We start from the raw sequence: 72,089 nt of genomic DNA on the forward strand, positions 1-72,089 counted from the left end.
TCACTTGCAACAGAATACAACCAAAGACCGTAACGGACATTACCTGACTCTTCTTCCCCCTCTCCCTGTCTAAGTTACCCCCAACTGTTTCCTACCATACATATACCTCATTATACCTCAATATCACTTTGTATTCATTCATAATATGTATTTGTTCAGATCGTAATCGGCTAACACAGTTAACGGTTATATGTAAGCCACATTGAGCCTGCAAAAGGTGGGAAAATGTGGGATACAAATGTAACAAATAACAATAATAATAACAGAGTGTAAGTGAAAGAGGAATGCACAGATAAGATGGTGTAACATGAGTTAGAAACTAAGAGCCCTGTTTACTAAGGTGTGCTAGCGTTTTTAGCACTCGCTAAGTGCTAGAGTCGCCCATATGTTCCTGTGGGCGACTTAGCATTTAGCACGTGCTAAAAATGCTAGCACACCCTTAGCACAACTTAGTACACAGGGCCCTAAATGTTCCATCTTTGCTTATACCGTACGCTGTCCATTAAAATGTTTTATTACATATTGTGTTGACGTTGTAAGTAATATTCCATGCCATACTTCGTATTGTCTGAATATTTTTTTACTGCTGTAATTGCTTATTGCTTAGGTTTGATTTATTCCTACTGTACACCGCCTTGAGTGAATTCTTTCAAAAAGGCCGTAAATAACTCCTAATAAATAAATAAATAAAATGATGCTTTACAGCTGTCTAGTGAACAGTGAATGTGCAAAACATGGTCCACTGATGTTAATAAAACTTATCGTTAATTAGCACAGATGCAGAGTAATAGGATGGGAACTGGAACGAATTTTGTCCATGTTCTTTTCTTCAAAGAAAATGGACTCAAACAATGAATCATTGAAGGCCTTTGCTGTTTACATCCTTCTCCCTCTTCTCTTTCCCGGTCCCTTTTGATCTTCTTGTTGGTCCTTTTCTAGGCTCACAAAAATACCTCTGGCAACTTTCTTCTCCTGCCAGTTCAGAGGCAGAGGGTTTGTTGACTGAGCTGTGTCCCATTTCAACCCACATGTGGCTCACATCCAGGGATTTGTGGCTTTTTAAAGGATTAACCAATAGCTTTGCATCAAACGGCTCAAGAAAGGCAAGCATGGTCACATGGAAGAGAAGATGGACACCCAAGGTTAGAGGTAATGCAAAAAGGTTCTACTGCATAAAAACAGAAACATAAAAACTGACTAAAAAGACCGTATAGCCTATCAAGTCTGCCCATCTAATGACCAATCTCAATAATCCTTCTTCTTCCTTAGAGATTCTCTGTGCTTCTCTCATACTTTCTTGCATTCAGTACAGTCCTTCTCTTCACTACATCTGCTGGGAGGCTGTTCCATGCATCCACTACGCTTTACATAAAGAAATATTTCCTTATATTACCCCTGAGTCTATCTCCTTTCACCTTCATCCTATGCCCCCTCATTCCAGGATTTCTCTTTAACAGGGGCATAGCCAGATAACAGATTTTGGGTGGGCCTAGGCAAGAAGTGGGTGGCCACCAAGTGTTCTCCAGCCTCCCCCTCCCCACACACCACCACCACCAAAAAAGTATCTCAGCTGGCGGGAAAATGCTTCTTTCCACTTTGCCAGTCTGCAGCAAGAATGCGCTGAAAACTGAGCATGTGCAGATGCCGGTATCGTGGAGAGTTGCGTTTTTGTTACCATCAGGGGAAGTCTTCAGCTGGCAGAGCTTGGGATCCCCACCAGCTACCACTGAACCTGTGCTACTGTTGGGTGGGCCTGAACCCTAAGTGGGTGGGCCCTGATCCACCCAGGCCCACCTGTGGCTACGCCACTGCCCTTTAATTGAAAGAGGTGTAACACCTGTGCAATTATGCCACTGAGATATTTAAATGTCTCTATCATGTCACTTGGAGGAAACAGAAATCACGCACCTTGGTATCTCATCTCTGTCAGCACAGATGCCAAAACAGAGTGGAGCTTTATTTCAGTACTAAAAGTGACATACTCTAGCAGACCAGCTCCACCTTTGTTAACAAGACCCGTGAGCCAAGCAAAACAAATATCTTTGCCATGCGTTTTGCCTCTGAATTCCTAGTAACTATCCCTCCCTCCCCCCCCCGATATTCAGCGCTATTTAACTGGCCATAACGGCTGCTGACCAGTTAAATAGCACTTGACTGGCTATCTGCCAATATTCAGCGGGAAATAACCGGCTATCCCCAGCTGAATATCCCCAGTTAGTGGCTAGCAGATAGCTTGTTATATCAGCCAATATAACCGGCTATCTGATGATTTTTAAATCTGGTTTAGTGACCATATTTGGCCGCGTGAAAACATGGGATATCTTTGGCTGGTTTAAAGATAACTAAATCTGAAGGTTATCTTTAAACTGGCCAAAAATAAACCGGATATTCAATGTCGGTCACTGGAAACAGCCCTGCATTGAATATCCGGACTCAGAATCGACTGCGGTCTAACTCCCGCGGTCTAAATATCAGTCCCTATGTGCTCAGTTTTTTTATTTATATTCATCTATTTCAGATTTTATATCTCATCCTTCCAAAAATGTTCAGAGTTATATACAAAATACATAAATCAACATAAAACACAATATTCCTATGTGTGCCTACACAGCGCACGCTAATTTTGTACATGCGCTAAAATCACTAGTGCTCCTTAGTAAAGAGGGCCCTTAGTTCTTATTGAAACAGGACTAGCCAAGAACATCCTATTTTTTGCCCTGAACATTTTTACAATGTTCCATTATCGCAGAAAAATGTCCAGATCGAAAGCCTGCCCTGGCCCCACTGAAAACACACCTCCAACAGGCCCCCTTGAGATTTAGACGAACTGCATAGAAAAATGTCTTTAAAATAAGTTCTGAAAATAGTAATTTGGACAACTTTGCAAATATCTATCTGCCGCTTTGTGCCATTTTTCGGCCATTTTACTGTTTTGAAAATGAGCCCCCAGATGTTAAACACGGGAATCAATTCACATCAATTTTAAGATCAGATGCCACAAAGCAGACCAATGTAGCACCCATGTGGGAGAGTACTTTTCAAGAGCAGAGCCCTACATCAATGATCTTATGAGTGGGATACTCAAATTAAATTTTAAAAGCAATCACGCAACATAAGACTTCAGAACCTAAAATGATCAAACACTTTGGAACTAAAAAGAAACGATTTGACAAAGACCTGGGCTTTTTAATGATGCGCTTATATTTCCTGGAATGTCATTTTTGGTTCATTCGGTGGAAGGGATGTGAGCTCCTAAAAGCTAGTCAAGAAAAGTGTTAAGTTAGCCCAATAAAAAAGTATTATCTTATATATGTCCCACAAGTGGCAAAAGATAGGTGTAAATTTGGCAACTCCAGTACTTGGGACTTAAGGCCAATGCCTTACAGACTTCTATGGTCTCTGTCTCACAAATGGCAAAAAGACAGATGAAGATCGAGTCTGCATATCATATATCACTTTATTATCATATGCTATGAGTGAGGGTGCTGTGCATCTGAAGGGAGGCGAACAGACATCCTAATGTTGAAATTTGCAAGTTAAATGCTATTAGCAATACTTTGGTTATAAGATATTGTCCAAAGACTGCATCATATTTAATTACCTATATGTGGTTGGCATAATGGTAAATTGCCAACCAATGCTTAAGCTTGCCTAACTATAACCTACACAGAGTGGTAAGTGCGGCTCTGGCCTTGAAGGACTGTGCAGATCTTTATCTGCTGTCATTTACTCTGTTACTGTGAATGTTTTTGTGGGGGGGGGGGGGGGTTCTTTTTGTTTGTTTTTATGTGTTAACTTTTATTTCTGTTCACACTGTCAGTCACAAAAATAATATCCATGGTCTATGAAAATACTCAAGCAGTAAAAGGAACTTCAAACTCTCCCAAGCGGTTGAATATTTCTTATTTCTGCAGGCCACTAAAAAGATTTAGTATATATGCTAAATGACAATTTGTGTCTTAATAGGCAAGAGTAGCTTATAAAAGTAGGTTACAGTAGCATTGGAGGAGTGACCTAGTGGTTAGAGCACAGGTCTTACAATCCAGAGGTGGCCAGGTCAAATCCTGCTGCTGCTCCTTGTGATCTTGGACAACTCACTTAACCCTCCATTGCCTCAGGTACAAACTTAGATTGTGAGCCCTCCTGGAACAGAGAATTATCCAGTGTACCTGAATGTAACTCACCTTGAGCTACTACTGAAAAAGATGTGAGCAAAATCTAAGTAAATCAATAAAATCATAGTATTCTTGTTAGATGCTTTCTGCTACAGAACACATTGGCAATGTCTTGCTCTGTTGTCTTCTTCCGCCACCTAGTGTTCAATCTTGAGCTATCAATTAAGCTGACCTCTTCCAAGCTCTGATATTCCACTTGCACTGCTGCACAATGTTTTTGTACCAAATATTTTTATTAAAACTTCAAATAACAAAAGAACAACCCATTTATCAAAATATTCAATAGAGATTGGATACAACAGATAAGAGGTCATTTAAATAAGTAGTTTAGGATGAATTTCTTTACAAGCGAATAAGCTTTGTTTGATGAATTGCTATTACCCAGTAAGCATGAGGAGGTATAAACAGATCAACAAGAGAGAAAATAATAAACTAATCTTAAACCAGTCTGAGAAGGCATATATCACTGTGTTCACTGTATAAAGCTGGCAATAGACTGCAAAAGAAAGATGCATATAATTTGAAATAAATTGTATATTACCCATTCATATATGAACCCTATATTCCTTTAATTATATAAATGTCACCAAAAATTGCACGTGTGATTTAACTGAATAATGAGCCTATTAGTGCTGATAATTGGCTTTAAATCAATTGTTGGTGCTAATTGAAATCAATTAACAGGTACACGTGTAAGCTTAGGCATGTGATGTGCATCTAAATTTTACATGTGTCCCAGAAAAGGGGGCATGGAAATGGGAGGTTCAAATGGGAGCATGGGAATGGATTCCAGTGACTCATGCAATTATAGAGTAAGGGGTTTCTGTGTGTAAATTTAGACGGGGGCATTTGCACCATGTTTTTGTTGGTGTAAACGGACGTGCCTAAATTTACATGTGACCTCTGCACTTAAGTGTTATTCTATAAACCACTTCTAACTTTAGGCATGGCTTATAGAATAGCGCTTAGGCATTTTTTTTTCAGCACCAATTTTTTAGACACGATTTATAGAATTCACCCGATCCCCCGGATTCTATATAGTACGCTTAGATTTAGGCACCAAAATCAGCGCAGATTCTATAACACCGCATGTAACTTAATTGGCTTAACAAACTAATGAGCGCTAATAACAGCACTTAACAAGCAATAATAAGCACTAATTGAGCACAACTCACTAAGTGTATTCTGTGACAATTGTTTATCTTCCTGCCCTCTCCCAGGTATAAAGGTACTAGTTACCTGTAACCTGGAATGTCCAGGACTCCAGGAATTATGGTGGAGAGACAGAAAGATACAGAAGGCTATAGTAATGTGAGAAGTATCCATAATTGTTTATTACACTTACCAATCAGGAATATAATTAGAATAAGTAATATAATTAATTAATTCTCATATGAGACAGCAACCGGGACACAAGTGTGACCTCTGACATTAACTCTCTGATTGCCTCTGTCCATAATTCTCCTTTTATACCCTTTTCTCCCATAGGCTAGTATTGGAAGTACAAAGTCAGCATATTCTAGTAAATTCTATCTTCCATGGTCAGCAGCAAATTTCCCCTCACATTACAGTATTCTCTTGCCACACATATCTTTGTTATGACTCCATATCTGCTTGTCTCCTCCACAGAAAGGGCAAGCTGACATGAGACTCACATTCTGTGTAATTTCTTATGATTTAGCTTCTCAGTGATTCTTAACCTGTTCATAGACTGTTCACAGAGGCATAGCTGTGCTCATAATTCTCAGTTATTGTTGCAAAGTTATTTTATGGTTCATAACCTGCTTGTCCCATATAAACACAATATGCGTCAAACTTCTAATGCATGGAGGCTACAATGGGCATAGTTATGGTTGAGGAAATGGGCATTTCATGGGCGTTCCAAAATTTAGGCACCTAGTTATAGAATATGGCCCAGTGCACCTAAATCTACAGGCTGAGATTTACACCAGGTTTGTATATCAGCATCTAAATCTAGGTGCGGATTACAGAATGCACTCAGCACTGATTCCAGCACCAATTTTTTAGGTGCCATATGTAGAACCTCCTCCTGTATATATGGAGGAGTGGCCTAGTGGTTAGAGCACTGGTATTGCAATCCAGAGGTGGCCAGTTCAAATCCTGCTGCTGCTCCTTGTGATCTTGGGCAAGTCACTTAACCCTCCATTGCCTCAGGTACAAACTTAGATTATGAGTCCTCCTGGGTCAGAGAAATATCCAGAGTACCTGAATGTAACTCACCTTGAGCTACTACTGAAAAATGTGTGAGCAAAATCCAAATAAATTATTTGAGATACTGTTGCTGCTATCTGAGATGTTACATGGAATGTTGCTACTAGTTGAGATTCTATATGGAATGTTGATATTATCTGAGATTCTAAATGGAATGTTGCTATAGTGGAGGAGTGGCCTAGTGGTTAGAGCACTGGTTTTGCAATCTAGAGGTGGCTGGTTCAAATCCCACTGCTGCTCTTTGTGATCTTGGGCAAGTCACTTAACCCTCCATTGCCTCAGGTACAAACTTAGATTGTGAGTCTTCCTGGGACAGAGAAATATCCAGAGTACCTGAATGTAACTCACCTTGAGCTACTAGTGAAAAAGATGTGAGCAAAATCTAAATAAATACATAAAATTATGAACAGAGTAAGGTCACTTATTTTGTATTCTTCATCTTTTCAGATATGATAAAAAGGGACGCCATGTTTTTTCAAGCAAAGGAGCCCTTTCACTAAGCTGCGGTAAGCACTAGTGTGTGATTACTGCAGATTAAAAAGGCACTACTGCAGGACGTGCTCAGGTAACCTGCAATAGTTCTAGAATTGGTGCGCGCTTCCCACATGCTAAAAAATAGATTGTATTTTTTAGCATGGGGGTCGTGATTGGAGGCAATGAGTAGGTGTTCCCTGTGCTAATTGGTCACCACGTGGGCACTGGTGTGGGATTAGCATGGGGGCCCCTACTGCCTACAAAATAGGTGGCAATAAGGGCCCCCGCACTAACTTGGAAATCATCATATGGCCATTAATGGAATAAAAAAATAACTGCTGCCATTTTACAGCTGTGCTAAAAGTGGCCTCAGTGCAAAGGAAACCCATGTGCTAAAAATAGCTTAGGCCACTTTTTAGCACAGCTTAGTAAAAAGGCCCCAAAATGTTTTGCATGGTAAAATGACTCAATACTGCTGCACTTATAGCATGTACTTGACTCTGCTCACCCAACTAATTGGCTAAACATCTGTATCATCCCCCAGGCTAGTTTTAGGAGGCAAGGCGAGTACAGTCATTGTCTGTTGTCCAAGCACCACAAGGAGCCTCCTTGGCAAAGCACAATAACGTCACTGAGGCAGATCTGGCACCAGCTGAACCCTCTCCTTAGTTTCTGCCCTAGGTCCCTGTATGTCTAACCTCTGGCCTTGAGCAACCCTCCAGCTCTCCTCTAGACATGCATAATGATGCCATCAGGGGAGAGGGATATCCTAAAAGGGACAGTAAAGGTATACCCAAATGAGAGGTAATGTGTTCTGCCCTTGAAAGCAAGAGTGCAAATACCTGCTGTATGAATCTCAGTTAGGTGAAAGTGCTAAGATCTCTGTCCTTGTTGTTACAAATCAGTGAAAGAGCATCAAAGCATGCAGCTGAATTCACAGATCGATGGGAACCCGACAGAGGCTGCAATGTGAACATTTCTGCAACAGACTCCAGAACTAAACTGAGTCCAGCATATAAGACCCCTTTTGAGGGAAATAATGTAAGAAAGTGTCTAATTAGGTGCTATATTATAAAGAAATGTAGGTACCTACTTTTCCTCCAGCCCAACATGGTCAATGATGTAAACCCTTCCTCCACACCGAAAGATGCACGGCCAGTGCCGTAAACTCTTCTTTCACATTAAACGATGCATGGCTAATGATGTAAACTCTTTCTAAGCACAAAATTATACTTAGCCATTGATCCTGTCTTGTCCTAAAGGTCAAACTCACATGTGCTGACTCCATGGAAATTGCCTGCACTACTTTCCAGAAAAGAAGGAGAATTTCATAATTCGTACCTGTCAATTTCTCTTATAGATAGGTACACTGCAACAGTAACTACTTGAAATGTGCAATTTTCTTCAAACTAGGTTATTCATAACATAACAGCCATCTCTTATATTCCACTTATGGAACCTAAGAATATACAATAAAATAATCATCACACATGATGTCATACAAATATAAATGCTCCAGCAAAGCTGGAGTGGAGGAGTGGCCTAGTGGTTAGAGTGGTGGACTTTGGTCCTGGGGAATTGGGTTCAATTCCCACTGCAGGTACAGGCAGCTCCTTGTGACTCTGGGCAAGTCACTTAACCCTCCATTACCCCATGTAAGCCACATTGAGCCTGCCACGAGTGGGAAAGCATGGGGTACAAATAAAAAAAAAAAAAGCTGGAAAGGTTTTGTTGTCTCATTCAATTACTCATGGGGAAAGCAACTTCCAGAAACTTTTGAGTGAGTTAAGTACATTTGCTTACCTGTAACAGGAATTCTCCAGGATAAATCAGACATCATCCGATGCTCAATGTTCATGCCATCAGAGCCAAGCTCTGTACATAGGAATGAAGCAGGGTTCCGTGATTGTGCTTGATCAGTTCTAGAAAGGTCTCCAACTTTATGAATCTCCTTCAGGGCCTGCCCCACATTAATTTTCAGGTCCCTATTCCATCAACTCCCCACCCAAGGTTTTGATCATTAAACCCTCCATGGTATGGCTAATGTGTCGGTGGGATATTCTATTTCTCACCAACTTTTTGGAAGCAGAAGAAGGGGGAGCTTGTGGTTGATGCTGGATGGAAATAGATCCACTTGATGAGTCCCCTCCACCAGCATTGTTCAGGGACTGTTCATGAGCCTGTAGTGCACATCTGAGTTTGTCTGAATGTCTGAAACAGGTTGTCTCCTATCTTTGGCTGACAGATTATAGAAAATGAGTATTCACCCCTTTGTAGACACATACAAAGCAGTAGAAAGAGGTAGACAAGCAGGGCAACTATCCTAGGTGCCAAGCCCTGGGGATGGGGGTTGAGGGACCATGCTTCCTCTTTGAGTCATCTGTGAGTCTGCAAACTCATGAGCCCAAGATTGTGCTGGACATGGGCAAATGTATTCCTTCCCTCAGCAAATTAACAACAGACACACACTTCAGAGTTCTAGTAAGAGAAGAAAATGCAGCCTAAAAGGATCAAGCAACTTCTGGAAGGATTATCCATAGCGCTAAAAGGAATATGATAATTAAGCATTAATTTCCATCCCCCATCTCTAGCTCAATAATCTCCATCCCCTAATACGGACTCAGGGTCCTGCCACTTGTCCCAGTGATGTAAGAGAAATTCCTGAACAGGCTTTTGAGCCAAGTGTCTACATAAATATGTGCAGGTCACACAAAGGTACTGCTTGCATAATTCAGAAGATATGCTATTAGATGATTCACTGCTTTAATCTATATGAGCAAGTTTTATATAGCCGCCAAATACCCAGTCAGTATTTTCAGGATGCATTGGGCCCTTAACTCCTCCTAAACCCTTGGTATTCCCTCCCCCCTTCACTAACCATGGGGAGTGTCTCATGATGAGGCATTTGCCGGACTGATTGAATTTCTTGTAAGAAGCCTCAGCCAATAAGGATGAGAGGGAGCTTATTCCAAAGAGCCCAGAGCAAGTCAAGCAGGTAGTTGCAACACCAGACGAGCAGTAGCAGGAACAGCTATGGCCATCCTGTGGGCTGCCACAGCAGGGGTGTAGCCAAACAACAGATTTTGGGTGGGCCTAGGCAAGACGTGGGTGGGCACCAAGTGTTCTCCCCCAACACCACCACCACCACCACCACCACCACCCAAAAAAATAACTGGCAGGAAAACGCTTCTTTCCACCTTGGCAGTCTACAGTAGGCATGCGCTGAAAACTAAGCATGGAGAGTAGCGTTTTCGTTACCATCAGGGGGAAGTCTTCAACTGGTGGAACTTGGGAACCCCACCGGCTACCACTAAACGTGTGCTACTGTTGGGTGGGCCTGAGCCCTAAGTGGGTGGGCCCTGGCCTACCCAGGCCCCCCTGTGGCTACGCCACTGTTCCACTGACCTAAGAGTTTTTCCAGGCACATCTGAGGAAATCAAAGCAGCCATATAAGATGGAGCCCTTTCACAAAACAGCTTTACGGGCTAGTACAAAACTTTAAATTCTATTCTGTATCTGATCAGGAGCCAACGAGGGTGTAAAAACAAAGGCATCACAGGCTCACATTTACGCACTCTCCCCAAGGCTGGACTGCCGCATCCTGAAGATCTGCAGAGTGTTAGTGTAGAAACCCCACTGGTGTTCATCAAAGCGCAGCTTGTTGTCTAAAGAGAAATCCTCAAAGGTGCCCCGCTTTATATAAAATGATTATTTGATTGAAGGGCCTTAAATCCCCCTTTCAGCAAAAGGACTCACAGAGAAACACAGAATGCAATGGCAATACAGAGCATATGATATGGACCAAATTAATTCCTGCCGCTTTGCCATAGGCTAAGTTTATCTCCTTTTTTTAACTAAGAATCCTCTGTACGAATCCCATGCCTTCATGAATTCTATGAATGTTTTCTTATCTCCACTTTCAATTACAGGCAACAGTTGTGAGGCCTTTTTTCTAAACTGGCAGAAATGATGCAGTTGGGAGTCAGTATTCGAAAGAAAACTGCTGCATTGATGGTTTTAATGTGGCTTGGTTGAACCTGCAGCACTAGCCTCTTGCCTCCAGGTGGCGCTAGAAACAGGCTTCTAGAGACTTCTTAGCTAAACACAATGCATCATTCTACTAAGGGTGCTGCCAGCCTCAGATGAAAAGTCTCCTCTGCGCTTGAATACTAGAGACTGGGGTTTAATAGCAGAAAATAACCTGCTAAAAATGCTTCACCAGACATTTTAGCAGGATACTAAAAAAAGTAAAAATAAAATTCAGCTCACATAACTAGGTAGAAAGAGTGATGTTTAGCAAGATACCCTGTAAGTAGCATAGCAGCAGCTCACACACCACAAAGCCTGCACTGCTCATGTTTCTCTCCTCCGGGAGAGCTCAGCCAAACAGAACTATTAGTGAAAAAAAATGAGTTACTGTACTGCCTCCCCAAACAGAAGGTGAATGTTTGAGCTACTTTGAAATAAAGCAAGATGCCAAAAAATTGACTGAACAGTGCAACTCCATCACTGATGCCTCAGCCTATGAGGCCGTTTTCCAGAAACATGATTCAATTCTTCACTTTTTCTATGCATAAGGGGGCAGTGGTGTTCCTTAGATGGCTGCAACCCAGGACGGATCGACACTGCACACCCCCACTGGATGCAGCCCTCCCCCCCCCCCTCCCCGGTGCAGCATCATTGTCCCCCTGGTGCATCACTTGAACCCCCCCCCCCCCCCCCCCCCGGGTGCATTGCTCTTACCTCCTGAAGTGCTGGGAGCAGCCATGCAGCTGTCGGCTCCGCCGGTTCCCTGCTCCCTCTGCCCCGGAACAGGAAATAGCATCAGAGGGAGCAGGGAATCGGTGGAGTCGACAGCCGCACAGCTGCTCCGTGCACCCCCCCCCCGCAGCGTGCACCCGGGGCGGATCGCCCCCACCGCCCCGCCCTCGGTGGGGGCCCTTTTACTAAGCTGTGTGAAGCCCTAATATGGGCTTAACGCAGAAAAAAATGACCTAATACAGGATGCGCTAAAGCATCCTGCATTAGTTTTGTCAATTGCGTGCACTAAGCATGTGGGATTTTATGTGAAAGGGGCAGAGAATGGGCATGAAAGTGCTATTCAGCTAACTCGCTGCCATTACCACCGTGTTAACTGGTTAGTGCATCCATAATGCCAGAGCCCTTAGCATCTCCTAAATAGGAGGCAGTAAGTGCTCCTGCATTAATTTTTTTAAATAGTCACATGCTAATTCTAACATTAATACATCTGCACGCAACTATGAAACGCACTACCGAATGCCATAAAGATAACACACGATCTGATAACCTTCCGGAAGTTACTGAAGACAAATTTATTCAAAGAGACATATTAAACATATCCAGAAATGTTTAATAATGCCTTCTGTTATATGTGGAGGAGTGGCCTAGTGGTTAGGGTGGTGGACTTTGGTCCTGAAGAACTGAACTCGATTCCCACTTCAGGCACAGGCAGCTCCTTGTGACTCTGGGCAAGACACTTAACCCTCCATTGCCCCAGGTACAAATAAGCACCTGTATATAATATGTAAGCCGCATTGAGCCTGCCATGAGTGTGAAAAATGCAGGGTACAAAAATAACAAATAAAATGTATTCCATTACCATGTAACCTAAAATCCTTCTGTAAAACCAAATGACTATTATCTTCTTATTTCCACTATCCATGATGTATTGTAAGCCACATTGAGCCTGCAAAGAGGTGGGAAAATGTGGGATACAAATGCAACAAATAAATAAATATAGCAAGAATCCTTCTTAAAAGTCTTGACATCAAAAATGCACCAGAACAAACCAACACTGATTCCTTTAATCTAGTTACTTTAATCACATTGATATAATTGAACTACTACTTAACTACTTAACATTTCTAAAGCACTACTAGGGTTACGCAGCGCTGTACAATTTAACATAGAGGGACAGTCCCTGCTCAAAGAGCTTACAATCTAAAAGACAAGTGAACGGTCAGTCCGATAGGGGCAGTCAAATTGGGGCAGTCTGGATTCACTGAACGGTAAGGGTTAGGTGCCGAACGCAGCATTGAAGAGGTGGGTTTTACCTTGCTCTGTTCTTATCTACCTGTTATGAATTATTTATTCATTTACTTCTAATTCTTTTGATATTTTATTTTTCACATCTAATTTACTTGATATTTTCATATACCTAATTGTAACACCTCTCTGTATTTATCATTCCGTTAATGGTGATCGCCATTGCGGCATAATGTAAGCCACATTGAGCCTGCAAATAGGTGGGAAAATGTGGGATACAAATGCAGCAAATAAATAAATAAATAACATTAGTGCACTGCCAGGATTTCAACCAATAGAAAAATGCCTATTTTAGAATGCCAGAAATGGGCTTAGGACTAGAGTCTATATATCACACCTAAAAAATTGGTGACAAAATGAAATGCACCAAAGCGCATTCTATAAAGTATGCCTTAATTTAGGCGTACTTTATAAAATAAGCCTAAATTTCTGCGTGGTTTATAGAATCCACAGAGCGTCGGTCTGTGCAACTACATTTAGTCACAGGCAGTTACGCCAAGTAAAACCTGGTGTAAATGCTGACTCTTAAATTAGGCACAGACCAGGTGTATTCTAGAACACGCATAGATTGTAGAAACGCCGGTGACCCGCCCACTCCACGTCCATGGCCACACCCCCTTTTCAACTATGCAACTTAGAATTTACGTGCAGCATGTTACAGAATACGCTTAGACCTTTCTGCAGGTAAATTCTAATTAATGCCAATTAGTGTCAATAATTGCTTAAGCGGTAATTATCAACATTGATTGGCTTGTTACCCAATTAGGTTGTGTGTATTATTATGGAATACGATTTGATTTCCATGCGGAAATCTTGGCGTGATATATAGAATCTTGGGGTTAGTGCTAGAAAAAGTCCTGTATTAGGGTGCACTTAACCCATTTACTAGCCCATCTCAGTAAAAGGGCTCCTTTAATAGCCAAATGTACTATAGCATGATTTGAAGCCCTTGATGTCAGTGTTACTATTCTCAAGTGTCAAACTTGTTCTAATTTAATTATTTTTTGGTGGGCCACTCAGGTCCCAGAACACGCACACGCACACGTTTCTCAGGTGATCTAGCAAATATTCAAAGTGCTGAAATCTTTTCACTTTTAGCTCCAGGTTACATGAGTGACCATATGACCTGGACTACCAGGGAAAGGTCTAAATTACACAGTGAGAGGTCCCAGTCAGACCTGCAGATAAATCAAAGGGAAGCAGCAGTGAAGAAAGGTCAAATGTTGCATGCAGCCTAATCCAGTGGTATTCAAACCAGTTTTTAGGAAATTCTTAATAAACAGGCATGTTTGCATACACTGGAGGCAGATTCATGATATCCATTCATTAGGGACATATTGTTTATGTTGATTGTGATTTAATGGTTTTCATTTAGAATAACAAGGTGGTTTATAATTGGTATGGAATAAGTGTTGGCTTGGACTAATTCATTTCTAGTAGGTGAGATTTTTAAATTGAGTTTAAAGGATATGTTCTCTGCCAGTAAGAATCTAATAAGAGGATTTCCCAGAGGTTCACCTCTTCTTTTTAATATTTTCATGTGACCTTTAGGAAATCTGATTTGAAATTATGATATCTCTTGTTTTGATTATTCAGATAACATTCTGATTGTTATTTCCTTTGGTCATTTATATACTTGAGGATTCAATAGTAAAGCCTAATCCCTGTTTAACCTTGGTTGTTACCTGTATGAGAGATAGTCAACTGATTTTAAACCCTTAAAAAATGGAAATTTTGGTCTGGGGAGAGTTTAGAACATAAGAACTGGTGTTCACTTCCAACCAATTCAATAACTGATGATGATGTGACTCACAACCCCACCTCCTTCTCCAGGGACTCAATGAGAGACCTTTGGGTTATTTTTGACTCTGCAATGTCCTTTTAATCACAGATTGCTATGACCCTGTGTAATGTGTACTACAAGTTATAGCTGGGTAGACAGTTCATGCTTGTACATGAACAGATCCATGCTGTGCTCTGTTATTCAAGCCTTTCTTGTAAGTATATTTGACTATTGCAATCTCCTTTAAGTTGGTTTTCCAGCCAGGCTGTTGAGGAGAAAGCAAATGGTTCAAAATGCTGAAACTCAGGTCATTATAGGCTATGACAGAAGAGAGAGGGTTCAGACAGTTTTGGCATAGCTGCATTGCTTTTTGTTCAGAAATGGGTTTCATTTAAGTTGCCAGTGCTGACCGTTAACAGTCTTGAGGATTAGTTATCCTCAATACGAGAGAGGCTGAGCCTATATCAACTGTTAACACGTTTAAGAACAAGCCGAGGCAGTCTGCTTGTACTCAGTGCACTTACAGTGCTGGAGATCTAGAGCATTCTCAGCGATTGCACCAGTAATGTAGAAATCGCTCCTGCTGGATTTAATGTGTGAACTCAATTTGATGACTTTCCATAAGAAATTGGAAGTCTTCTTGTTTCCTGTATCATCTCAATCATTTGCGATATTGTGAGTTACAGAAATGGCAGTCCATGTGATCTTAATATTTGTATGATTTTAGCCCATGTGGTCTCTTCAGAGGGGATGATACAGTTAAGGTGGGGGGTTTTAAATCTGTGTTTTGTCATATGGCATAATGTTGTTTATTTATATGGTTTTGTTTTTGTGAACTGCGCATTGACTGTTTACTCAGATATTGTGACATAATGCCACTGTAAAAGCTGCTATTGCAAACAAATTATCTATATACTCTCAGCAAACAGTAGCATCTGTGCATGGTAACAAATACGGGCACTATTTCCAGTCAGAAATGCTTTAGATTATATAAAAGTGATAGGCAGCACTAAAAGAATATGAATTGAAGAAAAAAAATAAGCACAGAGGCTCCTTAAATGCAAGTGAGCAAGGAACCAGCTGGAGTTCATGGCACTGTCCCAGGAATGAGCCTTTTATGACATCATATTCTAGGTTTCTATGTATCCATAGTGATGCCAACACTGAGGTTACACCATAGTAACATTTGAAAGAAAAGCAGAGATCAGAGACAAGGCAAACAGACCATATGTCAGCTATATGGCTGAGGGTAACTGTGGCTTGATAGGATGCCTGGAGTTGATTTTCACCTAACAACATGTGTTATTTAAACCAAGATGAGGAAGCTAATGTTAATGCATTTTGGACTTGCTTCATGGGGGAAAGGTAGCTGAACGTCTATAGTAACAATTACAAAAAATACCATCTTCAATTGTTAGTAAGCTTCAATTATTATAATGCCATTTATTTAGGACTTCCTGCAAAGTCACTTGGGGTGCTGCAGTTGGTCCAACATGTTGCTGCTTGTTTACTCTCATGCTGTAGACCTCGCAGCCACATAACAGTAATTTTGGCACCTTTGCATTGGCTTCCTGTACTTCCGTGTTGGCTTGTTTTAAGTGTGTTGGCTTGTTTTTAAAGCCTGCATAATAGTTCTCCACCTTATTTGAATTGTTGCATTTTTGCTCTTCTGAATGTAATTTCCATTCTGTGCAGGGAGGGGGGGAGGTTCTGTATCTTATATCTTTTTGATAGCTGCTCTCCATCTTTGGAATGGATTACCTGATCAAAGAAGGGCAACCAAAATGATTAAGGGGATGGAATTCCTCTCATATGAGGAAAAGTGTAAGAGGTTAGGTCTCTTCAGCTTGGAGAAGAGATGGCTGAGGAGAGGGATATGATAGAGGTCTACAAAATCCTAAGTGGAGAAGAATGGGTAAACCTGAATTAATTGTCTTCATCTTCAAAAAGTACAAAGACCATGGAGTGTCCCCTAGTTTTCATGAAGTTATATGGAATTACTTATAAAATGAACAGAAAAGAAATATTTTTTTTCACTCAACAAATAATTAAGCTCTGGAACTCGTTACCAGAGGATGTAGGAACAGTGGTTAATGTATTTGTTTACACCGGAATCTGCAATCGCATCTCCAGCACTATGTAAACCACATTGAGCCTGCAAATAGGTGGGAAAATGTGGGATACAAATGTAAAAAATAAATAAATAAATAAGTGCCTGGAAGAAAAGTCCATACTCTGCTATAGAGACAGAAATGGGGAAAGCCACCTCTGTACCTGGAATCTTGCTACTATTTGGGATTCTGCTAGGTATTTGTGACCAGGATTGCCCACTGCTATAAGCAGGATACTGGGCTAAATGGACCGTCGATCTGTCCCACTTTGGCTATTCTTATATTCTTATGTAAGCAATTAATAAATTTATTGCACTTTAGGACGCTATTAAAAGCTTATTTGTTCCCTGAGGCTTTTGATTTCCATCACCCCATACACACACCAAGGGAATGTATCTGCTTTATGCCTATTTTGAATGTAAAATTTTATGAGTGTTTGGTTGAAAGCTGCATTGCATGTGAGATATAAAACGCGATAAATGGGCTATTCAGTGAGTTATCCTTCTGACCAGGTGATCCTCAGATTATCAGTCACACGTAAACACATAGGGACCTGTTTACTAAGATGTGCTGTAGGCACACTTGTGTTTTTAGCATGCGCTAATGCTAGAGACACCCACGGGTGTCTCAAGCATTAGTGTGCACTAAAAATGCTAGTACACCTTAGTAAACAGTGCCCATAGTGCCAGGGAGGTCCATGGGCAAAAGCAGGGCAGAGCCCGAGTGCCGGCTGTCATCACATTGTACTCGGAAAGTTATAAGAAAGTGACCTTCTTCCTTGAAGCAGAACTATGAAAACATGATTCATGTTGGTAGTTGGTCCCTGTCTCTGAGTCTTCACTTAACATAATCTTAAGTTCTTCAAGTTTTTTAAGAAAAAGATGTTTTGCAATATGCAGCCTCTAAAATTTGATAATTGTGATAGTTTGGATATATGATGGATTAAAGATTATATAATTACTGAACCAATGAGGCTCTATGGTGACAGATACAAGTTTGTGAGAAACATATACACTTTTGAAGTTACAGTTTATCTTCTGATGGTCCACAATATTCATGGAATTAAGCTGAGTTTAAACCAGTATCTAAATCCCCAAAGTACACTAATGTAACCACTATCATTGGAAACTGATACCTCATGAAAGCTAATCTCTCATTTAATGTTTTTTTATTATAATGCTTTATTTAAAGCCCTTCAAAGTATTTACCAGAACAGTTTACAAACAATTAATTAAAAAAGAGAAGGACAGAAAGAAAGGTAACCTAGAAATTAATGTAGAAAACCCTAAATGCCTGATAGGACCCCACTGGAGTATGGAAGGTCACTTCCTATAAGTTAATGAAAAATAGTATGTCTTAGGGCCTGTTTTAAATTTATATAATGATCTCTCAACCTGGACTTACTTAAGTAGAAACTTCCAAAGTAATGAAGCTAAAATACAAAAAGCAGACCCATGACTGGATTTGTGGTAGGCACTCAAAGGAGAAGGGATAGTCAACAGATTATCATTTTGTGAAGACAAGGCACAGGAAGGGGTATATGGTATCGAGGAGTTAAACAACACAGCCAGTAGGCGAGTTTGTAAGGAGTAGTATTTCATGTTTCAACTCTTTTTAAATGAATTTTAAAGATGTACTGTGAGCATCTTAATCAACATAAGCAATTGTACATTAAATATTAATAGTATAACATGTCAAAAATAAAGTTTTTTTTACTAAGGCACGCTAATAGATTTAGCATGCACTAAATAACATGCAGCCCACTATATTCCTATGAGCCGCATGGCATTTAATGCACACTAATCATTTAGCGCACCTTAGTAAAAGGACCCCAAAGTCTGTCAAATCTTAGAAATACAGACACAATCTCTTTAAAGCTTAAAGACAATGACAATTCAGCTAATCTATTTGAGACATATATTTTGACCATATGTGCTCATTTAAAATTTGAGTAAGGAAATGTTGCAATCATTAAATTGTAATTAAAAAGATTATAATATGCAGTATATGTATGCATATAAATATATTTTCATAGCCATATTTGCATATAATTGTAAATTTTGACTTAAATTATTTGTATTATTAAAATGTCAATAAAATTTTATTGCAAACAAAAATAATATAGATGCGTGCAGCATAACCACAATCATTGCAGACATAGTACAGAAATGAAGAAAAGTATGTATTTATTTATTTGTTACATTTGTACCCCGCACTTATAGATGTTGGAGTTTAAAATCCCAGCAGTATTACTGCAACAAATACAGCTTCACTCCTTAACCCACCCTTTAACTTTGAATTAAACTCTATATGTAGCGCCACCTATACTCTGTTTACATATAGGTTACTGAAAGCCAATGAGACACTACCATCATTATAGCGGACCGTGCACTTCCCAACCCAGGGAAGGGCACGTCAAAGCTTTCACAGAAGCCCCGCCCACTACAACCCCAGTCCCAAAAGCGAGCCAATCAAGCACCACCTACCGACGTCGCTAAGGAGATGACTCAGCCCACCCCTTCTTGCTTTGTTTCCGGTTCCTCCCTACGCCGTCCTTTTTCCGTTTACGTCAGCGGCCACGCTGAAGCTACTTCCGGTCTCTAGCTGTTGCACCCTGCTGTTGGTCGGGTATTGACAGAGGGATGGAGAGGCGCCGCAGGCCCGGTCCAGGAGAGGCCGGGGACAGCGTGGAGAAGTACTCAGTGCTGCTGCCCACGTACAACGAGCGCGAGAACTTACCGATCATCGTTTGGCTCCTCATCAAGTACCTGGGCGACAGGTAGAGTCCGGTGACCCCTGGCAGGGCACAGATTTAGCAACATTATTTTCTTGCGTGTTTCAGCCTTAAGTTGTGATCGTGTTTTTAAAAAGATTATTTTACATTCTCCTTTATCTTATTTTCAAACGCGATCAAAGCGTGCTTAAAATGTTATAATACGTATCGTGTTGACATTGTAACACCAATATTGTTATTTGAATGTTTTTACTGCTGTGATTGTCTTTTGCTTATGTTTGATGTATTCTTAGTATACACTGCCTTGAGTGAATTCTTTCAAAAAGGCGGTAAATTAAATCCCTAATAAATAAATAAAATAACGAACCATAAGTCTAATAAAAAGTGTAGAGCATTTGCCCAGTTAAAGGTCCCAACAAAAAAAGGAGGTTGTGTAGATCATGAGGCATATTTTCAAAGCAGCCTTCCAAAGTTCCATAGGTTTCTATGGAACTTTGGAAGGCAAAGTGCTTTGAAAATATGCCTCCATGCGTTTTCCAGGCTTCACATATGAGAGTGTTTAAAATAATTGAGGCTTCTTAATAATCATAATTGATTTCTAAAATTTCAAATGACTGCTTAAAAATGGAGTTTTCACATTACACATCACTTAAGGCCCTGTTTACTAAGTTGCATTAGTGTTTTTAGCGTGCATGCGCTAACCATGTAGGCACCTATAGGGATATTGTAGGCACGTACATGGTTAACGCACATTAAAAACGTTAATGCGCCTATAATGCTGCTTAGTAAACAGGGCCTTTAAATACTTAAGGATTCCCTTTACTAAGCTGCAGTAACAAATGGCCTTAATGCAGCTTTACATGAGTCTTTGCCACACGCTGTCCATTTTTACTGCAGCTGTAAAAATTCTGATTTTCAGTTTTCTTCATTAATGGTCATTAGCAAGCGGCCATTTAAAAAAAATTATTGCAAGAGCACCTACCATCCTCTATTTTGTAGGTAGTAAGTGCACTCTCCAGTTAGCTGATGGTAATGTAGATGCACCTGATTAGTGCAGGAGCACCCACTCTGACACGCTTCCACAAAAAAAAAAATAATGATTACTGCATAGTTAGCACACACACATACAAAAGCTTAACATATGCTTATAGGCCATTTTTGTTGTGTTAGATGCACTTTGAATGGGCTGTGTCGGCATTGCTGTGTGGCTTAGTAAACAGGGGGGTTAATTTTTAAGTGGTAATTTGAGATTGTATCAATTATTATGATTGAGAAGCTTCAATTGTTTTAATAAGTGTCATACTAAAAGAATATGTATGGAATAATTTTGATTATATGAAAAACAGGTTCTGAGGCCATCTGCTGATGGCTATATAATGGTTGTGTAGGGAGCTCAGTGGGGCAGTTATCACGCAACATGATGGTGGGCAGGTGTTTTGTTATACTTCACGTATTTAGATTTGTACTGATAGTAAACAGTTTATGTACCACATGCCTCCTTGTGGGTGATCCAGAGATTCATTCCACCCTTGATGCATGGAGAAGCACCTTCTCCAAGGTGCTTCAATGGAAGTTCATACTACTGAGTTTCAACCAGCAACTTCATTGGTCTGGATCTCCTGGTGCTATGTCTCTGAACTATACCACCATCCTCAGAATTATCTTGAATTAATTTTTAATATGAACTTTACATTTGTTAGTAAATGATGCTGAACATCATGGCCGAGGGGTGCTTTGACATTGTTTCCTTTTCCCCCCTCAGTGGATACAATTATGAAATTATTATTATAGATGATGGAAGTCCAGATGGAACTCTGGAAGTTGCTAAACAGTTGCAAAGCATTTATGGAACAAATAAAATCGTAAGTTGCATTTCTTCTCTTTTATTTAAGAGTTATACATGTACACAGTTTGATTTTTAAACATGGGTTTATTGTGCCAGTAACAGACAAAATTTGCTATATTTGATAGCTGTTAGGGGGTCTTTTACAAAGAGGCAATAAACCCACTGCGGGCTTACTGCTCGCTAATCCGAAACTACCACGGCCTGCCCAAGGTAGTTCCGGCAGGAGTGCACGCCATTGCTGGCACTCAGATGATTTTTTTTTTTTTGTCTAGAGCGGCGCTAACCTGGCAGTAATTGGGCATCGCTGTGCACTGCCCAGTTACTGCCGGGTTACCACAGGAACCCTTACCGCCACCTCAGTGGGTGGCAGTAGGTGCTCCCCACCACATGGTAAGGGTTATCTTACTGCGTGGCCTTTTTTGGGGGAGGGGGCTTTTTACTTACTGCAGTAAAAAGGGCCCTAGTGCACAGGAAAAACAGCCCCACACTGCTACCGCAGGGCCCTTTTTCCCACAGCTTAGTAAAATAACCCCATATTTGTTAGAGTCCTTATGGAAGACCACACTTAAAAATCCTGGAATTCTAGGCTATAACGTTTAGGGCATAGCATGTCTGCACTTGGAAGTTAAACTAACAATTCTACCTCTGGTTTTTAAAGATGAGCTACCTTTTGTTCAGCTCTCTTCCTCTCCTGTATTTTCTAAAAGTCTTTTATGTCTATGCATTATAAGGCTTTGATATAGGCAGGCACAATAGTGTTCAGATTTATTTAATACCATTATGCTTGGAGTGGAAGAGCTTTAAACTTCATTTTTGGGAATGAAATTAAAAAAAATCAGAGAAAAGAGGTGCACTTACAGATATTTTTGTTCTTAATGGAAACTATTAACTAGAGTTACTAACTGTGTGCCACTGCTTTAGCATGCATTAATACGTTAATTTTACTGCTGAAAGATAGCTCTAACTTAAGAAGGAAGACTGAAACATATGATAATTTTATGAGAAACAATAATTTGAGATTTATAAACTTTCCAAGGATTAAATTGGTGAAACCAACAGACATATTAAAGAGATATCTATGTGAAATATTGGAAATTCCACAGGCAAACCTACCACCTTTTAGCCAGGTGTATTATGTTCCACAGAAGGAATCATCCCAACAGGAGAAAGAAGAGTCTTTGAATGTGACTTCTCTTCTGGAGACCCTGAACAAGCAGAAGCAGCCACTTTAGTGGCTACTTTAACACTGATTCCTGACAAGCAGTGGCTTTTACGATTATTCTTTGAGCACCGGGATAAACTATTCCTGGGCCAAAGAATAAGTCTATTTCCTGATGTTTCAAAAGAGACCCAGAAACAATTTTTGTTATTTAAACCAGCTATCTTGCAAATTGGTGGGGTATTTTATTTGAGGTTCCCGTGTAAGTGTATTATTCGGTTGAATTCAATCAAATATGTTTTCATGGACCCTTCACAATTACCATCTTTTATTGCTTCGAGAAGAACTGAAGGAGTTTAATTTATTGTTTATCTCTGTCCATATCTGTGCTTGACTAACTTTAATGATTTCTTTTTTTTTTTCCTTAAAATTCCTGCTATTAACATCTTGGATCCAACAAATAGTGGACTTGAATGTTGGAAACTAAATTTATTACCTTTATTATAATTAATCTTCATTATGGTAAAATTATTGTAATGTTTACCACACTATGCTTAATCAAGAGCCTGCAAATAGGTGGGAAAATGTGGGATACAAATGCAATAAATAAATGTTTGTATAAACTTATAATTGAAAATAATTTAAAAAAAAACGTTAATTTTACTGCAAGCCCCATTTCTGTGCAATGGAACTTAGTTATTGCCGACATGCTAATAAAGTAGCATGTTAGTAACTCTAATAGTATGCTGCCTTTCAAGATCCTTCCTACTTGCCTATTGTTAACCTTTACATGTAAAATTTGTATACCGAGGTGCAAAGCACATCATGATCTGACTTTAACAATCTAGCTGTGAAGAAAATTGCCATTTTAAGGTCAACTTTTCAAATAGCAAGAGAAGGTAAAATCATTTCATCAGTTAAATGTCTGAGTACAGGCATCTACCATTCACGCTGTTTAAAAATATTCACTCACCATAGTGGTTTTCTTGGTCTACAAATAATTGCAGACTAATTGTTATGGTTGCTAGGCTTGATAAAAGCAGATGGAAGCTTGTTCGTCTTACTAATTGCACTGTTTCTGATTATCAGCTGTTCAGAACATATTAAAAAAAAACAAACAGGGAATTCAGCCATTTGGATGCACTGATTTAGAAAATATTTTGGTGCTTCTTGTAAAGAAAATGTTTTCTTTTAAAAGAGAACAGTAATAATATTGTTAATCCACTTTAACTTAAATTAGTCCTTAGATTTCAAAATAAACATGTTAGTGGCACAGTGTCTCTGTAAGATATACCGTAAAACAGGATCAACTCCCAGTTATTTTTTCTATTCAGCTTTTGGAACAATGACATTGGCCTTTTGAATTGGATTTGTGCTAACTTTTTAATGGCTTACTGCTGCAGCATCTGAATCTTTATTGGACTGTTAAACCTTACTGGAGAATACTAAAGTTGTAATTTTAAACAGAATTTATGAAATGACTTTTAATATTTTGCAGCTTTTAAGGCCCAGAGAGAAAAAATTGGGATTAGGTATGTATGCTACTTTTTTTTTTTCTTGTATGTAAATTCTGAATGACTGTACCATTTGTAGAACTAGGTAGCTCAGTACAGGGGAGCCACAAGACTTCAAACGGCATAGGCTTGTTTTTGAACACCTCAAAGACATTTGCTTGTTGGTTAACTTAGAGCCTTCATCTGTAAGCTCCAGTTCTTTGGGGGCGCCAGTTAATCTGGTAACAAACTATAAAAATTTTGGAGCTATTGTGGATTCTCATCTTGCTTTCAGTGAACAAATTAGTAATGTATCTAAAGGATTTTTCTCTCTCCGTCATCTTAGGATACTATTTGGATTTTGCTTACACCTTTTTCAGTAGTAGCTCAAGGTGAATTACATTCAGGTACACTGAGTATTTCTCTCTCCTTGGAGGACTGACAATCTAAGTTTGTACCTGAGGAAATGGAGAGTTAAGTGATTGGGTGGCAGAGCCGGTGCTGGGAGGCTGGGCTGGTTGGTGGGAGGCTGGGCTAGTGCTGGGCAGACGTCTACTGTCTGTGCCCTGAAAATGGCAGATACAAATCAAGGTAAGGTATACACAAAAAGTAGCACATATGACTTTATCTTGTTGGGCAGACTGGATGGACCGTGCAGGTCTTTTTCTGCCATCATCTACTATGTTACACCACTGCTTACTGAGTCAGCATTACATACACTGATATATACTTTTGTTATCTCTAAACTGGATTATGACAATGTAGTATACAAAAGGTTATCAGCCTTTAATCTCAAGCTACTGCAAACGTTTCAAAATACAGCTATATGCTTACTTGGTAAAGCAAGTAAATTTTATAGAATGACTTCTTTATACCTTAAATATCACTGGTTGCCAGTTCAATATAGGTCTCAATTTAAGTTACTGATTTATAAAGCATTATACACTGAGATTCCATCATATTTACCATGCATGGTGATACCGTATGTTCCCGGGTGGGCTCTTGGGTCTATTACGGCACACAAATTAGTGATGTCTCCTCTCTCTAAACTACAATGGGAGTCTACTAGGGAAAAGGCATTCTTTTGGTTAGTTCCTTGTCTGTGGAATCAGTTGTCAATTGACCTAAGGCCAGAAAGTTCTTGTAAGAACCTTAAGAGATTACTAAAGACATATTTCTTTTCGCAGGCTTTTGGATTTTTAATTTTTTTTTTTTTTTGTTACATTTGTACCCTGCGCTTTCCCACTCATGGCAGGCTCAATGCGGAGTAATGGTTATCTGGTTTCAGTGGTTGGAAGTTATGATACTGTACTTTGGCTGTGGATATTTCAGTGCTTTGGACTTGTCTGCTAAGAGGTGTTGTGTGGGGGTTTTGGATTTTTTTTGGGGGGGGAGGGATTGTGTGTGTGGTCTTGTGTGTTTCGTATAAATAACTGGAGCTCTTTTCTTTTTTTTGTTTTGGTTGTAATTTTGTAAAAAACACTTTGTTTTATGGTTAACAGTATAGCAAATTTTAATAAATCATAATGCTTAGGAATCAACAAAATCAGTGTTTTCTCATTTTTCTTACTGATAGCATTTAAATTGATTAATACATTCTTTGGATTGCACACTGTTATCATTCTGTATCCATTAATACAGACCCATACTAATCAGCTGTTTCATTCTAAAATCTCGTGCAAGTTTCTTAGCACGGGAAGGGTCGTGGGCAGTTAGGACGTTAGCTCACATTGGCTGGAACAGCTGCCGAGCTAGCTGCTGGGGTTCCGTATGGCACCTATCGACCCTAGTAGTAATTTTGCAGTACCAGTACTAGAGGTCATCATACCATATATAAGGGTGATGACTCCTTAGATCAGGGGTTCTCAACCCAGTCCTTGGGACACACAGGGGAGTCTGGTTTTCAAGATATCCACAATGAATACGTATGAGATAAATGCGCACACACTAAAACTATTGAATGTATCTCATGCATAATCATTGTGTATATCCTGAAAACCTGTCCCAACTTGGTGTGCCCCAATTTCTGTGTTGAGAAACCCCTGCCTTATATATATTTTTTTTTTGTTACATTTGTACCCCGCGCTTTCCCACTCATGGCAGGGGCAATGGAGGGTTAAGTGACTTGCCCAGAGTCACAAGGAGCTGCCTGTGCCTGAAGTGGGAATCAAACTCAGGTCCTCAGTTCCCCAGGACCACACCACCCTAACCACTAGGCCACTCCTAGGGATGAGCCCCTAACTAGTAGTTAGATATGACCTCTAGGGGTCAGGGGCATCATTTTGAACCCCAGTTGCTAGTGGAAAGAAGAGAGGGGGGCGACTCCAGCTCTGTTGCACCAGACTACCAAGGAAACCCCTGAGTCCTGCGGGGAGGGTCAGGTTATGATGGAAGAACTGATCTGGGGGTGGAGTGGGGCTGGGTCAGTTGCTGTGCAGGCACAAGAGGACTGGCCAAGGGCAATCATGCTGTGTGTGTGTGTGTGTGTGTGGTTTTTTTTTTTTGGGGGGGGGAGCAGGATTCCCCTTACTATGTGCAGGTCCCAGCACTGTCCCACCTTCCAAGGCACAGGGCATGGGCACTCTGCAGAAAATTCAGGTCCAATGCTGGGCATGCCCCCTGCATTTAGCACAGGGGTTTTGAACTTATTTGAACTTTTAGTAAACAGACCCTTAAATCTTTTCTCCCATTATTGTGTTGACATAAGGGATAAGCTTAATAAATCAGGCCCAAAGACTTCTTTAAAAAAATATATTATACTCCATTTTCACAAAATACAGGTAATTTAAAATGTGTGCTTAATTTACTATATAGTGTGTTGTCTGTGGGGGGGGGGGGGGGGGGGGCGGAAGATAAGTACATAAGTAATGCCACATTGGGAAAAGACCAAGGGTCCATCGAGCCCAGCATCCTGTCCACGACAGCGGCCAATCCAGGCCAAGGGCACCTGGCAAGCTTCCCAAACGTACAAACATTCTATACATGTTATTCCTGGAATTGTGGATTTTTCCCAAGTCCATTTAGTAGTGGTTTATGGACTTGTCCTTTAGGAAACCGTCTGACCCCTTTTAAAACTCTGCCAAGCTAACCGCCTTCACCACGTTCTCCGGCAACGAATTCCAGAGTTTAATTACGCGTTGGGCGAAGAAATATTTTCTCCGATTTGTTTTAAATTTACTACACTGTAGTTTCATCGCATGCCCCCTAGTCCTAGTATTTTTGGAAAGCGTGAACAGACGCTTCACATCCACCCGTTCCACTCCACTCATTATTTTATATGCCTCTATCATGTCTCCCCTCGGCCGTCTCTTCTCCAAGCTGAAAAGCCCTAGCCTCCTTAGTCTTTCTTCATAGGGAAGTCGTCCCATCCCCGCTATCATTTTAGTCGCCCTTCGCTGCACCTTTTCCAATTCTACTAAATCTTTCTTGAGATGCGGCGACCAGAATTCAACACAATACTTAAAGGTGCGGTCGCACCATGGAGCGATATAACGGCATTATAACATCCTCACACCTGTTTTCCATACCTTTCCTAATAATACCCAACATTCTATTCGCTTTCCGAGCCGCAGCAGGACACTGAGCAGAAGGTTTCAGTGTATTATCGACAACACCCAGATCCCTTTCTTGGTCCGTAACTCCTTACGTGGAACCTTGCATGACGTAGCTATAATCCGGGTTCTTTTTTCCCACATGCATCACCTTGCACTTGCTCACATTAACGTCATCTGCCATCTAGCCGCCCAGTCTCGTAAGGTCCTTCTGTAATTTTTCACAATCCTGTCGCTAGTTTAACGACTTTGAATAACTTTGTGTCATCAGCAAATTTAATTACCTCGCTAGTTACTCCCATCTCTAAATCATTTATAAATATATTAAAAAGCAGCGGTCCTAGCACAGACCCCTGAGGAACCCCACTAACTACCCTTCTCCATTGTGAATACTCTAGAATGTTTTCTTATGTGGCAAGTGGCCAAATAAACAGTTTTAAACTAAAAAAAGAAAATAACAAGGGATGAGGAAGCAGAAAACGGTGGAGGGAAGTGTACTGAAGCTTTCCATTCTTCTCTCTACCCCACCACCTTATACAAGGGCCGATGACATTTCACAGTTTTGTGGTTTTGACTCATTTTAGCATGTGTTGAATGGCTTGTAATTTGTTTTGCTTTTATGATTTTAGATTTTTGTGGTATTTTCACATTATTGCTATGAACTGAACATAGTTGAACTTTAGCCTCTTGGGAGGGAGGGGTATATGAGCAAAAAAAAAATGTCTGTTAAAATAGAAGAACATGAGGGGTGGGGACAAAATGTTGGATGGATGTTCTTGTGTTTACTTGTTGATAAAGGAAATGAGGTCTGGGGGGGGGGATATGGGGTACTTCTGATTGGATAGTATGTGGGACATTGGTAAGAGGAAGGAAAAAGTAGGTGTGATACAAGGAACCAAGGAACTTCTTGCAACTATTAGCCATGTGAACCTCTGTCATTTTTGTTACACGGCTACACTGTTGAAAGTCTGTTCTGTTACCATGAAGCATCTGTTCTAAAATTGTCAGGTTAGTTTTATGATTGGTAGTGTGTGAGAACTTTAAAAATAAAAAAAATCTGAAAATCAGTTGGTGATATGAAGGCATAATGAAAGGAAAAGGGAACCTAGTTGACTTAAGAATGAAGTTTTCAAGGCTGGAAAATTGAAGGCATATGCTCATCCGAGCATCCAAAATTTCAATTCTGGAATTCACCTTCTGAGGTGGAGTGGTCCAAGCGATTTGCCCCACTTTGGGCCATTAAAGAGGTGAGGAGCTTATGATCTGTTGTGTTCTCCTGCCAGCCTCCCCAAACTGCCTCCATCTGCCATTAGATTCTCTCCTCCCCTCGCCAGGCTGCCATATGAGGTCTGCAGAACAGAGGATGCAACTTGAGCCCCTGCAGTCACTTCTCTCCCCTGTCCCCCTTCCCCACCTTCCTAAGGGGAGAAGCAGAGGACCAATTTGCCTCATCTATCCCTGTGCTGCCAGAATCCTAATTTCTTTACTGTGAGGCCATTAGGGCTGGGGGGGGGGGGGGGGTGGTAAGAAAGGTGAAAGAGATAGAGAACAGAGAGAAAAATACCATAGGGAGAGATGGTGCAGGTGACGGGAATAGTTGCACCATGGGAAGACATGGAAGGGAAATAAAGGATAAGAAAAGCGGATGTCAGGTTACACAAGCAGGGCTGGTTCTCAGCATTTTCAAACTGAACATTTGGGACACAGCTGGATAGGTTTGATTCATGATCCAAGCCTATTTGCATATTTTTGCTACCCTGAATTCCAGGCTCCCTCGCAGCACTCTAGGACTGAAGTCCACCATCCCTGTCTGGTTCCTAACACCTGCCAGCACTGGGTTCCAGTTCTAGTAGTCTTTCATCCCTGAAATTGGGTTATTTCTGTTGTCATACACCTACCGTCGACATGAATTTTGCTGTTAGTAAGATGTTGGCTGTTTTCATTTCTCACCACCACTGAGGGACTTACTCTGAAGTGATTGTTAATAAAGGAAACTGTGATGAAACTAACTGCTTTGTGCCTTCCTTATAGGAACAGCTTACATTCATGGCATGCAGCATGCCACAGGAAACTTCATCATCATAATGGACGCTGATCTTTCCCATCACGTGAGCACTGCTGCCAGCTTCTGCTTAATTTCCCTACATGCTGTTAATAGCTTGGCTTTTAATCTTTCCTCCATTTTCATTGTAGCCAAAGTTTATTCCAGAATTCATCAGGTATGTAGAATTTATAGTATCAAAGCTGTTAATTAGATGGTGCCAGCTGGAGTAGCCAGTGGAAATGACACTTAATATCAGGGGTTGGTTATCTCCCATTCTCAAAAAAAAAAAGAACAGCCTAGGTTGGTTTACAGAATAATTAAAATATTCAAATTATCTGTCTCGTTAGACAAATGTGCTTGATATATAGTCGCTGGGGGTAGAGAGTGGAGAGGTGTCTTGAAAACCAAACTTGATTGTGGTTGTTTAGGCCCAGAGCTGGGTTTAATCATTTCTGTAGTGCCACCAGGTAAATTCAGTACTATACATATTCAGATGAGGGCCGTAAAAAAATGGCAGATGGTGAAGTATATATGCTTTGACACCTCTCCAAGCCACCCCCCCCCCCCCCTCAGCCTTTTTGGCTAGTAAGAGTGCTGTATCCACTCTTATCATTTAAGAACACCACATCTAATATAATAAAACGCACCCTCAACGTTCTGAGGACAACGTTCTGTGAAGCCTTGAAGCCTGAAGCCTTGAAGCCATCTGACGTCACTCCCAAGCTGAGGCTGAAGGGTTCGTGGATTCGTGGTGTGAAGCCTTCAAGCCAGCCAGCCGTCTCTGCCCCGCCCTCGCGACAAAACAAACAAATCCGGAAGCGAAACGTCAGGGAAGGAGGCGGCGCTCCCGACGTCTAGCCTTCCCTTCGCTGTGTTCCGCCTTCAAAACAAGGCGGAACACAGCGAAGGGAAAGCTAGACGTCGGGAGCGCCGCCTCCTTCCCTGACGCTTCGCTGCACGAACCGCCACGGAGGTAAAGTTAAAAAGAATTTAAAAAAAAAAGGGATGCATGGATGCGAAGGGGGGGGGGCATGGATGCGAGGCATGGATGCGAAGGGGGGGCATGGATGCGAAGGGGGGGGGGAGAAGAGGGCGGGCCAGGCTGGGACATGGGAGAGAGCGTAGCATGGATGCGAGGGGGGGGGTCATGGAAGGGCGAAAGTGGACTTGCTGGAAAAGGATGAATGGAGGCGGCAGGGGACAGAGGAGCATGGATGGGTATGGATTAGGAGGGCAGGACACAGGGAGAGAGGGGAATTATTGGAAATGGATGAATGGAGGGGGCAGGGGACAGAGGAGCATGGATGGGCATGGATTGGGAGGGCAGGACTCAGGGAGAGAGGGAAATTGCTGGATAGGGAAAAATGGAGGGGCCGGGTGACAGATGAGCATGGATGGGCATGGATTGGAAGGGCAGGACTCAGGGAGAGGGGAATTGCTGCATAGGGATGAATGGAGGGGACAGATGGGCATGGATGGATATGGATTGCAGGGCAGGCCTCAGGCAGAGAGGGGAAATGCTGGATAGGGATGAATGGAGGGGGCAGGTGACAGACAAACATGGATGGCCATGGATTGGGAGGGCAGGGCTCAGGGACAGAGGGGAATTGCTGGAAAAGGATGAATGGAGGGGGCAGGGGACAGATGGCCATGGATTGGGAGGGCACGGCTCACACTCTCTCTCTCATATACAATGTCTTTCTGACTCTCACTCTCACACACTCTGTCTCACACTGTATCACATTCACTCTCTATGTGCCACACAGTCACTCACACACTCGCTTGGTCTCATACACTCACTCAAACAGAGAATCTGTGTCTCACACACACTCTCTCTCTCGCCCCCACACACACACACTCTCACTCACACTGTGTCTCACATACACACTTGCACACACTCTCATTCTCACACACACACTCTCTCACAAACACACTCACACCCAGACTCACGCTCTCTCTCACACAATCACACTTTCACTCTGACTCTCAAACAGTCACTCTCACATACACTCTCCCAAACATACACACTCCGAGGAAAACCTTGCTAGCGCCCGTTTCATTTGTGTCAGAAACGGGCCTTTTTTACTAGTTTATAATAATGTCTGATTCTTACTAGCTTATAAGTTTTCTTTGCATTAGTAAATAACTTTTTGCTACCTGTGAGTATTTCTTGCTACTTTATGGGCTACTATGAATAAGTAAAGAGGATTTATTTCCTATTTTTTTTCTGTTTTGTGGGGGTAACTTTTTTCTTTTTTTCTTTCAAGTGTTTGCTTATTATGTATTATTTGACAAATTACATAAATATATATATATATATATATACTAGTAAAAAAAGGCCCGTTTCTGGTAGAGATGAAACGGGTGCTAGCGAGGTTTTGGGACAGGAGGAGATGGGGTTTGTAGGCTGTGGAGGCATGTGGAGCAACGCAGCTGTCCACAAAGCACCCTGCAGGCACAGGGAGGTAGCGTTTGTAGCCTCGCAACCCGTGTCCCCCGACCCCCCTCGAGGTACCTGCGAGGTCCGATCGCATTTGTTTACTTTCCAGCAGTGTGCTCCGCAGATCGTGTGGAGCTCCGTAGTTTGCTGCAGTGTGGTCCGCCCTCATCATGACGTTGTGTTGCAAGGGCGGGGCATATGGCGCTTCAGAGTTCTGGCTTCCGTTTTCGAGGCATGGGCAAACCGGATATCTCTGGCGCCTCACAGTTCCGGTTTTGAGGGGCTTTTGAGGCTTCATTTAGAACGTTGGGGTTGCAACTTATGTCCGGAAGGGGCGTGGCTGAGGGCGGGTCCTGAGTGACAGTGAGTGGTGCACAGTGAGTGTTGTTGGCAGCCAGCCTAGTGCTTCAGTGTTTCCCTCCCACAGAGTAAGCCAGGTGAGAATTATTATATAGGATGATAGTTTTAAGCCTGTATACCCATGCTGTTTTGGTTTTAAGACCAGGTATTTGATCCCATCTAGGGACTTACTTTTGTCTTACATCTTGTCTTTCTAATCTTTAGTTGAAGTTAAGTTTCTTTACATTTTGAATATTTATTTTAATGGACTCTTCGTCACAGCCTGTCTCCTTAGTTCAGTTTGCCATGTGAAACCATAACAATAGTAAGTCTATGGCCATTGGACATCCATAAAAATTCAGTGTACAAGTTTAAAAAGAAATAAGATTTTATGGTTTCTTTGTAATGAAGGGTACTTTTCTTGTAGGAAGCAAAAGGAAGGCAACTTTGACGTTGTCTCTGGAACGCGATATAAAGGAAATGGGGGTGTATATGGTTGGGACTTGAAAAGAAAAATAATCAGGTATGTCTTTGGATTTTAATTACTTTATGTAGTTATTTTACAGTCCATCAGGGGGCAGTATTTCTGATTTGTAGTGTTCACTATATTCAGCAAAGAAAATGGAAGGTCTGATGGGGATTGATATTTTTTATATTTTTATGTGTGTTTCTATTATTTGAATGTTTATATATTAGATTATTTAATTTAGCGTTGTAAATGCATTGTATGGTCCTTTGGGGACTAAAAAAAATAGTACATAAAAAAAAGTTAAATTAGAAATTTTATAGGCAGAATAATTTGAAAATTCCCTGTTGCCCAGTAATGAAGCCATGTCTAAAAATACACCCTTACCCCTCTAATTCTATAAAAGTTGCCAAAAATTGTACGCACAACTTGTTTGCAGTTTAATTGAATAATAAGCCAGTTAGCACCAATAACTAGCTTTTAAACAAGCAATTATTGGCACTAATTAGATTTAATTGACATTACATGCAATCTGAAAAAGGGGGTGTGGAAATGGGAGGAGCATGGGCATAACGGGGATATGCGCCTAATGTAAGCGCGTACACGGTACAAATAACTGTGCCTAAAGTTAGGCAGGATTCCCAGGCAAACTCACTATTCTATGAACCGTGCCTAACTTTAAGCACGGCTTATAGATTAATGGGTTTTTTTGGCGCTATATATAGAATCTAGCCCTTCGTGTGTTGCATCTTAAAATTCTGGACCTCTATCTGCTCTGTCCTTTGCTTGCTAAAATTAAAGGAACATTTTAGTTGACACCCAAACCTCTGTGGCTGCATGCACCTAGAATGGTCAAACAATTTTTCAATAAAAAGCTATTGTTCCTTAATTTAAGACTTGTAGTACATTAGAATTGTAAATTCCTCCTTAAAAGTTATTCAGTCTCTTGAGCGTTTTGCAGGAGAGGAGGAAAGATGGCAACCTGCACCCAGAAAAAAGTCACAAAATTATGAAGGAAAGCTTGTTTGTATGTGATATGGCCACTTTCTTTTCTATGGATGTCTAGCAGTATGATTTAGCATTGCATCCATGCAGAGAAATAGTTCCGCCGAGCCCTCACTTAAGTCGGATGCATGAGTCTGAAGTGTCAGTTCTATAGAAATCATTCTTTATAAAGTGTCTTCCAAACAGTGGGCCCAATGCTCAAAAGTCGCCGTTAAATACCGTGTGTGTCTCTAGTCACAGTTGAACTTATTGATTTTGAAACCGTGATCAATGCTGAAAGGAAATCGGATGCAAATGAGATGCGCAAAAATTCTGCAAGCGGCCAGGTAGTCAGAGCGCCTAGCACCATGCATAGACATTTCGTGGTAATCGTCAATGCTGTACACATGCCCAGGGAAAAAGGCAAGAACCACGTCATGGGGTTCCACGAATGTAGCAGCACTGTTATATGCGGGACACACACACACCGGACATGTCACACACACACACGTGCAGATTCTATTAAATGTTCCACAACAACTTTTTCACACAACTGTTACATGCAGAACACACACATATAGGGTCAGATTCTATATACGGCACCTGAAAATTTTGAATGGAAAAAAAATACGCCTAGGTGTATTTTGTAAAATATAACTACATTTTATAGAACAGGCTTAAATTTCCTTGTGGTATATAAAATAAGGCTGAGCACCTCTTCACATGCCAAAATGAAGTTGCAGACGTTCACGCCAGCATGGTGTAAATCCTGATGCCTAAATTAGGCGCAGAGCGGGTGCATTCTATAACGCGCATAGATTTTAGAACTGCTCACACACCTTTTTCAACTATGCAACTTAGAATTTAGGCGCACCACGTTACAGAATACACTTAGCGAGTTGTGCACATAAATTTTAATGCCAATTAGTGCTGATAAATGTTTAACATTCAGTTAACAATGCTAATTTTCTAGTTAACCAATTAAGTTGTGTGCATTGTTATAGAATATGCTTCGCACAAATTAAGGCGCCGTATAAAGAATCCCAGGGATAATACACACACACACACGCACATGCAAATACTATTTAAAAAATGTAAGCAGTCTGCGCTATAGAGAAGTTGCCCTCATGCAGCGATAGCTCCAGACCGACAAACATTTTGAAGGTTAAAGGTAGGCGCCCCTTTCTGTGCATCGCACAGAATTGCTTATTTATTAATGAGCTTGTTGTAATAGATCTGCATAGGATTATTGGTAGCTACTACTACGAACTGTAAAAGCAACGCACTCGGTATTTTATAGACCTCTATCATATCTCCCCTCAGCCGTATTTTCTCCAAGCTGACGGAGCCCAAGACGTTTCAGCCTTTCCTCATAGGGAAGTCATCCCATCCCCTTTGTGCATTAAACACTAAATAATGTGTGCGCTAGACTGGCTACAACCAAGTCTAAATCAAGCATTGCAAGCACGGTAAGCTTTGAGCATCGGGGTCAATGTCTGGCATTTTACCTGGGTCTGTTTTTATATTGCATACGATGCATATGAACCTTAAATTCTAATTTGCTCCATCTACCTCCCTCTTTTTGGCCGTTAGATGGCTTGCAGCGCCTTTTTTTATTATTATTATTCCTTTAAAACTTTTTTTTCTATTAATTTTTTTTCTCTGTTCAGCTGTAGCAATGCAACTAGCCTGATCTCTCTTCCCTCTGTTGCTGCTCTATTAATAAAATACAAATTTATAAACTGCCTAGAAGATTTTCCAGTTTGGCCGGATATCAAGCTTCAATAACATAAAAAATTGAAATATTGCATTCAAATGCTTTTCACTCAAAATGCATTCAATTGGGAAATAGAACCTTTATTTGCTAAAGGTTAAAAACAATCTTCTGGAAAAATCTCTGCTGTTGGTGGCTCCACATGAAACGGTTTAAAAAACAATTGCAGGGCTTAAGTATTTTAGGGCCTTTGTAAAGTATAATTCCTTTCATAAAGAGGTGCCTGAATATGTGGTTTCAGAGATGGTTCAGAACATCCTTATTTTGTAGGTCTTTGAAAGATATTGTAGCCTCCCAGGGACTCCAGTTTTTTTTTTCCATAACCTATATATAATATAATTGATTAATATGTTCTGTTTGTAAATCATTTTGGAACCAGTTTTTGTTGGAAGAGGATGGTATATAGAATAATGTAGCTGCCCTGTTGATTTAAGCATTTCAGTTATTTTTATTTATTTTTATTTTTGTTACATTTGTACCCCGCGCTTTCCCACTCATGGCAGGCTCAATGCGGCTTACGTATTATATACAGGTACTTATTTGTACCTGGGGCAATGGAGGGGTTAAGTGACTTGCCCAGAGTCACAAGGAGCTGCCTGTGCCTGAAGTGGGAATCGAACACAGTTCCCCAGGACCAGAGTCCACAACCCTAACCACTAGGTGTGTTAAATTGTTATTACACTTAATGGCTATGGCATATAAGAAGCAAACAAACATAACACGTGTTTTTTTTTTCTTTGATAGCCGTGGAGCCAACTTCCTCACTCAGATATTACTGAGACCAGGCGCATCTGATTTAACAGGAAGCTTCAGGTATGTTTATTGCATCACAACTTGTACTAGGATATGAGTCTTTGAGGTTTCATGCTAAGTATTTAAATATGGTTAATACAGAGTCTAGAATGAAACAAAAAAAAATATGAGAAGTTTAAATTCAGTGTAGGTAGTTGATTCATTGGATAATGTGAGAACAATATTGAGACAAGCGATCATCAATATGCTACTTTATTGGTGTCTTTGGTCAGTGTATCTGAAAGGCATTGCCTGTTGAGAATGTATTTTCGGCATAGAGATAATTTGAGGAGAAAATTTGTTTTTTTCTAGATATAGCTAAGGAAATGTAGAAGCAAAGACATGTTTGTTTTTTGCTACATACAATCAGCTGTTCTTCAGTCCGGAGCCAAATTTTCTTTAAAATTTCCATGTAAATGTATTGTTGATTATCACTCTGTGAAATGTTTTTTTGGGTCCCTTCCCACCTAACCGCCTTCCTGGCTACTGGGGCTGGGGTGAGGGTGGTGCTCTTGTGTGAACCTCCAGGAAGGACCAGTATATGAAGGGGGGTATTTTTGGAAAATAGATCATTTATGTTCTCTTTTTACCTTGTTTATTGATCCTAGGAATTTATTCTCCTGAGGGATTTCTTTAATTATTAAATCCTCTATTTGAAGTGTATTGAAACTCCCCCCCCCCCCCCCCCACCTTTTCTAAAGACTAGAGCTTGAAAAGTGTATTTTTCTTCCTTTCTGTGTCCCGAATGATTATTTTCTTAAATTTTATTTTTTGAGCTTTGCTCAGTTATATTCGTGACTGATTAAGATTTCAAATTATAATTTTTTTAGTGTAGGTAAGGATAGGAATCAAAAAAACCAAACCAAACTGGTTTGATCATGGATGAAATTTAGTCAGGTGTGACATGAAGATCAGTGGGGCATTGAAGGTGTGTATTTTTTACCAAACTGGTTTGATCATGGATGAAATTTGGTCAGGTGTGACATGAAGATCAGTGGGGCATTGAAGGTGTGTATTTTTTCATTTCACTGAATTTAGCTTTGTTTTAGCTTGTGCTTTTTTTTTGGTTTGTTTGTTTACTTTGCACACTGCAATGAAATAAGATATTTTTTATGTTAAGATGTGTGAAAATGAAACTAAAACAAACACATCAAATCCCCTCTCCTCCTCCATGCTGTCTTTAGGCATCTGGTTTAGCTTTTTCAAGTTGTCCGAAATTGCCAGCCTCTCTCTTTTTGCTATATTTCTCCATTTGCCTTTCATTCCCTGTTTGGTCACTGCTGGAGAAGAGGTGAGAGAGGAGTCTTTATGCATCTGTTTTGTGGAATCTTCACAGACAAGCAGGGGAATGCAGCCATACTCACCATGGAGTGTAGCTGTGTCCCCCTGTTACAGGTAAGCAACTTAGCTTTCTTAGAGGTTGATATACTCATGTCTGAATTTTTTTTTTTTTCACAAATGGAAGCCTCCATGCATGAAACACCTCAAAAATGCTGCTGCTTATACTGTATAGGGCCCATTTGCAAAAATATTTACAGGATGACCCCCTCACAAGTAGTAAACTTCTGTGCACAGTCCACTGCACAAGAAAGTTTATAAAATTCTATGCTACTGAACTGCATTGTAATATCATACGGAGCAGCTTTTTAATTCTGTGACAACCAGCATGTGAAGATGTCTTCAAGGACCATTGTTTGTAAAAACGAACATTTTTGGCAAATGTTTTCACAAGTTTGCTACAGATGCTCATTTGCTTCCATAGCAATCTTTTGGTATAACACACCATTTACCTGCAGGACATACTGTAACTTAGTATATTAGCCCCTAGTTATATTCCCTGATTTCAAATTCACATTTTGTTCAAGCCAGGTTGGTGATGTGATGTTTAGAACTATTATAGAAGGGAGCAGGTATTTTATGTGTGATTTTTATGTATATATTGATTTTATATGTTTTGTTGTACACTGCCAAGAATGGTAATTATGTAGTATCGAAATCTACAAAATAAAAATGAATCAGTAACAAATAGGAAAACAAACGCAAAAACCTAATTTACTGTAAAGCAGAGTGTCTGGATTAGAAATATTGGAAGTGCCTTAATTCTTGCTTCCTAGTGTTTATTTGTGGCTATGCAGCGGATTAAATGACAGTTAATACGCTCTGTTTTTCATCTACAGAACCATAGTTTCATAGGTTTATTTCACTTGTTTGCAGATTGTATAAGAAGAAAGTTTTGCAGAAACTAGTGGAAAAATGTGTTTCTAAAGGTTACGTCTTCCAGATGGAGATGATCGTACGAGCCAGGCAGCTGAATTACACCATAGGAGAGGTATGTCAGGCGTATAAACCAAAGAGGTAGGAATCCATACGCCTTGCAGAAAGGCTAAAGCAGCTAGGGCTCTTCAGCTTGGAGAAGGGACGGCTATAGTACCGCAAGACAACTTCTATGGGTCATTGGCACCATTTTGGGATCTGGTACCAACCTGGACGACAATGGAGAAGGAGGATCACTGCTGCTCAGCTCCACTGCACTCCAATTCCGACCCCTGGGGCAGATTTGTTGGGGGTCAGGTGGGATTGGAAGGTGCTGGGTTGTGTGGAGGAATTGGAGGCTAGAAGGGGGATCAGGAACCAGATGCACCACCCCAACCAGCTGTCTGTCCCAGTTAGTGCCAAGGTGGCGTTACATGACAGGGCCAATAGCACGGAGACTCCATGATATCGGCCCTGCAATGCAATGAAGTGCCCAGTGCGGTAAATAGAGGGCATGCTCCCTGCATTTACTGCACAGTCTTTGCACTCACTTCATGGTATTTTTGGCATAAACCGTGCATTAAGTGCAAAAATGATTGCACTTTAGTAAAAGGGCCCCTTAGTGTTAACTGCATGGGGCAATCCTACTAAAAATGCAAAGGATTCCTCTAATAATCATCATGTGTCTAATTTTTGCAGTTAATGCACAATTAACTATACACTTTTTACACACTGTAGAGAATAGGAGCCAGTAACTGGTTATTTAGCATGCTTAATGTTTGGTTTCTTAACTGTTACCAGTGCATTGTTATGATGTTAGAACTATGAGAAATTGGGTTTTTTTTTCCTTACAGGTTCCTATATCCTTTGTTGATCGTGTCTACGGAGAATCCAAATTGGGAGGAAGTGAAATCATCTCCTTTGCTAAAGGACTGCTGACATTGTTTGCCACTACATGATCCATTTTAATCCTCAACTAATCTGAAGGAATAATTTAGGGACCAAGAAACTATTTTCTAATTTTTTTTTGGTACAATTTACATTTTTTCAAAAGATATTCCAAATGAATTTTTTTTTTAAGTCTTGAATAAAAACAAAACAAAACAGGTATTCCCCTTACATGCAACCCAGAATGTGTTTGTGGCCCTTTGAGAGAGATGGGCGGAATTCAGGGCGAACAAAAGCCTTCATAGAGATCCGATGCAGATCGATTCTTCCTGTGCAATTTTTGGAGTGACACTGTTTTGTCATGTATGGTAACTTTTATAAGAAAATTTGGAGATGTGTAAATAAACAGGGAGTGATCGACGTTCTGCGCTTGTGTGGCACATCACACAACGCTTCAGACATTATTACAGGCTGTAACAGTGCCAAAAAGCATACACACTGCTACAAACACTGAACTCACTAAGGGCAAATGAAAAATCATTCCCACAATGACACAGCCCGATCCTCACCCACACCCACTACTTACAAAACATCACAAATATTTAAGACAAACTCCTGCTCCCCCACTGACGTCACCGCCAGCCCCCCTGCAAGCGGGCACTCTCCATTAAACACACTGTTACCCATGTGCGGCACCTCACAAATCTCAGCCGCGCCCCTGCTCCGCCGAAGTCGGTACCTCTCCCCCTGACGTCCTCCGTTGAACACCCCCCCCTCCCCAAGCCACATGTCTTAAGTGCACCAATCAAGAGGGCTCCGGATCCCCATGCCCCGCTTACCTCCACCTAACAGTACTCAGCCAGCAACTGTAACATGGCCGTTTAACCCCACTGCACGTCTTTAACCAGCACCTACTTACAGCGGACCACATCCGCAAATCGCTATCCTGTCCAGCACTCACAGATCTCAAAAACAAACCTCCTCCATGACCAGCCCCTCTCTAACGATCACACACGAACACACCCACCTCCTGCTCCCGCCCTCTCAAAACGCTAAACAAATGCAAACAGGAACAAGGGGAAGGGGGAAGTGGCACTACAAGTTTCCCCAGCCAACAACTGTATCTCCACTGTCACAGATAGTACTACCAGCTCACTCTCTCAAACACAGACACACACACACAAATATATATATATCAAACATATAAACGGCGAGTGACCGTACTCACTCGCAAATGCGCAGTAGAGACCTCTGCCCCGCCCCCACGTCAATACGTGATGACGGGGGGCGGAACAAAGAGGGTCTGTACTGCACATTGCTGAGGGAGGGACACCGCCGTCTAACGCTCCCCCCACCCGAGTCGCCGCCACCACCCACCTTCTACCCGGTCGGGCCCTCGCTCCACTATTGAAACAGCGAGGGTCCAGGAACGCAGCACTGAGCTCTGCTGAGCTGCCGACATCGCCCTTCCTTCTTCTTCTCTGCCTCTGTCCCGCCCTCGACGACGTTACGTCACACGAGGGCGGGACAGGCAGAGAAGAAGAACGAAGGCCGACGTCGGCAGCTCAGCAGAGCTCAGTGCTGCGTTCCCGGACCCTTGCTGTTTCAATAGCGGAGCGAGGGCCCGGCCGGGTGGAAGGTGGGTGGTGACGGCTCGGTGGGGGGGCGCGAACTCGGAGGGGGAGGGGCGGGCCTTTCAACCCCCCCTTCCTATAATAGCCCGTTTTTACGGGCTCAAAGTGTAGTATATATATATATATATATATATATATATATACACACACACACACTCCCTATCTCTGTCTGCCTAAACCCACTCTAACACTGTCTCTTTAACATAAACACACACACTCACTTTTACTCTCTCTGACTCTCTCTCACACACACACACATACATTCAGTATCTATCTCTGACACACAAACACACTCACACACAGACAAAACCACCCAAACACACTCTCTCTCTCACACACACACAGACAAAACATACTACAGAAACAGAACCACACACTTTCTTACTGTCTCTCTTTCAGACACACACACACTCTCTGCCACACACAGACAAAAATTAATTCAACTATAAACTACAACCTATAAGGAGGCACTGACCCTCCACTGTCATAGGCACTTTTAACAGCTCTCTCTCACTCTGTCACACACTAACACACTCTCTCTCTCTACGCACTCACTCTCTCAGACAGACACACACACACTTTCTCTAAACAATCTGCATAACTGAAGACATATGGGACCAAACAAAACACCCAAATGACTGTACAGAAAATGAATTACAAAACAAAAGGAGAAAAGCAGAAAAAGAAAAAATTAGACGTCAAAAAAGAACACCACAACAAAGACAAACGGACCTTGAAAGAGTATGGACATTAAGATCACAGAGAAATGAAGACCAAAGACAGGCAGAAATACAGAGACGTAAAACATCCAGGATTACAAACCGCTTACTACAAATTTCAATGACAAGAAAAAAAGGTTTAACCGACTTAACTTTAAAGAAAACGATATATCAATTAGCTACCCTGGGTAGTTTGAATGACATCTGTGAACATTGCAAAGCAAAACATTTTACAACTGAGCGCCCAAACGACCACAAATTTAATGTCTACTGCAATAAAGACTCTGTTGTTTTACCACCTATAAGTACAAATGACTACATTATGAACCTTATGACTGGACAACATCCTGATTCTAAACTATTCATGCAAAATATACGATCGTATAATAGCGCATTAGCTTTCGTATCGGAGCTAATATTAATGTTCCAAAAGGTTTTGGACCATACTGTTTTAAAATACACGGACAAATGTACCATCTGTCAGGAACCCTTCATCCACCAGAAGATACAGACTCTAAATATGCACAGTTATATATTTTAGATTAATGTCTAGCAAATGAGAAAAGGATGAACAATCCTGCAAATAAAACATGCAAACCACATGTAATGAAACAGCAAACATTATTGGCTCTAATCCTTTAGCCAGAGCATATAAAATGATGCATGAGGTGGAAAAAGAACAAAAACAAATACAAACTAATAATCTCAACACTTTCCATATACAATTGAGAATTCTGAAAATAGAGACCTAAAACAGAAGAAGAGGAGAAAACATATCTAAGTTGTGATGATCTCATCAGTGAAGATGGAGATGACATCAGTGACTACCCAGTAGACTTCCTTAATTCTTTAAGTCCTTCCGGAACTGCGCCACATATTTTAAAAGTGAAGAAGGGATCAATTGTTATGCTACTACGGAACTTAAACACTAAAAGAGGTTTATGTAATGGAAGTCGACTGATTGTTGTAGACTTAAAAACCAAACTTAATAATAGCAACAAAGTTAATAAACAGTGCACAATCAGAAAAGGTCTTCATTCCAAGAATTGATCTTATAACAGAATCAGGATTACCATTTAAACTTGGAAGACGACAATTCCCCCTGAATTTAGCCTTTGCAATAACTATAAATAATTCACAAGGACAAACTTTAGACAAGGTGGGAATCTACTTACCGAACCCTGTGTTCAGCCATGGACAGCTGTATGTCGCATTCTCACGAGTTAGAAATGCATCAGATGTGAAAGTTTTAGTTAAACAGACATTAGAACAAGGTAAACTAATCGAAGGATCTAATGCTGTTTACACCTAAAACACAGTATACAGAAGTGTACTGTCAACATAAACTATACTTGCATTCAATAATTAATAAACAAAATTTCAAACATAAAACAGCGTGACTGTTTGACTATTTCATTACATACTACACACATGGATCACGTTGTAATGGGCTTTACGGCTTGTATATATATATATATATATATATATATATATATATATATATTTGGACGTGGCTCAGATCCTTCTCTAAAGAGCAGTGCTGCAACTGGCCACTGCTGCCCCCATTGAATCCTGATTGCAGGCAAATAGTGTTGCTTTCGACAGCATGAGAAAATGCCAGGGCTGGAATATTTTTATTTATGTATTTGGCTAGGGGGCTCAGAAACTTCACAGAATTGACATTTCATCTTGTGGAATCCCACATGCACATGGCACAGCAATTTGCCCTGTTTACCTATCTTTAAAGTTCTAGCCCTCCTGCTAAGTGATATTATATAAACAGTGCTCCAACATGTGCGCCATTTATAGAATAACGCCTAGCACCAGGATCCGCACCTAACTTTTAGACACAGCTTTATACCAATTGAAACCTGGTCTAAATCCCCGCGTCTAAATTAGGTGTGGATCGGGCGTGTCCTTTAACAGTGCGACCAAATTCTTAGAATGCCCATGACGCGTCTATGGCCATGCCCCCTTTTCAGATCAATGCGCAAGCATTTACACGCACATCTTTATTATTATTATTAATTACATTTGTACCCCGCGCTTTCCCACACATAGCAGGTTCAATGTGGCTTACATAGTAAATAGAATTACAAAGTCTTGAAGGAGAATGTTACAAGTTGTAGTAAACATAGTAGTAGTGGGGTTTTGAGGATATGTAAATTGATCATGGAGAAGCAAACAAAGATAGGATGAGTAAAAGGAGAAGAGATTGGGAGGGGTAAGGAGTAGGAAGGTTGGAGAGGAAGAGATTGAGGAATGAGCATAAGGAGACTGTGAGACATGGTCAAAGGTATAATAATCGTTAGGGCAGGAATCATGTGGGTGGGTTTAAAAAATTAAGTTGGGTCATTAGGGTAAGCTTTCTTGAAGAGATGGGTCTTCAACATTTTTCTGAATGGTAGATGGTCGTTGATTATTTGGATGGATCTAGGCAGAGCGTTCCAAAGCTGGCTGCCCAAAAAGGAGAAACTGGATGCATAGGAGGTCTTGTATTTAATACCTTTGCAGTTGGGAAGGTGTAAATTGAGGTAAGTACGAGAAGACGATGATCTATTTCTGGTTGGGAGGTTGATGAGGTTATTCATGTAGTTAGGGGATTCTCTATATATGAGAATAGTGCCTAGTAAGATGTGTGTAAATTCTAATTATTGCCATTTGGCACCTACTCAGCACTAAGTGGCTCATTACTCAAACTGTGCATGCAAATTGGACACATATACAAATTTGCACACTATATATAGAAGCCGGGAGAATGTGTGTAACAAGCTAGTCCAGGTGCAGAATGGGTGTATAGTAGTCACCCTATGGATTAAGGGCTCGAGAGAAAAGCCAGGCTTTTACCTGCATCCTGAAGTAGAGGTAGACTCGAATTATACATAGCCCCGCGGAGTAATTTCCAGAGCGTGGGGGCTATTCCTGCGAAGGCTCGCTGGCAGGTATCACGTCATGCAGTTTCTTTTGATGAGGGTACAGATAGTGATGCTTCTTGAGAGGGCCTTAGAGGTTTCAAAGCTGTGTAAAGGGCTACCTTATTCTTTAAGTACTGTAGCCCATTTTGTCTGAGGACATTGAAAATCAAACAGAATTAAATTTAGTCCTGTAGGGTAGTGGTAGCTAGTGTAGATTTTGCAGGAAGGGTGTGTTGTGTTCATGCCACTTGGCAGCCTTCAATCAGTTGCACTGCATCATTCTGAATATATAACATTAGGGCTGCATTTCTGAAGTAGGCTGTGAAAACTGTAAGGCTGTTTATAGCTATTCTGCATGCTATTTTAGATCCTTTAATTTGTATTTCTTGTCTTTTCATTACTTTTTATTCTTTATTTACGGCTGCATTTTGATTAAAATGTGTAATCAAGCTTAATTGCGCGATTAAAAGTATGTTATTTATTTTCCCCCCACTGCAGCTCCTTGGGACGCTATGCACTGGAGGTTTAAGTGACTTGCCCAGAGTCACAAGGAGCTGGGGGGGGGAGGGAAAATAACGTACTTTTAATTGTGCGATTAAAATTTTAATCAAAATGCAGCCCTACTTAAAATGCATAGCATCTCGTTTTGTGCTTGGATGACTTGTATTATAGACCAGAACTGGCAAAGCTGTAGGAGAACCTTTTTCTCGTGAAGAATCCTCAGCGTGCCCCGATGTTGCCCAGCCAGTGTCCAAATTATCTGTATGCCGAAAATACATTCTCAACAGGCGATACACTGACCAAAGACACCAATACAGTAACTTTGAGCTCAAGCCTGTCTGTGACTTACCCAAGTGCTTCCACACTCGGTGCTATATGAAGACAGCCCCAAACTTTGTTTTGACACAGCCATTTCCTCCTGCTCTAATCACTAGGGCCACGATGCTCAAAACTCCAGCTGTGTTATGAATAGCGCTGAAGAAGAGTTTGGTGGCAATTTGGCTCCTGTGCACATGCGCCTGGTAAAACCCGATCATGAAACACACATTGGTGTCTGTTTTCTGCGGCCTACATATAAGTGTTTTTAATTTTTTTTTCCTTAGATGCAGGAAACAAGTTGCAAATGTGTGCTTTCGCTTGGGTCTGCTGTTTCTCACAACCAGCGCTTAAGGCCTTGCACGGGCTTCCTTCTGCTTCCAAAAACAATCAATACTGGCAGAGAGAAGCATGAGAATCATAAATCCTCTCTTCCAACCCCCTAATGCCTGCTCCGACCTGGCGTTATTTTTGCAGCAGTAAGCTAGTTTTGTTTTGGGCACTCTTTTCCGATCATCAGGAAGGAATACAAAATGACCTCATTTGCATGCTATCTGCACTAGTGCTGGGCACGCTTGTTTCTCACGCTAGACCCTTCTGAACATTCTGCGCAGGCAAATGCGGGTGCTAGTATGATGCTAATAGCCTCTTGTGCCCACGTTTACTTTTGGTCGCGGTATTTGCTTTCTAACAACAGTAAGAGCAGGAGGCCACCTTAACCCTAGTCCCTGAAGAAAGAATCCTGAACCTGCGGAGTCGGGCATGTTCAGGGGAAGGACAATTGGCCAGATCTTCTATTCAGATATATGACGAGGCATTGAGGAAATAGCACGAAAAAAAATTCAGCTAAGTGCTTATTGACTTTTTGATAGTATTGCCATTGATGAACATTGATGTTGGCTCACACTAATATTATACACATTTTGTATTTTAAGATGGTTTTTACACAGGGCTGGTTTAGAAGGTACAGTGGGGGAAATAAGTATTTGATCCCTTGCTGATTTTGTAAGTTTGCCCACTGACAAAGACATGAGCAGCCCATAATTGAAGGGTAGGTTATTGGTAACAGTGAGAGATAGCACATCACAAATTAAATCCGGAAAATCACATTGTGGAAAGTATATGAATTTATTTGCATTCTGCAGAGGGAAATAAGTATTTGATCCCCCACCAACCAGTAAGAGATCTGGCCCCTACAGACCAGGTAGATGCTCCAAATCAACTCGTTACCTGCATGACAGACAGCTGTCGGCAATGGTCACCTGTATGAAAGACACCTGTCCACAGACTCAGTGAATCAGTCAGACTCTAACCTCTACAAAATGGCCAAGAGCAAGGAGCTGTCTAAGGATGTCAGGGACAAGATCATACACCTGCACAAGGCTGGAATGGGCTACAAAACCATCAGTAAGACGCTGGGCGAGAAGGAGACAATTGTTGGTGCCATAGTAAGAAAATGGAAGAAGTACAAAATGACTGTCAATCGACAAAGATCTGGGGCTCCACGCAAAATCTCACTTCGTGGGGTATCCTTGATCATGAGGAAGGTTAGAAATCAGCCTACAACTACAAGGGGGGAACTTGTCAATGATCTCAAGGCAGCTGGGACCACTGTCACCACGAAAACCATTGGTAACACATTACGACATAACGGATTGCAATCCTGCAGTGCCCGCAAGGTCCCCCTGCTCCGGAAGGCACATGTGACGGCCCGTCTGAAGTTTGCCAGTGAACACCTGGATGATGCCGAGAGTGAATGGGAGAAGGTGCTGTGGTCAGATGAGACAAAAATTGAGCTCTTTGGCATGAACTCAACTCGCCGTGTTTGGAGGAAGAGAAATGCTGCCTATGACCCAAAGAACACCGTCCCCACTGTCAAGCATGGAGGTGGAAATGTTATGTTTTGGGGGTGTTTCTCTGCTAAGGGCACAGGACTACTTCACCGCATCAATGGGAGAATGGATGGGGCCATGTACCGTACAATTCTGAGTGACAACCTCCTTCCCTCCGCCAGGGCCTTAAAAATGGGTCGTGGCTGGGTCTTCCAGCACGACAATGACCCAAAACATACAGCCAAGGCAACAAAGGAGTGGCTCAGGAAGAAGCACATTAGGGTCATGGAGTGGCCTAGCCAGTCACCAGACCTTAATCCCATTGAAAACTTATGGAGGGAGCTGAAGCTGCGAGTTGCCAAGCGACAGCCCAGAACTCTTAATGATTTAGAGATGATCTGCAAAGAGGAGTGGACCAAAATTCCTCCTGACATGTGTGCAAACCTCATCATCAACTACAGAAGACGTCTGACCGCTGTGCTTGCCAACAAGGGTTTTGCCACCAAGTATTAGGTCTTGTTTGCCAGAGGGATTAAATACTTATTTCCCTCTGCAGAATGCAAATAAATTCATATACTTTCCACAATGTGATTTTCCGGATTTAATTTGTGATGTGCTATCTCTCACTGTTACCAATAACCTACCCTTCAATTATGGGCTGCTCATGTCTTTGTCAGTGGGCAAACTTACAAAATCAGCAAGGGATCAAATACTTATTTCCCCCACTGTATACCATTTGAAAACTTACACAAATCCGTCAGCACTTATTTGGTGTTTCATTACACATAAAACGAGTAACCCGATGAAAGAAGTGCTACACCACTAAGCAGTAGAACGATTCTGTGTGCTCAAGATAGTAGGAATATCTGAGGGTGCTCTAATACACAAGAACTTCAGAAACACATAGACATTATGGCAATACTATACATTATTAGTATTTGGATATGTACTTGTAGTAGGCAACTGCGATCCTGGTTTCAGTAGAGTATTATATCACGTTTACCTTTGAGCATCATGGAGTTGGGTAACCTTTTTGAGAAGCAGGCTATGAGCTTGGAAGTGAGCAGTCAAATCTCAATTCTCCCATGGTGCGGTGTGTGACCTTGGATACAAACTTTGGGTTGGCTTGATTAACCTGTATTATTGTGCACTATTAGCAAACAGGCCCTGTTGAAAATAGTAGGGCCTGTGGAAAAGTGCAGTGGCATGCATGAGTAGAAGTTCGTAAATCTATCCCTCAGATTGTAAGCCCTCTAGGGACAGGGAACTGCCTACAGTACCTGAATGTAGTTTGCCTTGAGCTAGCAATGAAAACAGATGGGCTAAATCCAAATAAAAGAAATTGAGCTTTCTTCAAGTTCAACTGAAATCAGAATAATGACCTGGCACCATGAACTTTCATTTGCAATAACCCAGAGCTATTTTTCCCCTATTTTCTTACCCTCCAACTTACTCGAGTTCAGTCATTGAAGTGACAGTCCTCTGCTGGGGATCATACACCAGGACTCATGGAACCCTGCTATCATGGGCTGTGAATCCAGCCACTAGTCGCTATTGTGTAATAGCTATGATATACTCTTCACCTCCAAATGATCTAAATACAGTATTCGCAGGGGATAGATTTCTAGAAAACCCTACAAATACTGAAAACGTGAAAATGGTACCACTGATCTTATGGGGGGGGGGCTAGGTTCCTGACAGATCTGTTCACCATACACTTGAAATACATCACTTTATGTACCCTCCTTGTAAAAAGACAGATTACTTATTGTATTGTGTGTTGTATAAATTTATTTTATACACTATTTTCACTAATAGTACAGTATGTAGTGTCTTCTGTTGAAAACAAACACTGAAAACATTTAAACACAACATTTAAAAATGTATGCTTGGGTACCATTTGTAATCACAAATAGCATAGAAGTGGAAAACCGTGGATTAAAGGATGCTTCACAAACGCGTGTCTTAACACAGCGGTATCTGTGAAAACAAAGAGGTAGTGTTGCTATGCTGAACCCTATCCCAATGCTGTGCACTGAGAATCTCAAACCTTTTCACCTCCTATGACGAGGTGCCCGTGAATAGCAAAACAATGGGTTACTCTATTTCACGCAAATAAGCAAATGTGGACCATGTGAATACTGAGGATTGATTACTGTTGTCACATCGCTGGATTACCCGGGCAGGGGCAGCAGAATGTTGTTTTTTTGGGGGGAGGGGGGTCACAGAGGAAGAGAGGTTCAAGCAGGCCAAAACCAAGCTCCACTCCAGCTTTCACACCCAATTTCTTATTTTCCATTATATGATTTGTGCAAAGAGTGGTGTATCATTATGTAATTCACCTTAAGTAACTGGAATAGCAAATGAATATAAGTAAATATAATAAAATAGCTTAGTATCAGAAAACACAAAACTAACATTGCTCTCAGAAGTTTCAGAACTAAGTGTTGATTCTGTACTACATAAGGGGTGGAATATTCTCACCCAGGGATGCAATTGAAAAGCAGGAAAATGTGGAATAAAAATCCAGAAAAGTCACAATTATATTTGGCAACACTGCTCTGATTGAAGAGAACTTCCTAGCTTACTCTGATATGTTGCCTGTATATTTTCAACTGTGCAAGCTTGGAAAGGAAGCTCCTTGGCAGCAATGCAAATATTGAGAAAAATGTTAGCAATAAATTAGAGATTGAGGTCATACCCAGCATCCCCTACCTTAAGAGCAAACCCAGTATAAATTCTGCACCTATGGGTCAGTAAATACTCAATGTGTAATTAAACTCGAATTTGTTGCCAGACAATGTGGTAAAGGCGGTTAACTTAGCGGGGTTTAAAAAAAAGGTTTGGATAGCTTCCTAAAGGACAAGTCCATAGACCATTATTAAAATGGATTTGGGGAAAATCCACTGCTTATTTTTTCTGTTACATTTGTACCCCGCGCTTTCCCACTCATGGCAGGCTCAATGCGGCTTACATATTGTATACAGGTTTTTGGGATAAGCAGCATAAAATGTTTTGTACTTTTTTGGGATCTTGCCAGGTATTTGTGACCTGGATTGGCCACTGTTGGAAACAGGATGCTGGGCTTGACGAACCTTTGGTCTGTCCCAGTATGGCAATAGTTATGTATTTATTTTGTAGTAGTTCACACCTTTTTCAGCAATAGCTCAAGGCAAGTTACATTCATGTACACTGTGTATTTCTCTGTCCCTGGAGGGGCTCACAATCAAATTTTGTACCGGAGGCAATGTACTTATGTACTAAGGTGAAAGACCAGAGATGGGAGGAGAGGGAGGGTAGTTGAAAGGTGGGAGGATCTAGGATGAGGGAAGAGGGCAGGGAAGGAAGGGAGAGAGGTTTCCAGAAGTAGAGCAAAATGCAGATTTGAAGGAGAAGACTTGGTCTTGCTACCTCTCACATCCCTCCCCACTTCTTCTCTTCTCTCTCTCATATACACACACAGCTAACCCTCTCCCGTGTCCACTTGCCTGCAAGTATGCCCCCTTCTAACCAGTCATTCCCCCAACCAACTAGCCTTGATTTCTAGCCAATCTGTCTGTACATCAGCTAGCTCATACTCCCCAGCCCTGCTTGCTAGACCCTCACCAGCCACCCACCTCTATCACCACCTCACTACAAAGCTGTGCCCTCTCCAAAACAAGCTGTATTATTGCATTGATCTCACAAGAGATATCAATGCAGGCACCCACACAGCTCAAACTTGGAGAGCTGCGCTGTGCCCTGCTGGTATCAGCTGTATTGGAATAGCATGAAAACCCACAGCAGAAAAGATGGTTGAGCCAGGGTCCAGGTGGCCTACCTCATTGCAACTTCTGGGGGGGGAGGGCAGATCACTATAACTGGGTATCAAACTGAAACAGTTTAACTTCAAGGCTGCGAGATATTGCAATAGCTTACAGTTAGGATTAAATAAGAATCATCTGTGAGCTTTGCAGACAGCACAAAATGCTGCTTCAAGAGTTGCTTGTGGCTTTTCTCGATTTTGTCATATTCCAGTTTCGAAGGCCCTTCATTGGTTACCAATTGAACATCATGTTTAAGATCTTGCTGCTAATCAGGGGTGTGTCTGCGTGGGGCCACGTCAGACTCCGTCCGAAACTGGAAGGGATGCAGCTTTCAACAGCACGAGGAAGAAGAACTTTAAAAAGGCAGCAGGAAGCGGACCTTGGCGGGGGTAGGTGACCGCGGTAGGCGGGGGAGGGTTGACGGCGGTAGGGGTGGTGGTGGCCGGGGGGGCTATAATGTGCCCCCTCACTCTAGCCCCTGCCCCCCCTACCGCCGAACCTCAGATACGCCCCTGCTGCTCATGTTCAAAGTTTTTAACAATTTAGTCTCACCTACCATTGTTTCAATGCTACTTATCAGCCCATGCATGCACTTAGATCAGCTAGCTTAAACTTGTTTGAAGTTCCATCTTTTAGACAGATTGAGCATTGAGGATCTATATTTTTCTAATATAAAGTTATTGGACTTAACTGGAAGATTATTCCAGAGTTTACTTTGAGGTGTATACAAACTTGCTCACAGTTTAAGCGTGATTTGAAAACATTATTTTAGCAGGCATTTTAAATGTGATATGTTTTGAACAGGGCAAATTTGATCTGGTTGATTTAATCTGAAACTATGTTTAGTTTTTAGTTATATTTTATGTTTTTCATTGTTGAAATGTTTATTTGCTCGTTTTATTTTGTATGTTCATTTGTACACCATCAAATACGATAGGATTACTACTACTACTAATAGCATTTATATAGCGCTACCAGATGCACGCAGCGCTGAACATGTGTGGTTTATAAATATTTGAAATAAACAAACAAGCATTTAACCTTAACTAAGGGGCTCATTTTTTAAAAGAAAAACACCCAAAAAGTGTCATAAAGCAGCATTTGGATGAATTTCTTCTAGAAATGTTCAAATACCTATTTTGCATGTAGGAGCATTTCGAAGGCAAGATTAGGGTGTGCCTAACAACATTTTACAGCCATAATGGAACAAAACTTTTGGTCTAGACCTGTTTTTCTAATAAATAAGATACAAAAAGGTGTCCTAAGTGACTAACCACTGGAGAGATTCAGGGATGCCCCCCTTACTCCCCCAGTGATCACTGATTCCTCCCCCCCCCCCCCCCCAAGAAAATGTGAATAAATATAAAATTAGTACTCACCAGCCTCCATGACAGCCTTAGATTTTATACTCAGGTCCATTAGAACAACATACAGGTCCCTGGAATAGTCCAGTGGTGGGTGCAGTGCACTGTAGATATGGGTCTGGGTCCACCTATCTCCCCCTACCTGTTACACTTGTGGTGGAAACTGTGAGCCCTCCAAAACTCACTAAAAACCCACTGTATTCACATATAGGTGCCCCCTTCACCCATGAGAGCCATTGTAATGGTGTACAGTTGGGGGTAGTGGGTTTGGGGGGGGGGCTCAGTAGACTATATAAGGGAGAAACAGTGAGATGTGTACCTGGGAGTATTTATATGAATTCCATAGCAGTGTCCCCTAGAGTGACCCATTGCTCTCCTGGGCTGTCTGGGGGACTAGTTTGCTAAAAATGCTGGCCCCTCCTATATCCCAGTGGTTTGATTTTGTGCATTTTTAACTTCTGCATTTTTCCCCAAAAATGGCCTACAAGGATAAACGCACAAAGCACAAAACCTTGTTCAAAATGGTACTTTTGAAAAAGAGACATTTTTTCTTTTTTTTCAAAAATGGTTACATTTACTATTCAGATTTGGGACATTTACCGTAAAACTTCCAAAGTTCGACTTAGATGTCATAAAGAAAATGTCCCCTAAATCTGCCAGTATATATATATATATATATATATATATATATAGCGAATGCTACATACCTGTAGAAGGTATTCTCCGAGGACAGCAGGCTGATTGTTCTCACTGATGGGTGACGTCCACGGCAGCCCCTCCAATCGGAATCTTCACTAGCAAAGTCCTTTGCTAGCCCTCGCGCGCATGCGCAGCCGTCTTCCCGCCCGAAACCGGCTCGAGCCGGCCAGTCTCATATGTAGCAAAAGAGATACAAGGGAAGACACAACTCCAAAGGGGAGGCGGGCGGGTTTGTGAGAACAATCAGCCTGCTGTCCTCGGAGAATACCTTCTACAGGTATGTAGCATTCGCTTTCTCCGAGGACAAGCAGGCTGCTTGTTCTCACTGATGGGGTATCCCTAGCCCCAGGCTCACTCAAAACAACAACCATGGTCAATTGGGCCTCGCAACGGCGAGGACATAACTGAGATTGACCTAAAAAATTTACCAACTAACTGAGAGTGCAGCCTGGAACAGAACAAACAGGGCCCTCGGGGGGTGGAGTTGGATCCTAAAGCCCAAACAGGTTCTGAAGAACTGACTGCCCGAACCGACTGTCGCGTCGGGTATCCTGCTGCAGGCAGTAATGAGATGTGAATGTGTGGACCGAAGACCACGTCGCAGCTTTGCAAATGTCTTCAATGGAGGCTGACTTCAAGTGGGCTACCGACGCAGCCATGGCTCTAACATTATGAGCCGTGACATGACCCTCAAGAGCCAGCCCCGCCTGGGCGTAAGTGAAGGAAATGCAATCTGCTAGCCAATTGGATATGGTGCGTTTCCCCACAGCCACTCCCCTCCTATTGGGATCAAAAGAAACAAACAATTGGGCGGACTGTCTGTTGGGCTGTGTCCGCTCCAGATAGAAGGCCAATGCTCTCTTGCAGTCCAATGTGTGCAGCTGACGTTCAGCAGGGCAGGAATGAGGACGGGGAAAGAATGTTGGCAAGACAATTGACTGGTTCAGATGGAACTCCGACACGACCTTTGGCAAGAACTTAGGGTGAGTGCGGAGGACTACTCTGTTATGATGAAATTTGGTGTAAGGGGCCTGGGCTACCAGGGCCTGAAGCTCACTGACTCTACGAGCTGAAATAACTGCCACCAAGAAAATGACCTTCCAGGTCAAGTACTTCAGATGGCAGGAGTTCAGTGGCTCAAAAGGAGGTTTCATCAGCTGGGTGAGAACGACATTGAGATCCCATGACACTGTAGGAGGCTTGACAGGGGGCTTTGACAAGAGCAAACCTCTCATGAAGCGAACAACTAAAGGCTGTCCCGAGATCGGCTTACCTTCCACATGGTAATGGTATGCACTGATTGCACTAAGGTGAACCCTTACAGAGTTGGTCTTGAGACCAGACTCAGACAAGTGCAGAAGGTATTCAAGCAGGGTCTGTGTAGGACAAGAGCGAGGATCTAGGGCCTTGCTGTCACACCAGACGGCAAACCTCCTCCATAGAAAGAAATAACTCCTCTTAGTGGAATCTTTCCTGGAAGCAAGCAAGATACGGGAGACACCCTCTGACAGACCCAAAGAGGCAAAGTCTACGCTCTCAACATCCAGGCCGTGAGAGCCAGGGACCGGAGGCTGGGATGCAGAAGAGCCCCTTCGTCCTGCGTGATGAGGGTCGGGAAACACTCCAATCTCCACGGTTCTTCGGAGGATAACTCCAGAAGAAGAGGGAACCAGATCTGACGCGGCCAAAAAGGAGCAATCAGAATCATGGTGCCTCGGTCTTGCTTGAGTTTCAACAAAGTCTTCCCCACCAGAGGAATGGGAGGATAAGCATACAGCAGGCCCTCCCCCCAATCCAGGAGGAAGGCATCCGATGCCAGTCTGCCGTGGGCCTGAAGCCTGGAACAGAACTGAGGGACTTTGTGGTTTGCTCGAGATGCGAAGAGATCCACCAAGGGGGTGCCCCACGCTTGGAAGATCTGGCGCACCACTCGGGAGTTGAGCGACCACTCGTGAGGTTGCATAATCCTGCTCAGTCTGTCGGCCAGACTGTTGTTTACGCCTGCCAGATATGTGGCTTGGAGCACCATGCCGTGACGGCGAGGCCAGAGCCACATGCTGACGGCTTCCTGACACAGGGGGCAAGATCCGGTGCCCCCCTGCTTGTTGACGTAGTACATGGCAACCTGGTTGTCTGTCTGAATTTGGATAATTTGGTGGGACAGCCGATCTCTGAAAGCCTTCAGAGCGTTCCAGATCGCTCGCAACTCCAGAAGATTGATCTGTAGATCGCGTTCCTGGAGGGACCAGCTTCCTTGGGTGTGAAGCCCATCGACATGAGCTCCCCATCCCAGGAGAGACGCATCCATGGTCAGCACTTTTTGTGGCTGAGGAATTTGGAAAGGACGTCCCAGAGTCAAATTGGACCAAATCGTACACCAATACAGGGATTCGAGAAAACTCGTGGACAGGTGGATCACGTCTTCTAGATCCCCAGCAGCCTGAAACCACTGGGAAGCTAGGGTCCATTGGGCAGATCTCATGTGAAGGCGGGCCATGGGAGTCACATGAACTGTGGAGGCCATGTGGCCCAGCAATCTCAACATCTGCCGAGCTGTGATCTGCTGGGACGCTCGCACCCGCGAGACGAGGGACAACAAGTTGTTGGCTCTCGCCTCTGGGAGATAGGTGCGAGCCGTCCGAGAATCCAGCAGAGCTCCTATGAATTCGAGTCTCTGTGCCGGGAGAAGATGGGACTTTGGGTAATTTATCACAAACCCCAGTAGCTCCAGGAGGCGAATAGTCATCTGCATGGACTGCAGGGCTCCTGCCTCGGACGTGTTCTTCACCAGCCAATCGTCGAGATATGGGAACACGTGCACCCCCAGCCTGCGAAGTGCTGCTGCTACTACAGCCAAGCACTTTGTGAACACCCTGGGCGCAGAGGCGAGCCCAAAGGGTAGCACACAGTACTGGAAGTGACGTGTGCCCAGCTGAAATCGCAGATACTGTCTGTGAGCTGGCAGTATCGGGATGTGTATGTAGGCATCCTTCAAGTCCAGAGAGCATAGCCAATCGTTTTCCTGAATCATGGGAAGTAGGGTGCCCAGGGAAAGCATCCTGAACTTTTCTTTGACCAGATATTTGTTCAGGGCCCTTAGGTCTAGGATGGGACGCATCCCCCCTGTTTTCTTTTCCACAAGGAAGTACCTGGAATAGAATCCCAGCCCTTCTTGCCCGGATGGCACGGGCTCGACCGCATTGGCGCTGAGAAGGGCGGAGAGTTCCTCTGCAAGTACCTGCTTGTGCTGGAAGCTGTAAGACTGAGCTCCCGGTGGACAATTTGGAGGTTTCGAGGGCCAAATTGAGGGTGTATCCTTGCCGGACTATTTGGAGAACCCACTGATCGGAGGTTATGAGAGGCCACCTTTGGTGAAAAGCTTTCAACCTCCCTCCGACTGGCAGGTTGCCCGGCACTGACACTTGGATGTCGGCTATGCTCTGCTGGAGCCAGTCAAAAGCTCGCCCCTTGCTTTTGCTGGGGAGCCGAGGGGCCTTGCTGAGTCACACGGTGCTGACGAGAGCGAGCGTGCTGGGGCTTAGCCTGGGCCGCAGGCTGTCGAGAAGGAGGATTGTACCTACGCTTGCCAGAAGAGTAGGGAACAGTCTTCCTTCCCCCAAAAAATCTTCTACCTGTAGAGGTAGAGGCTGAAGGCTGCCGGCGGGAGAACTTGTCGAATGCGGTGTCCCGCTGGTGGAGCTGCTCTACCACCTGCTCGACTTTCTCTCCAAAAATGTTATCCGCACGGCAAGGCGAGTCCGCAATCCGCTGCTGGATTCTATTCTCCAGGTCGGAGGCACGCAGCCATGAGAGCCTGCGCATCACCACACCTTGAGCAGCGGCCCTGGACGCAACATCAAAGGTGTCATACACCCCTCTGGCCAGGAATTTTCTGCACGCCTTCAGCTGCCTGACCACCTCCTGAAAAGGCTTGGCTTGCTCAGGGGGGAGAGCATCAACCAAGCCCGCCAACTGCCGCACATTGTTCCGCATGTGTATGCTCGTGTAGAGCTGGTAAGACTGAATTTTGGCCACGAGCATAGAAGAATGGTAGGCCTTCCTCCCAAAGGAGTCTAAGGTTCTAGAGTCCTTGCCCGGGGGCGCCGAAGCATGCTCCCTAGAACTCTTAGCCTTCTTTAGGGCCAGATCCACAACTCCAGAATCATGAGGCAACTGAGTGCGCATCAGATCTGGGTCCCCATGGATCCGGTACTGGGACTCGATCTTCTTGGGGATGTGGGGATTAGTTAAGGGTTTTGTCCAGTTCGCAAGCAATGTCTTTTTTAGGACATGGTGCAAGGGAACAGTGGACGCTTCCTTAGGTGGAGAAGGATAGTCCAGGAGCTCAAACATTTCAGCCCTGGGCTCGTCCTCCACAACCACCGGGAAGGGGATGGCCGTAGACATCTCCCGGACAAAGGAAGCAAAAGACAGACTCTCAGGAGGAGAAAGCTGTCTTTCAGGAGAGGGAGTGGGATCGGAAGGAAGACCCTCAGACTCCTCGTCAGAGAAATATCTGGGGTCTTCTTCCTCTTCCCACGAGGCCTCACCCTCGGTGTCAGACACAAGTTCACGGACCTGTGTCTGCAACCATGCCCGACTCGACTCCGTGGAGCCACGTCCATGATGGGGGCGTCGAGAGGTAGACTCCCTCGCCCGCATCGGCGAAGCTCCCTCCGCCGACGTAGTCGGGGAGCCTTCCTGGGAGGCGACGGCAGCCGGCACCGCACGCGGCACCGACGCCGGAGACCTCACCTCGGGCGATGGACCAGCCGGCGCCACGCTCGACGGTACCGGTGGCGCAAGCACCGCCGGTACCGGAGGGGTAGGGCGCAACAGCTCTCCCAGGATCTCTGGGAGAACGGCCCGGAGGCTCTCGTTCAGAGCGGCTGCGGAGAAAGGCATGGAAGTCGATGCAGGCGTCGACATCAGAACCTGTTCCGGGCGTGGAGGCTGTTCCGGGCTGTCCAGAGTGGAGCGCATCGACACCTCCTGAACAGAGGGTGAGCGGTCCTCTCGGTGCCGATGCCTACTGGGTGCCGACTCCCTCGGCGACCCAGAGCTCTCGGTACCGACACGGGAAGGGGACCGGTGACGATGCTTCTTCGATTTCTTGGAACGAAGCATGTCACCGGAGCTTCCCGGTACCAACGAGGAGGACGTAGAATCCAGCCGTCGCTTCCTCGGGGCCGAGGCCGAAGGAGGTCGGTCTCGGGGGGGCTGTACCGCAGGAGCCCTCAGGGTAGGGGGAGACCCACCCGGAGGCTCACCGCCACCAGCAGGGGAATGGACAGCCCTCACCTGCACTCCCGACGATGCACCACCGTCCGACGACATCAGCAGACGAGGTCCCGGTACCACCGACGGCGATGCAGCTATCCGATGTCTCGGCGCCGATGCAGAGGGCCGATGCCTCGATGCACTCGATGCACTGGCGGCCGAGGATGAAGCTCTGGACGCTGAAGACGTCGATGCACTCGATACCCCCGGTGCCGATGCCGACGAAGAGCCCGAGAACAAAACGTTCCACTGGGCCAATCTCGCTACCTGAGTCCGCTTTTGCAAAAGGGAACACAGACTACAGGCCTGAGGGCGGTGCTCGGCCCCCAGACACTGAAGACACGACGCGTGCCTGTCAGTGAGCGAGATAACCCGGGTGCACTGGGTGCACTTCTTGAAGCCGCTGGAAGGCTTCGATGTCATGGGCGGAAAAATCACGCCGGCGAAATCAAAATCCGAAATGACGAAAATGAGCACCAAAACTTTGAGGGAGAAAAATCTCGACCGAGGCCGAAAAGAGGCCTACCCCGACGACAAAAGAAAACTTACCGGGGCAAAGTCTGAAAATACGGGAAGGGGAAAACGAAACCCGAGGGGGCTTCCGGAGCACTTCCCAACAATTTTGAAAGATTTTCCGAAGAAAAAACAACACGTCAAAGACAAAGGACGCGCGAGGTCGACTTTCCGGGGCTCGACACGGCGAAAACACGACCGTACCGAGTGCGGACAAAAGAAGACTGGCCGGCTCGAGCCGGTTTCGGGCGGGAAGACGGCCGCGCATGCGCGCGAGGGCTAGCAAAGGACTTTGCTAGTGAAGATTCCGATTGGAGGGGCTGCCGTGGACGTCACCCATCAGTGAGAACAAGCAGCCTGCTTGTCCTCGGAGAAATATATATATATATATCCATACACCCACAGGGGTGTATCTGGACAAGAACTCCGCCCCTGCCTGGCATCTCTCCCTTCCCCCCCAGGCGATCAGGGGTCATGTAACTCCCCCAATCCCTCCCAGTACTTTTAAATCCATTTAGGTCTTCGCCAGCAGCATCTCATTCCTCTTGCATCAGAGGGAGGGTTCAGAGCTTGCGTGAGCAACTTTCTGCCAGTATATATATATATATATATATCTCCCCAAGGTGATGTCTGCTTTCAAAGCAGTTGGCTGCACGTGCACATCTACTATAATAAAACTCACCCTCAACGTTCCGAGGACACTGACGTCAGTGAAGCCAAGCCACTGACAACAGTTCCTTCAGGTTTGAAGGTTCGTGGTGGTGAAGCCACCAGGTCCCGCCCTCGAGTCAAACATCATGACGAGGGCGGAGCAAACGTTAAGGGTGAGTTTTATTACTGTACCTGTGCTTCGCCCTCGCGTCAAAACGCGATGACGTCGAGGGCGGCACAGGAACATCGACACCCACACAGAGCAACGCTAACAACAGCGGCAGCAAACGAACCACCTACAACCGTGACGAGCCACGGGGCGGCCCAGGAAAATCGCCACTGATCTCCGTATGTGAGTCACCCCCCCCCCCCCCCCAAAAAAAAAGAAGCTAGCGCCCGTTTCATTGCTCAGAGAAACGGGCCTTCTTTCCTAGTACTGTTATAAGCACCGAGCAGATGCAAAGTGGTATATGGCAATACAGGCTGGAAGGAAGTGCAGGACAGTAAGCCAGATGGCCCAGGGAGAGAAAGAGAGGAGCTGGGTTAGAAAGGAGGGGAGAGGGAATGCCTGAGACTGATATGGGGTCTGGTGTTTGGGTAAGGGTCCTATCAGTGACTTATAAAAGTTACAATGATGTTTTTGCACTCATACTTTAATAAACCACCGTGTGTTATTTCTTCATTGCTGGAATAAAGCAACGTTGGGTCTTTAAAAAAAAACAAAACGGTAGACTGTGTGTTCACTACAGATTTGGTATGTGGGGGAGAAAAAGTCTCATACTTGTCACATGGTCTCATACTTTTTCTCCCCCATCTCATACTTGTCACAGGGTCGTGATTTGCAGAATCAACACCCAATCTATGGCTAAAACCCTTTTTTATGACTGGCTTAATCATTGACAAAACCCCCTTCCAAGCAGTCAATCTCAGTCCATTTCTATTTTCTTAGGGTCTTTCCAAAGGCAGCTTGCAAAAGAGAGCATGGTAGTTGTGGTAAACTTGCTCTCGTACAAGAATACAAAAAAAAAAGTTTGGAACATTTATTTCAAGAGACCATTTTCATTTTTGGCTTGTCCTGGTAAATGGTGTAATTAAAATGAGTCTTGCACATGTTATGAGATTATGACACTCATGTAAAATTTAATTCATGAAATGGGAGAATGCAAATTTATTTTTGAGATATGAAATATTGTTTGCCTTGACTTCTTTTAGTAAGTTTAAGCAAGTGACTAAGTGGTAGATTCTAGCACGAGGTGACACCGTGCAAATTGGGACAGCTAAAATGTGTGAAGCACAGTAGCACCATCCCTATCGCATAAAATGTTTTCTTTCTTCTAGGCAGCTAACATTTTTTGTAGCTTTTCAGCATAACTGGAACCTGCCTCAGCCTGCACAAGGAGCCTACTTTCACACTGTTTCAACCTCTTCCACCTCTCCCCCCACCATTTATAATCCTTTCCTTCTTGTCTTCTAGCCCAGCTTTGTAGTAACCAGGGCTTTTTTTGAGAGGGCACCTTGTCCATTGTCTGCTAAGATTGGCCTATTGGACCCCATGTTTTAATGAAAGAGCTCAGGTTCTACACACCAATTCTGCCTTGTCATAGATTCTTTGGTTGCAGGGGACCTGGCTATTGTGGGGTAGGTCCCTCAGTGATCACCCCACCCCTGAAGAGTGGCCTAGCATTTGAGTACCGGCACCTTTTTTTGCTAGAAAAAAATGCACTGGTAGTAACAGTCTGCTGACTGAGAAGCAGCGACTGTGGTGGCCTCTGGACCACTGTACAAACTTCCTCTTAGTCAATGAGTGGGGTTGTAAACAATGACTGGGGCCCCCTCTCTCCTGGAAGCTGTGCATTCTTACATGTCCCCAGCTGGCCCAAGAAGCAGGTCTGGAGATGGAACCTGGATTCCCCCCCCCCCAATATGTGCAGAACCTCCATCCAGCCATCTCTGTGATTTTTTTATTATCATCACTAGAGAATGACACAGGGATGGGGACAGAGCTTGCGTGCATGGGGCGGGGCCAAACTTTGTCCCCATGTCATTTTCTACTTTGAAGAATGTTAATGAACTGGACTGTTATTTATGTTTGAGTGATGCAGATGATATTTTGATTTTTTGGAAAAACAAGCAAACATGCTGGCCACAACTAGCAAAATTTGCATGGGGGTTTCCTGTATATCCTGCTACCAGCACATCTTCCAAGAAGACATCTTCTATTGCAGGAAGGACTGGGGAAGACAGGAGAGCTAGACTGAATCCTGAGATTGTTGATGACTTCTTATTCATCCACAGATTAAAAAATCATAACAGTGCTTCATAGGGCATATTTCTCCCCTCTAAAGGCATACAGAACGGGTTTTATTTTGTACCCCTGGACATTTTAACAGGGTAGATTAGGATTCCTTGGGGTAGTAGAAATCAGTTATTGTTGGGGTTGGAAGGGTAGAGGGTGGTGTTGAGGGTTATTTTAGCTGCTCGCTGGTATTATTGTTTTCTATTTGTAATTTATAGCATATTGTTCCTTTTTATACTTTAATAAGAAGATTTAAATATAAAATCATAATTGTTCAAGGCTTCTGCAGATAAAGACAGAGCCCATGGGAAAGGGCGGGGGACAAAGTTTGTCCCCGTGTCATTCTCTAATCACCACTAACCACTGGATTTCCTTTACTCTGATAGCACTTCCCTAATAACGATTTATGAGAAGTTACATCTTAAATATTTGCAAAGTGTGAGCTACTAGCAAAAGAATAAAGGCATACCTCCTCCTTCTAGGCACCATAATTCTAATTAGCCCCTCCGTTGAATCAGGAGACCTCTCTTTTAACACTACACTCTCTGCACAACAGATGTGTGCCATGGAACATCCTGATGAAGAGAATCCCAAATGCGGATAACTCAAACGTCCCACGGGAAAACACAGAAAAAAGGCAAAAAATGTGGGAGGTTGACCACGGATGCCAAAGACTGGAGAGATGTGTACTTGAGATCAAATGTTTATTGAGTAAAAAGACTCGACACAAACGTTGTGTTTCGGCTGCTAGGTCTGCATCAGGAGTCTGTATAAACAGAAGCTTCTCCGAGGACAAGCAGGCTGCTTGTTCTCACGACTGGGTGACGTCCGCGGCAGCCCCCACCAACCGGAAAAAAGCTTCGCGGGACGGTCGGCACGCAGGGCACGCCCACCGCGCATGCGCGGCCGTCTTCCCGCCCGTGCGCGACCGCTCCCGCCAGTTCCTTTTTTTCCGCGCCTGGAGAGAGTCGTGCCTGTGCCGCTCTCTCTTTTTCAGCCCCGGAAAACCGTCGCGTTTACGCGAACTTCTTCTTTTATTTCTTCTTTTATTTAGTTGCCGCGCGCTCCACTTTTTCTTTTCGGAAAAAAAAAAAAAAAAAAGGAGCACGCGCTCCCATTTTCCCTCGCTTCCAGCGGGGACGTTGCGTTGCGGCCTAGTGGCCGCACGATCGTTTTCATCTTTCGAGGTGTGATTTCCGCCACCATCGACGACTTTAATTTCGCCGACGCGATTTTTCCGTCGATGTCCTCGAAGGTCCCGAGTGGATTTAAGAAGTGTGGTCGGTGCGGCCGGCCCATCTCGCAGACCGACACCCACGCTTGGTGCCTCCAGTGCCTCGGGCCGGAGCACAATTTCAAGTCGTGTCCCCTGTGTGTCGGTCTCCGGAAACGGACTCAGGTTGCGAGGCAAGTTCAACGGGACCGTATTTTTGGAACTTGCGCCGGCCCCTCGACGTCGACCTCGACGGCATCGGTATCGACGCCCGGCCCTTCGGTACCGGTATCGATGCCCGAGACATCGGCACCGATGGCATCGACCCCAGGAGAACAGGTCCCGTCGGCCCGCCAGTCCGCCGGTGAGGGTAGAGGTGAGAGGCCGCGTGGGCAGTCGGCCCCGGTCACTCCCTCAGCCCATGGCCCACGGGACCGAACCCTGTCTGACCCGGTCCCTCGAGACCGAGGGGGATCGTCATCCTCCTCCTCCATGCCTCCCGGCACCGGTGACGGGCATCGGAAGAAGGATAAGAAGCGCCGTCACCGGTCGCCCTCGATGCATATCGGAGAGGAGTCGACGCCGAAGCGTCTCCATCGAGAGGAGAGATCCCCGTCGGTGATAGAGGTGCCGACGCAACAGGGTCCCGGCACCTCGGTGTCGTCTCCTGGCTCCCATCAGATTCTGGCACCGACACCCCTACCGGCCCCACCACCTTTCCCGGCAGCGGGCCTGGACGAGTGCCTCAGAGCCATCCTTCCGGGGATCCTGGAAGGGCTGATGCGCCAGGCTGTGCCGGCGCCGGGGGTGCTTGCGCCCTCGGCGCCGATGACTATGGCGCCGGCGAGCTCTAGCCCGGCGCCGGGGCAGTCGACACCGCCGCCGCTTGCGGTGCCGGTCTCGACCGCCACGCAGGTGGAGTCCCCGTCGACGTCGATGGAGGGAGCTCCGTCCCCGCCGACGCGGGAGCCCACCGCTCGACGACACCGAGACCTTGGTGCCTCGACGTCGAGCCGGGCCCGGTTCAGGACTCAGCTACATGAGCTTATGTCCGATACCGAGGATGAGGACTCGTGGGGGGAAGAGGAGGACCCTAGATATTTCTCCTCAGAGGAGTCTACGGGCCTTCCCTCGGACCCCACGCCTTCACCGGAGAGGAAGCTCTCGCCTCCTGAGAGTCTCTCCTTTGCCTCCTTTGTGCGGGATATGTCTATCAGCATTCCCTTTCCCGTGGTCTCTGTGGAAGAGCCGAGGGCCGAGATGCTCGAGGTCCTCGACTATCCATCACCACCTAGAGAGTCCTCCACGGTACCGCTGCACAATGTCCTCAAGGAGACAGTGCTTCGGAACTGGGTGCGACCATTAACTAACCCCACCATTCCCAAGAAAGCAGAGTCCCAGTACAGGATCCACTCTGACCCAGAGTTAATGCGGCCCCAATTGCCCCATGACTCGGCGGTCGTGGATTCTGCTCTCAAGAGGGCACGGAGTTCGAGGGATACCGCCTCGGCACCCCCGGGGCGGGAGTCTCGCACTCTGGACTCGTTTGGGAGGAAGGCCTACCAATCCTCCATGCTCGTGACCCGCATCCAGTCATACCTGCTCTATATGAGCATCCACATGCGGACCAATGTGCAACAGCTGGCGGACCTGGTCGATAAGCTCCCGCCGGAGCAGTCCAGGCCTTATCAGGAGGTGGTCAGGCAGCTGAAGGCGTGCAGAAAGTTCCTGTCCAGGGGTATTTATGACACCTGTGATGTGGCATCTCGTGCTGCGGCCCAAGGTATAGTGATGCGCAGGCTCTCATGGCTGCGTGCCTCTGACCTGGACAACCGCACCCAGCAGAGACTGGCCGACGTCCCTTGCCGGGGGGATAACATTTTTGGTGAGAAGGTCGAGCAGATGGTGGACCAACTGCATCAGCGGGAAACCGCTCTCGACAAGCTCTCCCACCGGGCGCCTTCAGCATCCACCTCCACAGGTGGATGTTTTTCCCGGGCCCGGCAGGCTGCACCTTACTTTTTTGCGAAGCGTAGGTACAACCAGCCGGCCCGAAGGCCTCGCCAGGCACAGGGACAGCCCCAGCGCGCTCGTTCTCGTCAACAGCGTGCGCCTAAGCAGCCCCCTGCGCCTCCACAGCAAAAGCCGGGGACGGGCTTTTGACTGGATCCACGGGAACATAGCCGCCCTACAAGTGTCCGTACCGGACGATCTGCCGGTCGGAGGGAGGTTAAAATTTTTTCACCAAAGGTGGCCTCTCATAACCTCCGACCAGTGGGTTCTCCAAATAGTGCGGTGCGGATACGCCCTGAATTTGGCCTCCCTGCCTCCAAATTGTCCTCCGGGAGCTCAGTCTTTCAGCTCCCATCACAAGCAGGTACTTGCAGAGGAACTCTCCGCCCTTCTCAGCGCCAATGCGGTCGAGCCCGTACCACCCGGGCAGGAAGGGCTGGGATTCTATTCCAGGTACTTCCTTGTGGAAAAGAAAACAGGGGGGATGCGTCCCATCCTAGACCTGAGAGGCCTGAACAAATTCCTGGTCAAAGAAAAGTTCAGGATGCTTTCCTTGGGCACCCTTCTGCCAATGATTCAGAAAAACGATTGGCTATGTTCCCTGGATTTAAAGGACGCATATACTCACATACCGATACTGCCAGCTCACAGACAGTATCTCAGATTCCGCCTGGGCGCACGGCACTTTCAGTATTGTGTGCTGCCCTTTGGGCTCGCCTCTGCCCCACGAGTGTTTACCAAGTGCCTCGTGGTGGTAGCGGCCTACCTACGCAAGCTGGGAGTGCACGTGTTCCCATATCTCGACGATTGGCTGGTCAAGAACACCTCGGAGGCAGGAGCCCTCCGGTCCATGCAGTGCACTATTCAACTTCTGGAGTTGCTGGGGTTTGTGATAAATTACCCAAAGTCCCATCTCCAGCCATCCCAGTCTCTGGAATTCATAGGAGCGCTGCTGAATACCCAGACGGCTCAGGCCTACCTTCCCGAAGCGAGGGCCACCAATCTCCTGGCCCTGGCTTCGCAGACCAGAGCGTCTCAGCAGGTCACAGCTCGGCAGATGTTGAGACTTCTGGGTCATATGGCCTCCACAGTTCATGTGACTCCCATGGCTCGTCTTCACATGAGATCTGCTCAATGGACCCTAGCTTCCCAGTGGTTTCAAGCCACCGGGAATCTAGAAGATGTCATCCGCCTCTCCACCAGTTGCCGCACTTCACTGCTCGGGTGGACCATCCGGACCAATTTGACCCTGGGACGTCCATTCCAAATTCCGCAAGCCCACGAAAGTGCTGACGACGGATGCATCTCGCCTGGGGTGGGGAGTTCATGTCGATGGGCTTCACACCCAGGGTCTGTGGTCCCTCCAGGAAAAGGATCTTCAGATCAACCTCCTGGAGCTCCGAGCGATCTGGAACGCACTGAAGGCTTTCAGAGATCGGCTGTCCTACCAAATTATCCAAATTCGGACAGACAATCAGGTTGCGATGTATTACGTCAACAAGCAGGGGGGCACCGGATCTCGCCCCCTGTGTCAGGAAGCCGTCGGGCTGTGGCGTTGGGCGTGCCGGTTCGGCATGCTTCTCCAAGCCACGTACCTGGCAGGCGTAAACAACAGTCTGGCCGACAGACTGAGCAGAGTCATGCAACCGCACGAGTGGTCGCTCCATTCCAGAGTGGTACGCAAGATCTTCCGAGAGTGGGGCACCCCCTCGGTGGATCTTTTTGCCTCTCAGACCAACCACAAGCTGCCTCTGTTCTGTTCCAGACTTCAGACACACGGCAGGCTAGCGTCAGATGCCTTTCTCCTTCATTGGGGGACCGGCCTCCTGTATGCTTATCCTCCCATACCTTTGGTGGGGAAGACCTTACTGAAGCTCAAGCAAGACCGCGGCACCATGATTCTGATAGCGCCCTTTTGGCCCCGTCAGATCTGGTTCCCTCTTCTTCTGGAGTTGTCCTCAGAAGAACCGTGGAGATTGGAGTGTTTTCCGACTCTCATTTCGCAGAACGACGGAGCGTTGCTGCACCCCAACCTTCAATCCCTGGCTCTCACGGCCTGGATGTTGAGGGCGTAGACTTCGCTGCGTTGGGTCTGTCTGAGGGTGTCTCCCGGGTCTTGCTTGCCTCTAGGAAGGATTCCACTAAAAGGGTTACTTTTTCTAGTGGAGGAGGTTTGTCGTTTGGTGTGAGAGCAAGGCCCTAGAACCTCGTTCTTGCCCTGCACAGAACCTGCTTGAATACCTTCTGCACTTATCGGAGTCTGGCCTCAAGACCAACTCAGTAAGGAATCACCTTAGTGCGATTAGTGCTTACCATTATCGTGTGGAAGGTAAAGCCATCTCTGGAGAGCCTTTAGTCGTTCGATTCATGAGAGGTTTGCTTTTGTCAAAGCCCCCTATCAAGCCTCCTACTGTGTCATGGGATCTCAACGTCGTCCTCACCCAGCTGATGAAACCTCCTTTTGTGCCACTGAATACCTGCCATCTGAAGTACTTGACCTGGAAGGTCATTTTCTTGGTGGCAGTTACTTCCGCTCGTAGGGTCAGTGAGCTTCAAGCCCTAGTAGCTCATGCTCCATATACCAAATTTCATCACAACAGAGTAGTGCTCCGCACCCACCCAAAGTTCCTGCCGAAGGTGGTGTCGGAGTTCCATCTTAACCAGTCAATTGTCTTGCCAACATTCTTCCCCAGGCCGCATACCCGCCCTGCTGAACGTCAGTTGCACACATTGGACTGCAAGAGAGCATTGGCCTTCTACTTGGAGCGGACACAGCCCAACAGACAGTCCGCCCAATTGTTTATTTCTTTCGACCCTAACAGGCTAGGGGTCGCTGTCGGGAAACGCACCATCTCCAATTGGCTAGCAGATTGCATTTCCTTCACTTACGCCCAGACTGGGCTGGCTCTTGAGGGTCATGTCACGGCTCATAGTGTTAGAGCCATGGCAGCGTCGGTGGCCCACTTGAAGTCAGCCACTATTGAAGAGATTTGCAAGGCTGCGACGTGGTCATCTGTCCACACATTCACATCACATTACTGCCTCCAGCAGGATACCCGACGCGACAGTCGGTTCGGGCAGTCGGTGCTGCAGAATCTGTTTGGGGTGTAAATCCAACTCCACCCTCCAGGACCCGAATTTATTCTGGTCAGGCTGCACTCTCAGTTAGTTGTTCTTCGTAGGTCAATTTTTCTGTTGTACCCTCGCCGTTGCGAGGTTCAATTGACCTGGGTTCTTGTTTTGAGTGAGCCTGAGAGCTAGGGATACCCCAGTCGTGAGAACAAGCAGCCTGCTTGTCCTCGGAGAAAGTGAATGATACATACCTGTAGCAGGTGTTCTCCGAGGACAGCAGGCTGATTGTTCTCACCTACCCTCCCTCCTCCCCTTTGGAGTTGTGTGTTTCATCTTTTGCTAGTCATTCAACTGGTGGGAGCGGTCGCGCACGGGCGGGAAGACGGCCGCGCATGCGCGGTGGGCGTGCCCTGCGTGCCGACCGTCCCGCGAAGCTTTTTTCCGGTTGGTGGGGGCTGCCGCGGACGTCACCCAGTCGTGAGAACAATCAGCCTGCTGTCCTCGGAGAACACCTGCTACAGGTATGTATCATTCACTATCTTGTAGGCTGATGCTATAAGGTGCAGGATTATCCGTAAAGACCAGTATTTCAGTCCACTATAATCATTGTATACAGACGGATAATCCTGCACCTTATAAAACATCAGCGTACAAGAAGCTTCTGTTTATACAGACTCCTGATGCAGGCCTTGCGGCCGAAACACAACGTTTGTGTCCAGTCTTTTTACTCAATAAACATTTGATCTCAAGAACATCTCTCCAGTCTTTGGCATCCATGGTCACCCTCCCACTTTTTTGTCTTTTTTTCTATGGAACATCCAGAAACATTGCTGCATGACGTAGTACAGGTGGCAGTTTCTCCAAACTTTTTATTTTATGCACAGCAATTGTTCTCCTAAAAAAAAAAAATCTTTATTGGTCGTCTTTTGGCATTGGTTGGTTTGGTTTCTATGAACAGTTGAATGATCTGCCACATAGGGGCACGATGCCACTTTGGCTTAGCTGCTGAACAGTTGAGGTAGGGCAGAAGGTCAAACAGCACACCAATAGTTCTCTTCTGCTCATAGATAGGTAACAGAGCGAAAAACCAAACCCAGTGTAAATATTGAAAATTTCAAGTGTGAATTGAATGAATCCTTCCAGGCCATTGTTAAGAGCATTTTCCCTCCTTTATAAGTTTTTCTTTGTCACCTGGCCACAACTCCGCCCTGCCTAGCATCTCTCCCTCCCTCCCCCAGGCAATCAGGGGTCACAACTCAATTCCCCCGATCCCTCCCAGTACCTTTAAATCCATTTAGGTCTTCGCCAGCAGGGAGCAGCAACTGATTCCTCTTGCATCAGATGGAGGGCTCGGAGCTGGCCCGAGCAACTTTGTGGTCCCGTGAACAGGAAGTTGTGTCAGAGGGAATAAGGGGAATGTGTTGGTGCTCGATGCCAGCGAAGACCTAAAGGATTTAAAGGTACCAGGTTGGGGGGGGGGGGGGGGAGAAGAGTGAAGTGCCCCCCGCCCTGGCTCTACTGAAGGAGTTTTCAGCAGTTGGGGCTTGGGAATCCCTGCCGGCCACATCGCTGCTGTGCCGCTGGTGGGTGGGTCCGAGTCCATCTGGGCCCACCCATGGCTATGCCATTGCCTGGCCACCTGCCATCCTGTTATCATCATAGTCCATGTGAAGAGTTATGTCATCAAGATGAGTAATAGTTCATATTTTCACAGATGGAAGATATGAAGGTAACAATTCTACTTGCAAGACCAAAGTTATAGGAAAATCTTATTGAAGGAATATAACTTGTATATGAATATAACAAAAAATTATGCTGAGTTGGACCACGGTCCAGCAAACTCAGTGTCCTATCTCTGACAGAAGCCAGTCCAGGTCTCAAGCGTTTAGCAGCTCCCAAACAGCAGAACCACGAGAAATGTGATTATTTCCAGGAATGAGCAATAGCTTTCCCACATCTACCTGGCTAATTAGTTTCAACTGACTTTTCCCCTCTAGGAACTTATGAAAAGCTCTTTTGAATCCCAAGGTCCATTGAGCTCAGCGTCCTTTCTCTGACAGGGCTCAGTCCAGGTCTCAAGTATCTGGCAGCTCCCAAAAAGTAGAGCTATGAGACTTCCAAGGATGAACAATGAGTTTCTCAAATCCACCTGGCTAATATGTTATAATGGACTTTTCCTCCAGGAACCTTCCAAATCTCTTGATAATCCCACTACATTAGTCATGTTTAACCAACACAGCATTTTCTGATTTAGAGCAGCAAACGCCAATTCTCTGCATTTTTGGACATCTGGAAAAAATGTGATACCCAAAATATGAAAAAAAAAGTAAACACAGCTAAATTTAGAACTTAAGAATTTTAAACTTAGCTTAAAAGATAGTCCCTCTGAAATACTGTATCCCTTACCAATTGCACTGTTATCATACCCTTGTCTTTGTTGTAACCATCCTTTGGTTAGTAAAACACAACATACTTTGAAAGTTAATCTAATTAAATTTTTTTTGTTAATTCTGGTGCTAAAACAATTTTTATATGGCCTGTTTGTGATATACCTTCAAAGTCATACTGTATTTTGAATTTGTTATTTTATCTTCTTTTCATAAAAGGAATGAACCACGAGAAAAAAAATGTGCTGAAAAAAACACTACCTTCCATTTTTCCACTTGAACGTTACAATTTATATTCTGCAGAAGGTGAAGCCATGAATGAATCATTAAGACCTTAATGTCATCTCATAACAACACATTGTATATCTTCTTTTACGACTGTGAAAGTTTCTAAGATGGAATAAAGACTGTCAGAATATTGCACTGAGCTGAGTTACATGTTCAAGTGCTGAATTATAAGCCACAATACCAGTTGGTAAGAGCCTCGGGCAACATGACATGTCCCACAGACCTGGTATAAGGATAGCAGGTACTCTAGGAAAACAACCTTACCCCTCCCCTCCCCCTACAATTAACTTTCAGGATCCTGGTTTAACGTTCCCCAAGATTTTGACAAGTTAAACTCAATAATCATGATCATCACACAAACATCCTATTAAAATGCAGGTTAAGCGCTGAGGGTTCTTCAAGTCTGTGTGGTTGTCACGACATATTGTTTTTGCTTTGCTTGCAACTACATTTTGATGCCCCTCTAGAAGCTGCTGCCCTAGGCAATGACCTAGTCCTGTCTAATGGATAGACTGGCCTACATGCCCTTCTCCCTGTCTTCTCAAGTACCCTGTTCTCTTTTTGGCTCTCCACCCAAACAAACAGAGTCTCTAAAATGGATAAGCAAGTACACTATATATCCACAATAAAATGGAGACCAGCAATAATTCAGGGCCCCATTTACTAAGCCGTGCTACAGGCGTCTTAGTTTTTTTAGCGCACGCTATGGGCATCTACACGGTTATCACACGCTAAAACCACTAACGCACCTTAGTAAACGGCGCCCTGAATATCTTATTTATGGTTCAAGGTTTCATTCACTGATCCTAAAAAACCTCCACATTCTTACATTTTTAAAAACTTATTAATCAAAAATATTTTTATATATTCAATTTAAATATATTCAATTATTTTTGCCACGCTCATCAATTAAAATTGAACTTATCTTACTGATAGAAGATGACAAAAACTTTAGGCCAATGATAAAAAATTCAAACGTGTTGTTCA

The 72,089-nt window shown here is 44.0% G+C and overlaps 1 protein-coding gene across 1 annotated transcript; it reads left to right on the forward strand.

The window, feature by feature from the left end:
- The first annotated feature begins 19,426 nt into the window (after window positions 1-19,426).
- DPM1 (dolichyl-phosphate mannosyltransferase subunit 1, catalytic) lies at window positions 19,427-40,024 on the forward strand. Its single transcript, XM_030211486.1, has 9 exons — window positions 19,427-19,620; window positions 21,338-21,437; window positions 24,079-24,112; window positions 29,656-29,732; window positions 29,818-29,843; window positions 32,875-32,970; window positions 36,416-36,484; window positions 38,678-38,792; window positions 39,571-40,024. The coding sequence occupies exons 1-9, from the start codon at window positions 19,484-19,486 to the stop codon at window positions 39,673-39,675; spliced, it is 759 nt and encodes a 252-aa protein (XP_030067346.1). The 5' UTR covers window positions 19,427-19,483; the 3' UTR covers window positions 39,676-40,024.
- Window positions 40,025-72,089: the final 32,065 nt, after the last annotated feature.

The sequence above is a fragment of the Microcaecilia unicolor genome, chromosome 8 (assembly GCF_901765095.1).
Source record: "Microcaecilia unicolor chromosome 8, aMicUni1.1, whole genome shotgun sequence".
Classification (NCBI taxonomy): Eukaryota; Metazoa; Chordata; class Amphibia; order Gymnophiona; family Siphonopidae; genus Microcaecilia; species Microcaecilia unicolor.

What these genes read in the sequence shown, in the direction of transcription:
- DPM1 (XM_030211486.1), top strand. Translation starts at nt 19,484, where the DNA reads ATGGAGAGGCGCCGCAGGCCCGGTCCAGGAGAGGCCGGGGACAGCGTG. An exon ending in ATCAAGTACCTGGGCGACAG is followed by an intron (nt 19,621 to 21,337) that starts GTAGAGTCCGGT and finishes TTCCCCCCTCAG; the next exon opens with TGGATACAATTATGAAATTA. An exon ending in TTTATTCCAGAATTCATCAG is followed by an intron (nt 29,844 to 32,874) that starts GTATGTAGAATT and finishes CTTTTCTTGTAG; the next exon opens with GAAGCAAAAGGAAGGCAACT.